Source organism: Jaculus jaculus, chromosome 14 (genome assembly GCF_020740685.1).
Source record: "Jaculus jaculus isolate mJacJac1 chromosome 14, mJacJac1.mat.Y.cur, whole genome shotgun sequence".
NCBI classification, from domain to species: Eukaryota; Metazoa; Chordata; class Mammalia; order Rodentia; family Dipodidae; genus Jaculus; species Jaculus jaculus.
Genome location: NC_059115.1, coordinates 13,964,773 through 14,033,961, shown reverse-complemented (window position 1 = coordinate 14,033,961; position 69,189 = coordinate 13,964,773). Strand labels below are relative to the sequence as shown.

The 69,189-nt window shown below is 50.6% G+C and overlaps 5 protein-coding genes and 1 pseudogene across 5 annotated transcripts; 3 read left to right on the top strand and 3 right to left on the bottom strand.

Moving 5' to 3' along the window:
- Positions 1-3,575: 3,575 nt before the first annotated feature.
- On the bottom strand, positions 3,576-7,396 carry Znf579 (zinc finger protein 579). Its single transcript, XM_004672914.2, has 2 exons — positions 7,332-7,396; positions 3,576-5,736 (listed from the first exon to the last, which is right to left on the bottom strand). The coding sequence occupies exon 2, from the start codon at positions 5,732-5,734 to the stop codon at positions 3,995-3,997; it is 1,740 nt and encodes a 579-aa protein (XP_004672971.2). The 5' UTR covers positions 5,735-5,736; positions 7,332-7,396; the 3' UTR covers positions 3,576-3,994.
- A 4,297-nt stretch (positions 7,397-11,693) lies between these two features.
- Positions 11,694-11,902, top strand: LOC101607716 (annotated as a pseudogene).
- Positions 11,903-28,394: 16,492 nt separating this feature from the next.
- Positions 28,395-37,165, bottom strand: Fiz1 (FLT3 interacting zinc finger 1). Its single transcript, XM_045133203.1, has 3 exons — positions 37,008-37,165; positions 34,638-34,967; positions 28,395-30,626 (listed from the first exon to the last, which is right to left on the bottom strand). Exons 2-3 carry the CDS (start codon positions 34,947-34,949, stop codon positions 29,436-29,438), a joined length of 1,503 nt encoding a protein of 500 aa, XP_044989138.1. The 5' UTR covers positions 34,950-34,967; positions 37,008-37,165; the 3' UTR covers positions 28,395-29,435.
- A 792-nt stretch (positions 37,166-37,957) lies between these two features.
- On the top strand, positions 37,958-45,122 carry Znf524 (zinc finger protein 524). The gene is made up of 2 exons (XM_004673171.3): positions 37,958-38,077; positions 44,042-45,122. Exon 2 carries the CDS (start codon positions 44,080-44,082, stop codon positions 44,890-44,892), a length of 813 nt encoding a protein of 270 aa, XP_004673228.2. The 5' UTR covers positions 37,958-38,077; positions 44,042-44,079; the 3' UTR covers positions 44,893-45,122.
- A 2,366-nt stretch (positions 45,123-47,488) lies between these two features.
- On the top strand, positions 47,489-60,588 carry Znf865 (zinc finger protein 865). Its single transcript, XM_004672908.2, has 2 exons — positions 47,489-47,573; positions 56,965-60,588. Exon 2 carries the CDS (start codon positions 56,994-56,996, stop codon positions 60,159-60,161), a length of 3,168 nt encoding a protein of 1,055 aa, XP_004672965.2. The 5' UTR covers positions 47,489-47,573; positions 56,965-56,993; the 3' UTR covers positions 60,162-60,588.
- A 3,718-nt stretch (positions 60,589-64,306) lies between these two features.
- Znf784 (zinc finger protein 784) lies at positions 64,307-68,821 on the bottom strand. The gene is made up of 2 exons (XM_004672913.2): positions 68,692-68,821; positions 64,307-66,290 (listed from the first exon to the last, which is right to left on the bottom strand). The coding sequence occupies exons 1-2, from the start codon at positions 68,767-68,769 to the stop codon at positions 65,382-65,384; spliced, it is 987 nt and encodes a 328-aa protein (XP_004672970.2). The 5' UTR covers positions 68,770-68,821; the 3' UTR covers positions 64,307-65,381.
- Positions 68,822-69,189: the final 368 nt, after the last annotated feature.

The following is a 69,189-nucleotide window of genomic DNA, read 5'->3' as shown; positions in this document are numbered from 1 at the left end:
AAAATAAAAGAGACTTATTGAGATGGGGAGGAGATATAATGGAGAATGGAATTTCAAAGGTGAAAAGGGGGGAGGGACGGTATTACCATGGTATATTTTTTATAATCATGGAAAATGTTTTTTTTTAAATTGAGGAAAAATTAAATTAAATTTTAAAAGTAAATAAAAATACAAAAAAAATGATTTCAAAATAGAGTGGTTAAAAAAAGAAAGAGGGGGGCTGAAGAGATGGCTTAGCGGTTAAGCGCTTGCCTGTGAAGCCTAAGGACCCCGGTTCGAGGCTCCGTTCCCCAGGTCCCACGTTAGCCAGATGCACAAGGGGGAGCACACATCTGGAGTTCGTTTGCAGAGGCTGGAAGCCCTGGCGTGCCCATTCCCTCTCTCTCCCTCTATCTGTCTTTCTGTCTGTGTCTGTCGCTCTCAAATAAATAAAATTTAAAAAAAAAAAAAAAAAGAAAGAAAGAGGGCTGGAGAAATGGCTTAGCAATTAAGGTGCTTACTTTCAAAGCCAAAGGACCCAGGTTCAATTTCTTTAGTATCCACGTAAGCCAGATGCAGTAGGTGGTGCATGCATCTGGAGTTCATTTGCAGTGGCTGGAGGCCCTGACATGCCCATTCTCTCTCTCTCTCTCTCTCTCTCTCTCTCTCTCTCTCTCTCTCTCTCAAATAAATAAATAAATACTTTCTTTTTAAAGAAAGAAAGTCAAAGCACTTCAGAGGCTGATGTAGTAGGATCACTGTGAGTTCAAGGCCAGTCTGTGCTATAAAGTAGGTCAGCTGGGGAGTGAGACTCTGACTCAAATTTAAAAGGAGGGAGAGGGACTGAAAGAATGGTTTAGCATTTAAGGTGCTTGCCTGTGAAGCCTAAGGACCCAGGTTTGATTCTCCAGGACCCATGTAATCCAGATAAACAAGGTGGCACATGCATCTGGAGTTGGTTTACAGTGGTTAGAGGCATCTCCATTCTCTCTCTCTGCCTTTTTTTTTTTTTCATTTTCTCTCTCAAATAAATAAATAGGTATTAAAATATATATCCTTAAAAAGAGAAGAAAATCAGACCCTTTTGGCTTCTGCCTGAATCTTTCGATGCCCTCCCCCATTCCACTTTGACTAGAAGCCAGAGTCCTTAATGAATCCTTACTCAATGTTCCCCTCCATTACCTCCCAGATATCCTCTCCTACCACTCCTTCCATCCTTTTAAAATATATATGTATATATTTTATAGGTGCTGGAGAGTGGCTTAGCAGTTAAGTGCTTGCCTGTGAAGCCTAAGGACCCGGGTTCGAGGCCTGATTCCCTAAAACCCACATAAGCCAGATGCACAAGGTGGTACATGCATCTGGAGTTCGTTTGCAGTGGCTGGAGGCCCTGACATGCCTATTCTCTCTCTCTCTCTGCCTCTTTCTCTCTGTCTGTTGCTCTTAAATAAATAAATAAAAATAAACAAAATAAAAAAAATTTAAATATTTTTATATTTTATTTTTATTTATTATTATTATTTTTGTTTTGTTTTTCAAGGTAGGGTCTCACTCTAGGCCAGGCTGAACCAGAATCCACTGTGTTGTCTCAGGGTAGCCTTGAACTCACAGTAATCCTCTTACTCTGCCTCCCGAGTGCTGGGATTAAAGGCATGCATCACCACGCCCAGAATATTTTATTTTTATTTATGTATTTCAGAGAGAATGGGCATGCCAGGGCTTCTAGCCACCGCAAACTCCCGACGCATGTGCCACCTTATGCAGATGACTTACATGGGTGCTGGGGAATAGAACCTGGGTCCTTAGGCTTCACAGGCAAGTGCTTAACCACTAAGCCATCTCTCCAGCCCCCCCCCCCTTCCAGTCTTGTTCTTCTCCAGTCATGTTGGAGCACACACTATTGATGTCTATCTTCCAGCCTGCTGCGATTTCCTTCTGGGACACGCCCTCAGTCACTCCTGCAGCACTCTCCTTCGAGTCCTGCTTCTATGGGGGTGTACTTCCTACCCTCTTTCCCTGTATCTTCATGGCCTTCACCTTTGACGTCCCCACTGCCTGGAGATCTCTTCTCCAGATAATTCCTTCTCACACAGCACACCCTTCATGTACTTGCAGACCAAATGTCTCCATGTCGCCACACCACAGAGGCCCCGCCTGTTAGGTTTGCTTTACCACCTCAGTCTTTGGCAGATTTCTCTCAGGGTCCCGCCTCAATATCTGATGCTATAATAATATTATCTAGAGCAGCATGGTCTGCTAGAACTTTTTGTACTCGTGGAATGTTCTAGATCTGCGTTGGTCGAGGCAGTGGCCAGTAGCTATGTGAGCTATTTGTCCCTTGAACCAGTATATGGTAAGAAACTTTTTCTTTCAATTGATTTAGATTTTTAATTTTTTTATATAATTTTAGACAGAGAGAGAGAGAGAGAGAGAGAGAGACAGAAAGAGAGAGAGAAGGAGGCGCACCAGGGCCTCCGCCACTGCAATCAAATTCCAGATGCTTGCACCACCTAGTGGCCATGTGGGACCTTGCACTTGCCTCACCTTTGGGCATCTGGCTTAGGTAGGATCTGGAAAGTAGAACATGGGTCCTTAGGCTTTGCAGGCAAGTGCCTTAACTGCTAACCATCTCTCCAGCCTGATTTAGATTTTTTTTTTTTTAAGTTTTATTTATTTGCAAGAAGAGGGAGAGGAAACAGAATGGGCACACCAGGGCCTTCAACCACTGAAAATGAACTCCAGATATATGCACCACTTTGTGCATCTGGCTTTACATGGGTACTGGGGAATCAAATTCTGGTCTTTAGGCTTTGCAAATAAGCACCTTAACTGCTTAGCCATCTCTTCTATCCTTGTTTTATTTTTAGCCCAGACTTGCCTCAAAACTTCCAGGCCTTCTGCCTTAGCCTCTTGAGTACCGGGATTTAAGATACATGCCACCATGCCCCACTCATTTATTTATAATTGCAAATTTATTTTTATTTATGATGGAGGGAGACAGAGAGAGAATCGGCGTGCCAGGGCTTCTAACCACTGTAAACAAACTCCAGACGTATGTGCCACCTTGTGCATCTAGCTTACGTGGCTACTGGGGAATCGAACCTAGGTCTATGAGCTTCACAGGCAAACGCCTTGACTAGTTAGCCATCTCTGCGGCCCTATCATTGTAAATTTAAACAGTGCACCCACATGTGGCTAGTGGATACCATACTGGGCAGCAAAGATCTAGCACATTACATCATCCAAAAAAAAAAAACAAAAGTTCTGTTGGGCAGTGTGGCTTTAAACTTCCAGCTACTCCGGGGAAAGGGACTGGCTTCTTTCTCAATATCCATTGGCCCTAGCACCACGCATGTAGAGGAAGGTGGTGGTGATGGGTTTGTTGAGAGAATGCATGCAAGGATGCCACAGGACAGCCATCCCCGTGTTCTGTCTTCTCACACTCCTTTCTCAACCGAGGGCGCACTGGTTTCCTGCTTGGTTGATGGTGGCCTGTGCCTTGGTATATCCTTCCTGCTCTGAACTCAAGACCGCCTGTAGCCCGCTCCCCCGCCCCCCCCCCCCGCCCCACCTCCACAGACAGCCTGACTCCTGGCTTTCACGAACTCACATTTATTCACAGACAAGAGGAACTGGGACAGGCCTTTGCCCACTGGCAACCCCCAGGGTCTGGCAGTTCAGGTCCAAAGAGGTGGATGGTGTCCAGTGTGTCATGGAAGGAGAGGCAGGCTGGAGCAAACCCACCAGCCTGCATCCTTCTGGCCGAGCGTCCTCCGCCTCCTTTTCCAAGACGTCCTGCCTTACTTAAGACACGTGTTGGGGTGAGCGGTTCCTAACCAGCATCAAGGGCCTGGGGGTAGGTAATGGGGAGGGTGGGTGACCAGGGCATCCTCTCCTTAGTGTCAAGGGCTTGAGGGGCAGGCAGAGGCGATGCCTCTCTCCCCTTCAACTTCCCCCCTTCTTACTGCAAACCCAGAGAGAGCTCAACTGGAGGGGCCCAGGGTGAGTGTGAGGGTCAGGAGGTCAGGCCCCCCAGCCCTCGTAGGTGGGCTTTGCTGTCCACCTCGTCATCCTCCATCTCGAAGGCTGAGTGGTCTTGGCTGTCAAAACAGGAGGCGCTGAGGAAGACCGGGGGAGGCGGTGGGGACTGGGGTGGGGTGCCCGGCGAGGGCGGCTCTTCCTTGATGTGTGCCATGGGCAGAGGTAGCCCTTCTGCCTCCTGCTTAAGAGGCAGGGTCGGCGGCGACTGTGAAGCCTGGGTCTGCAGAGCCTGCAGCGCCGCCACCCTCTCCAACTCTGCCCTTTCCAGCTCCGCGCGGTGGCAACGCTGGTGGCGCAAGAGGCTGTAGGCCCTGGAGAAGCGCCGTGGGCAGCGTGGGCACGGATGCGGCGCAGGGCCCCCCGCGTGAACTTGAGCGTGACGGGCCAGGTCCGCCAGGCGTTTGAACTCTCGTTGGCAGCGCACGCACTGGAAGGGGCGCGCCCCGGAATGGGTCACCCCATGTTGACGAAGGTGTGCCCGGCGCCGAAAACCTTTGCCACACTCGGGACACCAGAAACGTGGCTCCCCTGCAGGGGGTCGGGCTGGGGCAGCATCTCCCCCATTCTGCCCATCTTCACCCCCCGCTGAGGCACCCCCACATTCGGCTCCTTCGCCTCCCTCGGGACCTTTTCCTGAGTTCCGTCCACCCGAGGCCTTGTCGTCCTTCTTGCCAGCCCCGGGCAGCGGTGCCAGCAGGCTGAGCGGGCCGTGGACGCGGCGATGCTGGCGAAGGTAGGAGGCGAGGCGGAAGGCCAGGCCACAGTCTGGGCACACAAATGGACGGTCGGTGGAGTGGACAAGCCGGTGGCGCGACAGGGACCAGGGCCTGGCGAAGGCCTTGAGGCAGATGGAGCACTGATGTCGCTTGGGGCGTGGCGGGGGTCCCCCTTCGCCCTCCTGCTCGCCCTCGGGGCGCAGGCATGGGTGCGCTTTGAGCTCGCCCTTGGTGGCAAAGGCTTCGCGACAGCGGAGGCACAGCAGTGTCCAGTCGGCCTGGAGAAGGACCTGTTTCTCCTCCTGCCGCCCTGCGGCCAACGCCAACTCGGCCCGCAGCTCGGCTGCCCCGGCCTCCGCCTCCTCGGCCTCGGACACCCGGGGTTCGATACTCGAGGGTGGTGCCTCCACCGGGGCCGGTGGCTCTGCCGCTGGCCACGTCTCTGGCCAAGTTGTCGCCGCCTCCGCCTCCTCCTCCTCCTCCTCCTCTGCCCGGGCTACAGCAGGGGTGGGCTGCTCCACGCCCTCGTCCTGAGGACCCCAGCTGATCTCAGCCTCCTCCTCCTCCTCCTCCTCCTCCTTCACTACCCTCTCGGTGACCAGCTCCACTTCGCCCCCTGCGTGCTCCTGGGCCAGGTGGCGCCTAAGCTGGGCGGGCTCGGGGAAGGTGCGCGGGCAGGCGGCGCAGCGCAGCGGGGGCTGGGGGCCGTGGCCACGCAGGTGGCGGGACAGGTGGGCAGGCCTCCGGAAGGCCTTGGGACACAGAGGACAGGCGTGCGGCCGGAGGCCCGAGTGGCTCAGCCGGTGCCTGGAGAGGTAGTAGGGGAAACGGAAGAGGCGGCCACAGGTAGGACAGGGCAGAGGTGCCCGAGGGGTTCCAGCGCCCCCCCTGCCACGGCCACGACCTCGACCACGGCCTCGGCCTGTCCGGCCCCGGCCCCGGCCTCGGCCACGGTGAGGTGGGCTGCCCTGGGCAGGCGGAGGGGGCTGAGGATCCATGCCTGTGGGGAGAAAAGGGAGGGGGGTAAAGGGAGGACATGGGGTGTGGCAGGAATGACAGAGATGAGAGGCAGATAGTGAGCCCCGAGGAAGAGGCAGAGGGGAGGTGAGAGAGGAGGAGACGGGGTCGGATCCGTGGCGGAGGCAGTAAAGGACAGAGATAAGAGAGAGGCATGGGGAGAGGAAGTAAATTGAGGGGTGAGAGAGACATTGAGAAAGTCAGCAGAGATCACAAGAGACAGGGACAGACAGGGAGACAGAGGGAACAACACAGGGAGACAAAGTCAGCCACAACTCCGTATTTGCTCCAGGGCCCCCAAGGGTTGACTTGTTTTCAGAGGGGCCCAGTTGGGGGGTGAGATTCCCTGGAAATGTGCCTGTGTGTCCAAAAGCCAGGCTCAAGAAGAAGCCAAGGAACAACTGTGCTCAGGCTCCCGGGTCTGAGGGAGGAGGGCCGGGGTCTGCACTCCCGGGTCTGAGGGAGGAGGGCCGGGGTCTGCACTCCCGGGTCTGAGGGAGGAGGGCCGGGGTCTGCACTCCCGGGTCTGAGGGAGGAGGACTGGGGTCTGCACTCCCAGGTCTGAGGGAGGAGGACCGGGGTCTGCAATCCCGGGTCTGAGGGAGGAGGACTGGGGTCTGCACTCCCGGGTCTGAGGGAGGAGGACTGGGGTCTGCAATCCCGGGTCTGAGGGAGGAGGACAGGGTCTGCACTCCCGGGTCTGAGGGAGGAGGACTGGGGTCTGCAATCCCGGGTCTGAGGGAGGAGGGCTGGGGTCTGCAATCCCGGGTCTGAGGGAGGAGGGCTGGGGTCTGCAATCCCGGGTCTGAGGGAGGAGGACTGGGGTCTGCACTCCCGGGTCTGAGGGAGGAGGGCTGGGGTCTGCACTCCCGGGTCTGAGGGAGGAGGACTGGGGTCTGCACTCCCGGGTCTGAGGGAGGAGGACCGGGGTCTGCAATCCCGGGTGTGAGGGAGGAGGGCTGGGGTCTGGACTCTCGGGTGTGAGGGAGGAGGACTGGGGTCTGTACTCCCGGGTCTGAGGGAGGAGGGCTGGGGTCTGCAATCCCGGGTCTGAGGGAGGAGGACCGGGGTCTGCAATCCCGGGTCTGAGGGAGGAGGACTGGGGTCTGCACTCCCGGGTCTGAGGGAGGAGGACTGGGAACTGGACTCCTAGGTCTGAGGGAAGACAGCTCTGGCCAAGACTCTTGGGTCTGGGACAAGGCAGGGCAGGCGAGCTAGACCTTTGCAGACAGGCCGAGCCCTCGGGTCCAGTGGAGGAGAGGGCTGCCTCAGGGGGCCCTTCAAGCTCCCAAAGCAAGGGGGAGGAGGGGCCTGGGAGCTTAGCTGCAGGAAATTCCCAGGTGACAAGAAGGCTGAGGGCCAGACCCCTACACTGGAGGGGTGCCTGGGGAGGAGGGGCGCCTGCAGGCTGTGGGTGGGGGGCTAGGTGCTGAAGGGGGGCGTATATCTGCTGGGGGGTGCAGCCTTCAGCTCCTGGCAGGCATGATCTGCAGAATTGGAGCCTCGGGTCAAGGCCTTGCAGATTTGTCCTGCGCTGGGGTCTGGGGCTCGCCCCGGTCTCCGGGCGCCCAGCCTTACCTCCGCCTCCTGCGCTCCTTTCTTCCTTCCCCGGGGCCGGCCGATCGCGGACCGAGGTGGCGGCGGGAGGGAGGGGGCTGGACGGGGGGGGGGGGGGAGGAGGCTGGGCTGGGTGTCGCCGCCTAAGCCTTCCCCCCGGAAACCCGGTCTTTGGTCAGAGACTGAAAGAGGAAAGACTGGCTGAGAAGCCGGAAGCGGAGGACCAGGGAGCTGGGGAGGGGGAGGCGGAGAGGGAGGGCGGTGCGAGACTCCTGGTCCTGGGGGAGGTGGGGGGAAGAGGCTGAGGCCTTGTCCTTCGGATCCCCAGGGGGAGGAGGGGGCTGCAGGCTTAGGAAGCTGCATCCAGTTTACCAACCCCATTTCGCCCCTCCCCACTTCCCAACACATATTCATTCATTCCTTCCACAAATGCACATTTATCAAGGCTGGCCTGTGCCAGGCACTGTGTTGGGTGAGGGGCACGACAAGAGAGGAAGATGAATGAAACAGTGACAAGAGACTCTAGAAAGTACCCCACACTCAGGATTAGAGAGTTTGGCTCCAGCCTTCCCCTTGGTTGCCTGAGCAAGGAACTCTCCCTTCTCTGAGCCTCAGTTTCCCCCTTTGATAAGCCCCTGTTTATATGAATTGTATCACAAGCAACAAGAATTCACTGAGCACCTACTATGAGCTATAGCTCTGTCCTTGGTGCTGGACTTGTGCTGGCAAAAAAAGACTGGCCAGGGTCTGATGTAGGAAGGGCACACAGTCACAGATCAGTCACTAGTATTTAAGAGTTGGAAGAGGGCGGACGTAGTGGCGCACACCTTTAATCCCAGCACTTGGGACGCTGAGGTAGGAGGATCGCTGTGAGTTCGAGGTCAGCCTGGAGCTACAGAGTGAGTTCCTGATCACCCTGGGCTACAATGAGACCCTATCTCGGGAAAAAAAAAAGAAAGAAAAAGAAAACAAAACAAAAAGAGTTAGGGGGGATGTTGAGGGCAGAAGGGGGGACGAAGAGAGGAGACGGTGAACACACCACAAGTAGATACCATTCCTCTAGTCTTCACGGGTGTTGTAGAACAATTTCCTCCCAACGGAAACAGTTCACCCTGGAGGGAAGTTCAGTATCCAAGTGGAAACATAGGCTCTTGAAGGCTCAGGATGTAAGCACCCCACAAACCTCAGGAAGTGGGGCAGACGATGGCTCAGTGGTTAAAGGTGCTTGCTTACAAAGCCTTTCCACCCAGGTTCAATTCCCTGGCCACCCACCCACTTTCTAGATGGGCGTTCATTTGCAGCAGCAAGAGACCCTGTAGGATATAAGTCAGAAATGCTTAGGGGAAAAAACTGTCTGAAAGTCTTGCCACAAACTCTAGGGTGCAGCCTTTGTGAGTTGTCACCTATGCTGGGTGGGCTTTTCTGTGATAAGTAGCCCCAATAAACTCATTGGACTTTCTTTCTTTCTCTTTTCTTTTTTTTTTTTTTTCTTTTTTTGGTTTTTTTGTTTTTTCCGAAGTAGGGTCTCACTCCGGCTCAGGCTGACCTGGAATTCACTCTGTAGTCTCAGGTTGGCCTCTAACTCACAGTGATCCTCCTACCTCTGCCTCCCGAGTGCTGAGATTAAAGGCAGTGTGTGCCACCAAACCTGGCTGGGTTAATCATTTCTTCAGTCCATTGGGATTGCCTATCCTGGGTGAGTACATATTTGTTCCTGTCTTCTCCGAAAATGTTTAGTGTGGGGCTGGAGAGATGGCTTAGCAGTTAAGGTGCTTGCCTGCAAAGCTTAACAACACGGGTTCAATTCCCCAGTACCCACGTAAGCCCAATGCACAAGGTAGCACGTACATTTGGAATTCCTTTGCAGTGGCTGGAGGCCCTGGTGTGCCCATTCTTTCTCTTTATCTGCCTCTTCCTCTCCCTTCCTGTATCTCTCAAACAAATAAATAAAATAACGCAAATATATAAACTTAAGTGTTTAATACAACAATGGGAAATCATGTTTCATACCACTCTGTTGTATGGAACCAACATGGTCACATCTCTGAAAGTTCACATGAAGCACTAAGGCATGTTGCAGGAGGTCTACCGGCACTTGACTTATTTTTCTTTAGGGTGAAGTTCATGCCAAACATTGTTGGCATGGGAGTGGGCAAACAGTTCCTTCTGGAGCAAGTAGAGTTGGAAATAGCCTTAGCAAGCTATCAGCAACTCCAGGAATGTATCATTCAGAGAGATCAGAAACATGTACAAATTGTGTCCACATCAGGTTCATCCTTGAACTTTTTTACCCATTACTATGAATGGCTGAGAGCAATCTCAGTAGAGAGTTGAGTAATAAAATCATGTCCTAGTGGAATATCCTGTGTCCTAAGAAAGGATGAGGTTCACTGTGTAAAAATATGGACAGGGGCACTGGCGGGATGGCTTGGAGGTTAAGGTGCTTGCTTGCGAAGCCAAAAGACCCAGGTTTGATTCCCCAGGACCCACGTAAGCCAGATCCACAAGGTGGTGCATTCCTCTGGAGTTCACCATCGTTTGTGGCAGCTGAAGCACCCATTCTCTCTGTCTCTGTCTCTCTGAAATAATTTTTTTTTAATTATTAAAAATATGGACTAGGGGGATGGAGAGATGGCTTAGCAGTTAAAGCACTTGGCTGCAAAGCCTAAGGACCCGGGTTTGATTTTCCTGGTCCCATGTAAGCCTGATTCACATGGTAGCACATGTGTCTGGAGTTCATTTGCAGTGGCTAGAGGCCCTGGCATACCCATTCTCTCTCTCTTTCTCTCTCTCTCCCACCCCTATCTCTGTCTCTAATAAATAGATAAATAAAAATAAATCTTAAAAAGATATATGAACTTGAGCTGGAGGGATAGCTTGGCAGTTTAGGCGTTTGTCTGCAAAGCCAAAGGACTGAGGTTCAATTCCCCAGGACCCACGTAAGCCAGATGCATAAGGGTGCGCACATGTCTGGAATTCATTCGCAGTGGCTGGAGCCCTGACATGCCCATTCTCATTCTCTCTCTCCCTCTCTGTCAAATAAATAAATATTTTTTTTTTTTAAATATGGACTTGAGGGCTGAGAAAGATGGAGAGATGGCTCAGCAGTTAAGGCGCTTGCTTACAAAGCTTAACGACCTGGGTTTGATTCCCCAGTACCCACATAAAGCCAGATGCACAAAGTGGTGCATGCATCTAGAGTTCATTTGCAGTGGCTAGAGGCCCTGGAACACCCATCCTCACTCTCTTTCTGTCTGTTTCTCTCTCTTTTTGCAAATAAATTAAAAAAAAAATTCCTTGATATGGGAGGTTGAGGCTGGAGAGATGGCTTAGTGGTTAAGGCACTTTCCTGCAAAGCCTAAGGACCCAGGTTCCATTCCCCGGTACCCATCTAAACCAGATGCACAAGGTGGTGTATGGGTCTGGAGTTCAGTTTGCAGTGGCTAGAGGTCCCAGTGTGTCCATTCTCACTCTCTCTCCCCTCCCAAATTAATTAATTAATTAATTAAGAAAAAAAATACATGGGGCTGAAGAGGTGGCTTAGCAGTTAAGGTACATGCCTGCGAAGCCTAAGAACCCAGGTTTGATTCTCCAGGTCCCACATAAGACAGATGCACAAGGTGGCACATGCATCTGGAGTTTGTTTGCAGTGGCTGCAGGCCCTGGCATGCCAATTCTCACTCACTCTCTCCTTTTCTGTCTCTAATAAATAAATAAACAAATCTTTAAAAAAATAAAAATATGCAATGTCTCCAAGAGATACTGCGCAAGGAAACAAGAAATAGGCAGGCAGAGAACAGCCTGCCAACCGTACTAACTCCCTGTACTTACTTATCAGTAGCTTGTGCTGAAGAACTGGGAGGAGATAGAGGACAACAGGCAACGTAGATTTGCTTCCAGGGCTGCTGAAATGCGTTACATAAAAAGGACTCTATCCTTTTGTGATGTTTGAGCTTTAAACTTTGCAGCTGTGTTACATGCTCAAAAGGTAAACAGAGGGCTGGTGAGATGGTTTGTATGAGCCCAGGCTGGCTTCAAACTAATATAGCCAAGAGTGACACTGAACTTTTCGTCCTTCTGCCTCTACTTCCTGAGTGCAAGAATTACAGGGGAATATATATATAGTTAGGTATATCATAGGTAGATAGATAATAGATTGATAGGTTTTGCAAGGTAGGGTCTCACTGTAGCCCAGGCTGACCTGGAATTCACTATGTAGTTCCAGGCTGGCCTCCAACTCACAGTGATCCTCCTACCACTGCCTGGAATTAGAGGCGTGCACCACCATGCCCAGGTCTTCCGTTTATATACACGTGCATGCTTAAGAGAGAGAATAAGGACTTTTTCCGCCCAACCACGGCAGCAGCCTGCAGCGTCGCCATCATGGACACGAGCCGCGTGCAGCCCGTCAAGCTCGCCCGGTGTTACCAAAGTGCTGGGCAGGCCGGCTCACAGGGACAGTGCACGCAGGTGCCTGTGGAATTTATGGATGACACAAGCCGCTCCATCATCCGCAATGTGAAAGGCCTGTGCGTGAAGGAGATGTGCTCACCCTTTTGGAGTCAGAGAGAGAGGCTTGGAGATTGCGCTGAATTTGTTGTGTGATCCATAATTTGGCCCTCAAGATGACCTGCGATGTCAAATAAAGCATTTGCATTGTTCCAAAAAAAGAAAAAGAGGCAATAGTGATATGACTCATTTCAGAACTTGACAAAATTTCTCTTTTTTGCATCTATTTGGTTTTTTTTTCCACTTTCTTTCCTACTTTCTGTCTTTCTTTTTCTTTTTGGTTCTTTCAGACAATGTCTCATCCATTCCAAAGTGGCCTTGAACTCAAAATGTAACCAGTGCTGTCCTTGAACTCTTTATTTTATTTAGTCATTAGAGAGAGAGAGAGAATGGGTGCACTAGGGTCTCTAGCCACTGCATACAAACTCCATACCTATGCGCCACCTTGTGTATCTGGCTTATGTGGATTCTGGGGAATCAAACCTGAGTCGTTAGGCTTTGCAGACAAGCGCCTGAACTGCTAAGCCCTTTCTTCAGCCCGGTCCTTGAACTCTTAATGGTCCTGACTCTACCTCCCACACGTGTTAGGGTTACAGATGTGTGCCACCACCATACTCAGCCTATTTGTTGATTTCTTTCCTGAAAAACTTATTTTTGTGTTTCTACCTTCTATAGATCTAGAGACCTTTAGTCTTGTTTTGCATGTTTTCTAAATGCATTTATCACCAGCAAACTGCAAGTGAAATATGTTTAAAAAAGCTTTTCATGCTAGGTGTGGTGGAGCACACCTTTAATCCCAGCCCTCGGGAGGCAGAGGTAGGAGGATCGTTGTGAGTTTGAGGCCACTCTGAGACTGCATAGTGAATTCCAGGTCAGCCTGAGCTAGAGTGAGACCCAGCCTCGAAAAACAAAAACAGAAACAAAATGTCATACTGTAACCCATTGTTTTGTGCAATCAATATACACCAATTAAAAGCTTTTTTTTTTTCTAGCTCAGGCTGACCTGGAATTCACTCTGTAGTCTCAGGGTGGCCTCAAACTCACAATGATCCTCCTACCTCTGCCTCCCGAGGGCTGGGATTAAAGGAGTGCACCACCACGCCCACTGAATATGACATTTTTACACATATGTAATGTACTTGGATTCTAAGGAGTATGATTTTTGTTGTTGTTTTTTGGAGGTAGGGTCTCACTCTAGCCCAGGCTGACCTGGAATTTACTATGTATTCTCAGGTGGCCTCAAACTCACCGTAATCCTTCTACCTCTTCCTCCCAAGTGCTGGGATTAAAGGCGTGCACCACCATGCCCGGCTAGGACTATGATTTTTTTAAATATTTTATTTATTTTTTGAGAAAGAGGCCATTAGAGAGAGAGAGCGCGCGAGACAGAATGGATGCACCAGGGCCTCCATCCACTGCAAAATGAACTCCAGGCTCATGCGCCACCTTGTGCATCTGGTTTTATGTGGGCACTGGGGAATCGAACCTAGGTCCTTAGGCTGCCTTAACCACTTAGCAATCTCTCCAGCCCAGGAGTATTTTGTTGTTTTGTTTGCTTGTTTGATTTTTGTTTATTTATTTATTTGGTTTTTCGAGGCAGGGTCTTGCTCTAGCTCAGGCTGACCTGGAATTCACTCTGTAGTCTGGGGGTGGCCTCAAACTTTCAGCAATCCTCCTACCTCTGCCTCCTGAGTGCTGGGCTTAAAGGTGTGTGCCATACTCCTGACAGGAGTATGATTTTTTTTTAGAATGTCAGTTTGCTTGTTTATTTACTTATTTCTTTTTTTTATATTTTATTCATTTATTTATTTGAGTGAGGGAGAGAGAGAGGAAAAAAATGGGCAAACCAGGGCCTCCAGCCACTGCAAATGAACTCCAGATGCATGCGCCCCCTTGTGCATCTGGCTTACATGGGTCCTGGAGACTCGAACCGGGATCCTTTGGCTTTGCAGGCAAACACCTTAACCGCTAAGCAATCTCTCCAGCCCAGGAGTATGATTTTTTTTAATGTATTCAAAATGTTTTTATTGGAGCCAGGAGTGGTTGCACATACCTTTAATCCCAGAACTCAGGAGGCAGAAGTAGGAGGATTATTGTGAGTTTGAGCCCACCCCGAGACTATAGAGTGAATTCCAGGTCAGTCTGGGCTACAGCAAGACTCTACCTCAAAAAAACCAAGAAAATAATTTTACTGGGCTTGGAGATGACTCAGAGGTTAAAGGTGTTTGTTTGCAAAGCCTTCAATCCCAGGTTTGATTCCCCGGTACCTATATAAAGCCAGATGAGCAATGTGGTGCGTGTGGCTAGAGTTCATGTGCAGTGACAAGAGACCTTGGCATGCTCATTCTGTCCCCCTTCCTCCCTCTCTTTCTCTCTCTGCCTCTCTCTTTCTCTCTCTCATAAATAAAAATATTTTTAAATCATATTTTGGCTTTTGGCTAAGATTAAGTGTAAATATATTTTTTTAATTTTATTTGTGAGGAGAGAGAATAGGCATGCCAGAGCCTGATGCCTCTACTACTGAACTCCAGAAGTACACACCACTTTTTGTATATGTTTTTATGAGGATGCTGGAGAACTGAATCCAGACTGCAGCTTTGCAAGCAAGTGCCTTTAACCACTGAGCCATCTTCCCAGCCCAGGACTATGATTTGTTATTGTTACTGTTTGAGGCAAGGTCTCACTCAAGCCCGGGCTAACCTGGAACTCAGTCTGTAGTCCAGGCTGACCTTGAACTCAGAGCAATATCAAGCATCTCAAGTGCTGGGATTAAAGAAGTGTGCCACCATGATTAGCAGGAGTATGACTTAGTTAAATATTTTTATTTATTTTGTTTTGTTTTGTTTTGAGATAGAGTTTCACACTAGCCCAGGTTGACCTGGAATTCACTATGTAGTCTCAAGCTGGCCTCGAAGTCACAGTGGGCAATCCTCCTACCTCTGCCTCCCAGGTGCTGGGATTAAGGGCATGTACTGTCACTTCTGGCTATTTTTATGTTTTAACTATTTTATTTATTTATTTATTTATTTGAGAGAAACAAGGAGTTAGACAGAGGGAGGGAGACGGAGAGAGAGAATGGATGCACCAGGGCATCCAGACACAGCAAACAAACTCCAGATGCATGTGCCATCTTGTGCATCTGGATTACATGGGTACTGGGGAATTGAACCTAGGTCTTTTGGCTTTGCAGGCAAGTGCCTTAACCGCCAAGCCATCTCTCCAGCTCAATTTTATTTTTCAAAGTAGGGTCTCACATTATCCCAGGCTGACCTGGAACTCACTTTGTAGTGCCAGGCTGGACTCAAACTCATGGTGATCCTTCTATCTCAGCTTTCAGAGTGCTGGGATTAATGGCATGTGCCCCCGTGCCCAGCTTGTTGTATGATAATTTTTAACTTTATTTATCTATTTGCAAGCAGAGACAGAGAGAGATAGAGAGAATGAATGAGAATGGGTGCACCAGGGCCTCTAGCCACTGCAAATGAACTCCAGACACATGTGCCACTTTGTGCTTCTGGCTTTATGTGCATACTAGGGAATCAAACCCAAGTTGTTAGACTTTGCAGGCAAGCACTGTAACCGCTGAAACATCCCCCAAGCCCCCTGGAGTATGATTTTTAAAATCTTTATGGCGGTAAAATACTTATTTTATGATTGTTTAACATTTTATTTATTGACTAATTCATATATTATTTGAGAGAGAGAAGAGGCAAATAGAGATAGAGAGAGAATGGATTTGCCAGGGCCTCTAGCCACTGCAAAGAAACTACAGACCAATGTGCCACCTTGTGGAGCTGGCTTATGTGGGTACTGGGGAATTGAACCTGGATCCTTAGGCTTGGCAGGAAAGTGACTTAACTGCTAAGCCATCTCTCCAGCCTCTAGTTTATCATTTTTCTGTAGTGCTGCGCATCCAATCCAGGGCCTCTGGGATACTAGACAAGTGTTCTACCACTGAACTGCACCCTCGGTCCAGTCATACTATATTTTAAAGGATATTTACATATGGATTAAGAGTCTGAAAAGGGGCTGGAGAGATTGCTTAGTGGTTAGGTGCTTGCCTGGGAAGCTGAAGATCCACGTTCAATTTCCCAGTACCCACATAAACCAGATGCACAAGGTTGCCCATCTGTATCTGGAATTTATCTGCAGTGGCTGGAGGCCCTGGTGCACCTATTCTCTCTATCTGCCTTTCTCTCTCTCTCTCAAATACATAAATAAAATACTAAAAAAAAAAAAAAATTTTTTTTTTCAGCTAGATGAGGTGGCACACGCCTAATAATCCCAGTACTCGGGAGGCAGAGGTAGAATCACTGAGAGTCTGAGGCCACCTGAGACTACATAGTGAATTCCAGGTCAGCCTGGGCTTACAGTGAGACCCTACCTCGAAAAACAAACAAACAAACAAATTTTTAAAAAGTCTGAAAAAAACTGGACCTGGTGGTGCATATCTTTAATCCTAGCACTAGGGAGGCAGAGGTAGGAGCAACGCTGTGAGTTCAAGGCCAGCCTGAAACCATAGTGAATTCCAGGTCAGCCTGGGTTTCAGTAAGACCCTACCTCATCAAACAAACAAACAAACAAACAAACAAACAAGAGTCTGAAAAAAAAAACATAGAAAAACTAAATCTCAAGTTTGGAATAGATTTATATTTGAGAAAGACAATCAGATCTTGAAGGGAATGCCAGTGGCGTAGATGTGGTGCTAATGTTTCACAGCTGGTAGTATAAGGGTTTTATTTTTAACTTTTTTTAAGAGAGAGAGGCAGGAGAGAGGGAGAGAATTGGTGTGCCAGGGCCTCTGCATCTAACTCCAGACGTTTGCGCCACCTAGTGGGCATGTGCAACCTTGTGCTTGCCTCGCCTTTGTGCTTCTGACTTATGTGCGATCTGGAGAGCTGAACATGGGTTCTTAGGCTTCACAGGCAAGCGCCTTAACCATTAAGCCTTTCTCCAGCCCTATGTTGTTGTTGTTTTAAGGAGCTGAGAAGGTGGCTCAGTAGTAAAGGCGCTTACTTGCAAAGTCTGAAGGTCCAAGTTCGATTCCCCAGCACCCACGTACAGCCAGATGCACAAAGTGGCGCATGTATCTGAGTTTGTCTGCAGTGGCTAGTAAAGATTTCAAGCAGAGAGAATGCAGGGGCCGCGGCTTCCATTTGGAATCTTGGCTGGGAGCCTCCAAGGAGATCAGTGTGGCCAGAGCCACATGCAGGGCTGTGCTGGGCCATCTAATCCAGGCTGAGCTTGGAGTCGTTCCAAGCTCACTGAGAAGCCATTGAGTTTTAAACCGCGGAGTCACATGATCCGATTAGTAGTTTAGAGACATTCCCGTGGGACCCACATGGAAGCCTAGCCGGATGCTGGGGAGACCAAAGCTTGCAGGGAGAGGCCTGTCCAGAAGAGAAGAGGGCTTCGGGGCCCTCTAAACCCTTCCTGAGAAGGGGCTCTCTAAACGAGGAGCCCGACCTGGGCGTTATTCCCAGGAAGGTCTCTGCATACCACTTAACCTGTTTCTGCTATTTAGGGTAAGGTGGAAACAGGGTCCCACTATATAGCCTAGGTTGGCCTTGAACTCGCCATCCTTCGGGTTTAGACTCTTGTCCAATTTCTCACCTTCTGCTTCGCTCTGCCACCGTGCCCCTCTTTCTTGTTGCTGGACTTGGGGCCTAGGCACTTGCTGTTCGTCTTCTGGAATGCCTTTCTCTAAGCTTATTTCCATACATTTCTTTTGTCTTCCCCCCCCCCCCCCCCACGTGCTTCAAATGGCTTCTGAGCTAAAATGGCCCTTTCAACCCTTAGGCTACTTGGGAATTATGTTGGCCTATCTAGCTTCCCACAAGAATAGGATCTCCATCCAGGGAGGGTCTGGTCTGGCTTGGTTCTTTTTTGTTGTTTGTTTTGGGGGGTTTTGTTGTTTTTCCAGGTACGGTCTCGCTCTAGCCCAGGTGGACCTGGAATTCACTATGTAGTCTCAGAGTGGCCTTGAACTCACGGCCATCTTCCTACCTCTGCCTCTCAAATGCTGGGATTAAAGGTGTGTGCCACCATGCCCGGATGACTTGGTTCTTAAATGTGCTATCCACATGCCCGGATGGCTTGGTTCTTAAATGTGCTATCCATAGCAACAAATATGAATGGGTGAATAAAAAGGGTTAAAGGGTGGGGGAGAATGAAGCTACACTAGGTTGGAATGCCACCCCCCCAAAAAAAAAAAATGATCAGGGCCTAAAGAGATGGCTTAGCAGTTGAGGCGCTTGCCTGCAAAGCATAAAGACCCAGGTTCGATTCCCCAGAACCCACGTAAGTCAGATGCACGTGGTGGTGCATGTGTCTAAAGTTCATTTACAGTGGCTAGAGAGGCCCTGGCTCGCCCATTCTCTTTCCCTCGCCCCCTCTCTCTAATAAAAACAAAAATAGCTAGGTGTGGTGGCGCATGCCTTTAATCCCAGCACTTGAGAGGCAGAGGTAAAAGGATTACCATGAGTTCGAGGCCATCCTGAGACTAAATAGTGAATTCCAGATCAGCCTGGGCTACAGTGAAAACCCTACCTCAAAAAAACAAACAAACAAATTAATTAATTAATTAATTAACAATAAAAATCCTAAAAACTTTTATAAAAGTGATCAGATGAAGGGGTGATAGATGGGGGGCGGGGTAGGTGAGCTTATAAATTGGCTAGCCAAACAGTGCCTCAAACAAAGGTGTGGGAGTCTGAAGCATTGAACAGTAATTAAAGTCTTGGAGAGGTTAAGGTCACACTCCTGGTAAAATGCCTAGCACAAGGCCACAGTGAGACAGGGACAGTGTCCCCTACAGCACACCTGTGCTTGGGAACAGTGGAAATGTATGTGTGCACGTGAGCACTACCTTTGCCAGGTAGCCCAGGCTTGCTGTAACTCACAGCCATCCTCCTGCCTCGCTTCCCCAGGGCATGTGTCAGGACAACGAGAAACAGGCAGGAACTGATGGGAGATGAGGTAGGTGGGACCTTCAGCCTCCAGAGATTCCCACAGTACTCCCCAGGGGGTGGCTGTCTCTAGGACACCCTGGCATCTTTCCAGGCGTTCATCTCCTTCCATTCCCCCAGGCAGAGCAGTCTCTCCTCAGGCCTCAGAGGAGGCAGTCTTATCTCTAAGGGCGGTGCCTGTGAGGGGGCGGGGGGACAGGCTACTTCACAGATCAAGATGTTTTTTGTTTCTTTGAGACTGGGTCTTGTATAGCCAGGAATGGCTTTGAACTCCTGATCCTTTTGCTTCTGCCTGCTGAGCGTCCTGAGTGGTGGGACTACGGGCCAGTGACAACATACCTCGGCACATTTTCTTTTCTTTTTTTTCCCCCCAAAAGGAGTAACTCTGGTTTCTGGACAGCCTTGGAAGAGTGAAAGAGAGGAATATCTGGAAGGTCTAATGTCTCTGGAGGCTGACATTATTCCCAAATGGTGGAACCTTGTCAAACAGGCAATTGTGAATCTCAAAAAAAATACTTGTTTTGGGTTGGAAAGATGGGTTAGCGGTAAAGCACTTGTCTGTAAAGCCAGAGGACCCAGGTTCAATTCCCCAGGACCCATGTAAACCAGATGCACAAGGGGGCGCATGGGTCTGGAGTTCGTTTGCAGTGGCTGGAGGCCCTGGAGTGCCCATTCTCTCTTTCTCTCTCTATCTGCCTTTCTTGCTCTGTCTGTTGCTCTCAAATAAATAAATAATGAACAACAAAAAAAAAAAATTTTAAGCAGCCAGATGTGGTGATACATGTCTTTTATCCCAGCACTTAGGAGGCTGAGGTAGGAGGATCACCGTGAGTTCAAGACCACCCTGAGAATACATAGTGAATTCCAGGTCAGTCTAGGCTACAGTGAGACCTGGAGAGATGGCTCAGCAGTTAAAGGCACTTGCTTGCAACACCTAACAGTGCAGGTTCCAGCACCCACGTAAAGCCAGATGCACAAAGAGGAGTATGTGTCTGGAGTTCGTTTGCACTGGCAGGAGATCTTGGCATGCCCATTACCCCCACTCCTCTCTTTCTGTCTCCTTGCAAATAAATAATAATAATAATAAAAGATTAAAGCCTTGTTTCACCTTCAGAACGTCTCCCTCCTTAAAATTTACTTTCCGTATGAAAGATAAAACTCACAGGCTTAAAAGTGCACAATGCTGGAGAGATGGCTTAGCGGTTAAGGTACTTGCCTGCAAAGCCTAACAACCCAAGTTCCCAAGTTGAATTCCCCCAGTACCCACATAGAGCCAGATTCACAAAATGGAGCATGCATCTTGAGTCCATTTGCAGCAGCTAGAGTTCATGGTGTGCCCATTCTGTCTGTCTCTCTTCTATCTCTCTCTCTGCTTGCAAAAAAATATTTTTTCATAGAATTTTTTTTAAAGTGCACAATGCAAGCCAGGAATGTAGCTTAGTTGGAAGAAGTCTTAGGTTTGATCTCTAGCACTGCAAAAACAAATACAAACAGAACAAGGTGTGCTGCGCACCTATGCTACCAGCAGCAGGGAGGCTGAGGCAGGAGAATTGCCCTGAGTTCAGGCCAGTCTGGGCTGCAGTGTGAGTTTCAAGTCAGTCTGGGTTAGAGTGAGACCCTGCCAAAAAAAACAAAAGGAAAAAAAATCTCTGGAGCTGGGTGTGGTGGTGCACACCTTTAATTCCAGAGCCTCCCAGGGAGGTGGAGGCAGGAGGATCATAATGAGTTTGAGCCCAGCCTGAGACAGCATAGTGAATTCTAGGTCAGCCTGGGCTAGAGTGAGACCCTACCTTGAGAAACCAAATCAACTATATATAATTTTTTTAAAGTAAAGGGCCAGGTGTGGTGGCACATGCCTTTAATCCCAGCACTCAGGTGGCAGAGGTAGGAGGATTACCATAAATTCGAGGCCACCCTGAGACTACATAGTGAATTCCAGGTCAGCCTAGCCTAGAGCAAGACCCTACCTTGAAAAACCTAAATAAATAAATAAATAAATAAATAAATAAATAAATAAAAGTGAGAATGGCCACACCAGGGCCTCTTGTAGCTGCAAACGAACTTGAGATGCACGTGCCACTTCGTGCTTCTTGTTTTACATGGGTAGATGGCTCGGCAGTTAAAGGCACTGGCTTGCAAAAAAATTGGGTTCAATTCCCCAATACACACGTAAAGCCAGGTGCCCAAGGTGGCGCATGCATCGGGAGTTCATTTACAGTGGCAAAAGTCCCTGGTGTGTATATTATCATTCTCTCTCTCCTTCTCTTAAGTAAATAAATAAAAATATTTAAGAGAGAAACCTTCTTCCGGGATACCACTTTACAAGTAATTACCCTCAATAAGATGGAGGGGAACCTGAATAGAAGAGATCCATAAAAGGTGGATAAAACATTACCCTAAGACCATGGGTGCTGGCTCATAATTCCTAGGGCTGGAATCGGTCGTTCCCCCCCCCCCCACCAACACACACACACAGTGAGCTGTTGGTCAGGAAGACATGAAGTTCCCCAAAATAATACGGGCTATTCCTAAAACGCTCAATTACCTACAAGAGCTAAAAGGTAAGTTCCTATTGCTGAAGACACCACAGCCTGCAGCCACAGACTTCAAGCCCTGTTCCATGCTGAAACAGAGAGAATCCAGTTTCCTCCTGGCTAGCCCTCATAGTTCTGGAAAGTGCTGTGAGGTGGCTGGAGAACAATTGTCAACAGATTGATGAAGCAGGAGATCCTGTCAGCTACAAAATCAACCAGCTGGGCAAGAAGTATATACACTTGTGCAATAGTGGCACACAGCTGATGTAGGTAACCATCTGCTCATGGATTGGACAAGAGACCCGCTCAGTGGGGGAAAACCCATATCTGGCTCTGGGAACCAAGCCAGATTCCCTAGAACAGGAAACCAAGAGGCTCCAGAGAGACCCTCCACTCCTCTCTAACCAAGAATGGATACGCACATCAATATATTCTTCTAATGAATAGGCTTGTCCCCTTTTATTCAAGCTCTTCTCACTTTTGTTTGGAGAATTTGTTCTGTTTCAGAGATGGAGGATGATATGGTGGAGAACAAGGACACATCACTACATCAAGAAGAGAGCCTGGCGTGGTGGCGCACGCCTTTGATCCCAGTACTTGGGGAGGCAGAAGTAGGAGGATCACCGTGAGTTCTAGTCCACCCTGAGACTTCCAGGTAAGTCTGAGCGACAGTGAGACCCTACCTCAAAAAAGAAGAGGAGGAGGAGGAAGAGCCTACTGTCTACCAGGAAATGGGCCACCTCTACCTCATCTGCTGGGACCCAGAAGTCATTAAAGGGTTATCAGTGACCCCCAAATAGTATTCTCATGGCTAGCCTGAAAACCAGTTCTAGGGAAATGGTGACAGATGCTGTGGTTACTCGAATCTCATAAAAACAGAGATCCAGGGCTGGAGAGATGGCTTAATGGTTAAGGCGCATGCCTGTGAAGCCTAAGGACCCAGGTTCGATTCTCCAGGTCCCACATAAGCTAGATGCACATGGTAGCTCATGCATTTGGAGTTCATTTGCAGTGGCTAGAGGCCCTGGTGTGCCCATTTTCACTTCCTCTATCTCTCTCTCTCTCCCTCTTTCTGTCTCTAATGAATAAATAAAAAATAAAATATTAAAAAAAACAACAGAGATCCAGGCCAGGCATAGTGCCACATACCTTTAATCCCAGCACCCAGGAAGCAGAGGTAGTAGGATCACCGTGAGTTCAAGGCCACCCTGAGACTACAGAGTGAATTCCAGGTCAGTCTGGGCCAGAATGACACCCTACCTTGAAAAAACAAAATAAATAAACAAACAGATACCGAGTCTACAGAGAAAGCAACACTAAATCAGATCTCTATCTTGCTCACCAAGGTTCAGGGAGTATGGTGGAAGAAAGAGGTTTGAAGACTGTAAGAGCCTCAGGGTGGGTGAGAATAGCCATCCCAGCAGAGACTGACTGAGGCCTTCTTGGTCCCCAAAATCAATACCAATAACCCCACTGAAGACCCTCAGCAGAACTGAGGTAGGGAGAGGAGGTCTATTTGTGCAACCTTTTTTTATTAACAACTTCCATAATTGTAAACAATATCCCATGGTAATGCCCTCGCTCCTCCCACTTTCCCCTTTGAAACTCCTCTCTCCATCATAGCCCCTCCCCATCTCAATCAGTCTCTCTTTTATTCCGATGTCATGATCTTTTCCTCCTATTATAATGGTCTTGTGTAGGTAGTGTCAGGCACTGTGAGGTCTTGGATATCCACACCATTTTGTGTCTGGAGGAGCACATTGTAAGGAGTCCTACCCTTCCTTTGCTTCTTACATTTTTTTTTTCACCACCTCTTCTGCAATAGACCCTGAGCCTTGGAAGGTGTGATAGAGATATTGCAGTGCTGAGCACTCCTGTCACTTCTTTCCAGCACCATGATGCCTTCTGAGTCATCCCAAGGTTATTGCCATCTGAAAAGAGAAGGTTCTCTACCAAAAGTGAGAGTAGCATTAATATATGGGTATAAACATTAAGAGGAGTGCTTACTGGGCAGTTTGATAAGCATAGTATATACATTTCGCCAGACAGTAACAGACGTTACACCCCTAGGGCTCATGACTACCCCTGTTTTAAGTTTTCGGTATCAGAGATGTATTCCCTCCCATGGAGCGGGCCTCCAGTCCAATTAGAGGGCAGTTGGTTTCCACCATGACAGATGTGCCTGGCTGGCAAAATTTAAGACTTGCAGGGTCCACTGTTGAGTATCTTCACTGGTGATTTCTCTCTTCCATTGAACTGCATGCAGAATGGCTTCTTCCAGCTTTCTGTCAGCTGGTCTACATGGAGGAGGTTATCAGTTCAGTTCTAGCAGGATTTCTCAGTGGCCTTGCAGCCCAAGTATGTGGAGTCTTCACCAATAGGGTCTTACCATCTAGTCCTGGTAGGAAGCTAAGGGCCTCAGCAATGGCCTATAATGTTTAGGGGGCATCAGGGGCCAACCTCCCTGGCCAACAACTCACTGGAAGGTATTCCCCCCCCCCCAAAAAAAAAATCAGGCTGGGCATGGTGGCTTACACCTTTAATCCCAGCACTTGGGAGGATCAACATGAGTTCAAGGCCATCCTGAGACTGCATAGTGAATTCCAGGTCAACCTAGGCTAGAGCAAAACTCTACCTCAAAAAACAAAAACAAACAAACAAACAAAAACAGGCTGGAGAGATGGCTTAGCGGTTAAGGCGCATGCCTGTGAAGCCTAAGGACCCAGGTTTGATTCTCCAGGTCCTATGTAAGCCAGATGCACATGGTGGCACATGCATCTGGAGTTAGTTTGCAGTGGCTAGAGGCCCTGGCATGCCCATTCTCACTCTCTCTGTCTCTCTCTTTCTCCCTTTCTGTCTCAAATAAATAAATAATAAAAAAATATTTTTTAATCATAAAAAATATCATAGTCAGGCATGGTGACACACACCTTAAATTCCAGCACTCAGGAGGCAGAGGCAGCAGGATCGTTGAGTTTGAGGCCACCCTGAGACTACAGAATGAATTCCAGGTCAGCCTGGGCTAGACTCTACCTCGAAAAAAACAACAAAATTTTGTTATTTACTTACAAGCAGAAAGACACAGGGACACACACACACACACACACACACACACACAGAGGGTGGGGGCAGAGAAGGAGAGGGCACCAGAATGGGTGCACCAGGGCCTCTAACCACTGCAAAGGATCTGCATGTACCACTGTGCATCTGGCTTTACGTACCCACGGGGAATTGGATCCAGGTCCTTAGGCTTTGTAGACAAGCACCCTAACCGCTGAGCCATCTCTCCAGCTCCACACCCAGCTTTTCAAAAGCTGTAGTGCTCTCATTGCCATTGTATCTGGTTTCAATGTCTAACTTTCACTCAACTAATTGTCATCCATTATTATGACACAGCACTCCGCAACCTAATGTACACTAACATTATCTACTGTATTCTTTGGGTGGTGTCAGGGATTGAACTCAAGGTTTCACTCATGCCAGGCAAGTGCTGTGTCACCCAGTCCTAATCTACTATATATGTAAACTTATTTTTTTTTTTTTTTTTTGAGGTAGGGTCTCATTCTAGCCCAGGCTGACCTGCAACTCATCAGGATGGCCTCAAACTCATCATGATCCACCTACCTCTGCCATCCAAGTGCTGGGATTAAAGGCATGCACCACCATACCCAGCTTTTTAAAAAATTATTTTTATTAATTTATTTATTTGAGAGTGACAGACAGAGAAAGAGAGGCAGGGCGGGGGGAGGGAGAGAATGGGCGCGCCAGGGACTCCAGCGACTGCAAACGAACTCCAGATGCATGCGCCACTTTGGGCATCTGGCTTATGTGGGTCCTGGAGAACCGAGCCTCAAACCAGGGTCCTTCAGCTTCACAGGCAAGCGCTTAACCGCTAAGCCATCTCTCCAGCCCCTTGTTGTTATTTTTTAAATTTTTGTTTATGAGGGAGAGAGAGAATGGATGCACCAGGATCTCTGGCCACGGCTAACTTCAGACACATGTGCCTTATGTGCCTTACATCTGGCTTCTGTGGGACCCAGAGAATCGAATCTGGGTCCTTAGGTTTCGCAGGTACCTTAACCAAGCCATCTCTCCAGCCCTGTTTTTTTTTTTTTAATTTTTTGTTCATTTCCATTTATTTATTTGAGAATTAGAGAGAGAGAGATAGAAAGAGGCAAATAGAGAGAGAAAGAAAATGGGCGCACCAGGGCCTCCAGCCACTGCAAACAACCTCCAGATGCATGCGCCCCTTGTGCATCTGGCTAACGTGGGTCCTGGGGAATCAAGCCTCGAACCGGGGTCCTTAGGCTTCACAGGCAAGCGCTTAACAACTAAGCCATCTCTCCAGCCCTGTTTTGTTTTTGAGATAGGGTCTCAGCATCAGCAACCTTCCTACCTCAGCCTCCCACCCAGGCTGACCTAGAATTCACTATATAGCCTCAGGGAGGCCTCAAACAGTGATCCTCCTGAGAGAGAGAGGAGGGAGGAGAGAGGAGAGAGGAGAGAGGAGAGAGGAGAGAGGAGAGAGGAGAGAGGAGGAGAGAGGAGAGAAGAGAGAAGAGAGAAGAGAGAGAAGAGAGCATGTACCAAGGCCTCTACACAAGATAGAATCACATATTGCCCAGGCTGGCCTCAAACTTACTATATAGCCAAAGCTGGCCTTGAATTTCCGGTCCTCCTACCTTCCAAGTGCTGGAATTACAGACATGCGCTATTACATCCTGAAGAGGAACTCTGAGCTCTGACCTTAACTTGCCCTTGCCTAGTTTCCAGTCATAATACAAAGTGCCACCACTTGTCCCCCTTACTTCTGACTCCTCCCTTCTCCTTACACACCACTCCCTCACAAGACACAGGAAAGCCACACATCCATAGGACCAGTCCTGTGCATCCTGCCTGTGGCATCCACCTCAAATCCACCCACTGATTTCTCTTCATCGTCAGGCTCCCACAATTTCTCATGACAGGCTGCAGTAGATCACTTCAGCTTTCACAATGGGCTTGCATTATTTTTCCACTCAATAACCAGTGGGAGGACTAGAAAGATGGCTTAGAGGCTAAGGCACTTGCCTGCAAAGCCTAAGGACCTGGATTTGATTCCCCACTACCCACATAAACTAGATGCATAAGGTGGAGTTTGTCTGGAGTTCGTTTGCAGTGGCTGAAGGTCCTGGCACACCCATTCTCTGTCTCTCTTTCTTAAGTAAATATATAAAATAAAACAGCGGGGCGGAAGAGATGGTGCACTGCACAGCCATTGCTGTCAAATGCCTATTTGAACTCTACATGATCAGACTCCTTTCTACCTCAACCATCCCCCAAATGCACACTAGAAGATAACCTTAGGATTAAGTACTCTTTTAAAAAATTATTTATTCCAAGTGTCACATGTTCTCTCTCGTATGTGGATCCTAGCTACAGATGATTGGGCTTCTGCGTGAGAATGAAAATACTTAGTAGCAGAGGCCAGTAAGTTAAAAAGGAGACATAAAGGGAAGAGAAAGGGAAGGAGGAGGGTGCTTAATAGGTTAATATTGTATATATGTAATTACAATGATTGTAATGGGGAGGTAATATGATGGAGAATGGAATTTCAAAGGGGAAAGTATGGGGGGGGAGGGAGGGAATTACCATGGGATATTTTTTTATAATCATGGAAAATGCTAATAAAAATTAAAAAAATAAAATAAAATAAAAATTATTTATTGAGCCAGGTGTGGTGGCACAAGCTTTTAATTCCAGCACTTGGGAGGCAGAGGTAGGAGGATTGACATGACTTCGAGGTCACCCTGAGACTATATAGTGAATTCAGGTCAGCCTGGGCTACAGTGAGACCCTATCTCAAAAGAGAGAGAGAGAGAGAGAGAGAGAGAGAGAGAGAGAGAGAGAGAGGCCCCCTCTGATCAGCCCATCAAAGGAGAATTAGCCTACCAAAGACTCTACCACCAAACCACATCCCCAACCCACAGTGGTCAATTCTAGGCAAGTGCCCACATGAGCTACACCCCCAGCCTCTTTTTAAGTATATTATTTAGGGCTGGAGAGATGGCTTAATGATTAAGGTGCTTGCCTGTGAAGCCTAAGGATCCAGGTTTGCTTCCCCAGTACCCATGTAAAGCCAGATGCACAAGATGGCACATGTCTGGAATTCATTTGCAGTGGCTAGCCCTGACATGCCCACTCTATCTGCCTCTTTCTCTCTCACACAAATAAATAAATGTGGGGACTGGAAAGATGGTGTAACAATTAAGGTGCTTGCCTGTGAAGCCTAACGACCCAGGTTCGAGCCCCCAGGACCCACATAAGCGGAGGCACAAGGTGGCACATGCACCTGAAGTTCAGTTCATCTGCAGTGGCTTGAGGCCCTGGCATGCACATTCTGTCTCTCACTCTTTCTGTCAAATAAATAAAATACTTAAAAAAGTTACTTGACAAAAAGAGTGAATGGGCATATCAGAACCTCTTACTACTACAAACTCCAGATGCATGCATTCACCGCTTTGTGCGCCTGCCTTTATGTGGGTACTGGGGCATCACGCATGAGCCAGCAGCCTTTGCAAGCAGAGTGCTTTTAACTATTGAGCCATCTCAGCCCCCTTTTTCTTCTTCTTCTTTTTGTTTTTCAATGTGGGGTCTCACTGCAGCCAAGGCTGACCTGGAACTGGAACTCATAGCAGCCCTCCTACCTCTGCCTCCTGAGTGCTGGGATTAAAAGCATGCACCACCATGGTATGTGTTTGGAGGTCCGGCACCTGTCTGAAAGTCACTTAGGCTGGCCAGAAAGCCCCAGGGATCTGCCAGCCAGTCTCCCCTCAGCACTGGGATTATTTGTGTTACCATGCCTGGCATTTTTGGTAGTTCTGGGGATTGGATTCAGGTCCTCTGCATTCATGGCAAGCACTTTACCAAATAAGCCATCCCCCAGCACAGGGTTCCATTTACGTGAGATTTAAACAGTCTCTGATCTGGAGGATTTAAAGGATTTAGGACTCAGAAGGTGTGAGAATCGTTATCTGTTAAGGCCAAGAGGGCCCCACCTCCCCTGAACCCAGGATCAGAAAACAAGACAGTAGTGTCCCATAGGAGTGGGTTTATTGGAGTCCTGGAGACACTGGAGAGTGGGATGAGGGGGTGAGGTTTAGGCTCACAGGGGGGAGAACCCCTTAGCCAAGTTCCCCCTTCCCCTGGGGTTGGGAGGAACACAGAGACAGACATCAACAGATGGAACAAGGGACAGGTGCTAGACATCCATCTCCTCCACTTGGTCACAGGCACAGGATGGGGAGTAACACGGACAGAGGTCTGGACCACACTCTACAGCATTAAGGGAGTGTCTGTCCTATTTCTAAGGAGGGCTGAGTCAGGCCACAACCTGTACTGGCCCATCCCAAGTGGATACAGGGGCGTGTGCACGTGGATCAACCCATCTTACTGGGTAGGGAGATTCTGGACAATCCTATTCTAGTGTTCAGGAAGGGGCAGGGGAGAGGTTGGTAGGGTCAATCTATTCTGTAGTGGGAGACCTAATCAGAGAGCGGGGGAATTGAAAGGAGGGGGCATCTACCCTGGTCCTCTTTCGGCACAGGAAATGAAATGGGGGAAAGGCAGATTTCGGCTAAACACATCTGGGACCACTGGTGGCTGGTGGTTATCTTTTGGAGAGGATACAGGAAGTTAAGGACATTGTCCTCCATACTCCCCAGATGAAGGTCATTGGGAATGATGGCTCTCACGAAGTAGGGTGGTCTGCCCATTGGGGGTACCCACATCTTATTCGATGACGTACTTGTGAAGACCCATTTGCCATTCCTACGTCTCCAGATTTAAGAGGCCAGAGTGACTTTTGGGGGTGTCCGTATTTCAGGGGTTTCAAACTTGGGAGCCTCTGTAGGTTCGGCCATAGCAATAATTAGGTCTTTGGATCCCCTCGCTGACGGGAGTGGCTTATCTGTGGTCCTGTGTGGGTGGCACCATCTTTCCAGGCAGGAGGTTCATCTGGGAGGTGGGAGTGGGAGGAAGGGTCTGGCTCTGGATTTGGAGGGCTGAGGTGTCCGCTTTATCCTGAGTCCAGTAAGTGGGGTCAGTTTTCTTGAGGAAGGGCCGGCGTGGCTTATTCAGTCCATGCCCCTGTGCAACTTTAGATGCCTGGAGAGGTTGCTGAGCGTGATGAACCCCTTGCCGCAGATGTGGCAGGGGAAGGGCCGCTCGCTGCCGTGCAGCAGCCGGTGGCGCTTGAGGTAGCATTCGTGGCGGAAGAACTTGCCGCACTCGAGGCACGGGAAGGGCTTCTCCCCGGTGTGGACCAGCACGTGGCGCTCCAGGTCCCGCGGAGAGCGGAACAGCTTCTCGCATTCGGAGCAGCCAAAAATCTTCTTGCCACGGCCGGAGCCGGACGCGGGCTCCCCGGCGGGCTGCTCTCCCTCGGCGGCCACCACCGCGGCGGCCTCCTCCCCGCCGCCGCCCTCGCCGTGGCTGACCTTCCGATGCTCCTCCAGGGCGGCCAGGGCCGCGTACAGAGCCCCGCAGTGACCGCAGCCGTACGTGGCCGGACCCGAGTGGGCTTCCAGGTGGCTGGCCAGGGCAGGGGCCGAGGCGAAGAAGGTCCCGCAGTCGCACTGGTACAGCGTGTCTTCCGAGGTCTCGGCCACGGCCGCTGGAGCCGGGGCCTCCACCACCACGCTGCCGGGAAGCAGCGCCAACTGCGGCACGCCTCCCCCCGTGGGGCTCAGAAGCAGTTCACCGTCCCAGGCCGGCGGGGCATCGCCCACCTGCACCGCGCCCCCCTCCCCGGCCACCTCCGCCCCCGCACCGGGGGCCCAGACCTGTGTGGCGGGCGCGCCGGTCCCCTGCAGGTCGTGCGTGAGCTTGTGCCGCTCCAGCAGCGCGGGCGCGTTGAAGTCGCGCTCGCAGCGCGGGCATTTGAACGGCTTCACGTCGGTGTGCGCGGCCCAGTGGGCGGCCAGCTCCCGGCCGTGGTCAAAACGCCGGGCACAGGCCCCGCACGCGAACGGTGGCAAGGAGGCCGCGGCTGCGGCGGCGGCCTCGGCCAGGCCCCAGCTGGTCGTGCCCGGCCCCTCCAGGCCCTCTCCGCCGCCTGCGCCGGCGCCCCCACACACCGAGCAGGGCCCCACGTTGCAGCAGACAGAACAGGGGGGATTCAAGGGGGGTAAGCCCGGGCTGGGCTGCAGGGGAGATGGGAGCACGCCGCGGTGCTGGCGCTTGAGGTGGCGGCCCAGGCTGGAGCGGGAGGAGAAGCGCAGCTCGCAGACCAGGCAGCAGTAGGGCTTCTCACCAGTGTGGACGACCTGGGGACGCGAGCAAAGCACACGCAGAGTAAGCACGGGGGATCCATGCCGGGCAACAAACGCCCTGGCTCCCAGGGAACCTGGTCCAAGCTCTCGGCTACCTCCCACAGGGCTCGCTCCAGTTTCTACACTCTCTCAGGTCTGTGCTTTGGGCCAGCGGGCATTCTCTTCATCCGCATCCTGACCTCAGTCCCTTTCACAGACCACCTCTGTACCTGCCGGTCCCTGCGGCTGTCTTACTCCTTTTACAATCAGCCCAACTATGGCCTGTGACCCCCATCTGAGGGTGGTTTAGGGCTGGAGAGATGGCTTAGCAGTTAAGGTCCTTGTCTGCAAAGCCAAAGGACCCTGGGTTTGATTGCCCAGTACCCATGTAAGGCCAGATGCATAAGGTGGTGGCATCTGGAGTTCATTTGCAGTGGCTGGAGGCTCTGGAGCACCCATTCTCTCTATCTGTCTCTGTCTCTCTCTCGCATGCCTTTAATCCCAGCACTTGGGTGGCAGAGGTAGGAGGATTGCTATGCATTCAAGACCACCATGAGAGACTGTAGTGAATTCCAGGTCAGCCTGAGCTGCAGTGAGACCCTACCTCAAAAAAACACAAAAAAACCACAAAAATAATAATTAATTAATAAGAAATAATAATAATAGCAGCTGGAGAGATAGCTTAGTGGTTAAGGTGCTTGCCTGTGATGCCTAAAGAGTCATGTTCAAATCCCCAGTACCCACATAAGCCAGATGCACAAAGGTAGCACATGTGTCTGGAGTTTGTATGCAGTGGCTGGAGGCCCTGGTGTGCCCATTCCCTCTCTCTCTTAAATACATAAGTAAATAATACACACTTGAAAAATAAATCCCAGCTTTTGCATCTCTGTGAACATTTGGGGCAAGTAACTATCTCTGGGACTCTGCTCTATTTGTTTGTGAATTGGACACAGTAAGAAGGGTCATGTCACCATGGTGCTTGCTTTGCTCACACTACTCCAACCATGTGGTCTCCCACCAACACAAGCTCCTTTTAACCTTGGAACCTTTATACTACTGGTTCCTTTGGCATGAGATGTTCTTCTCAAACGGATTCCTTTTTTTTTTTTTTTCTTTTTCTGGTTTTTTTTTTAGGTAGGGTCTCCCTCTCTGACCCAGGCTGACCTGGAATTTACTACGTAGTCTCTGGTGACCTCGAACTCACAGTGATCCACCTACCTCTGCCTCCCGAATGCTGGGATTAAAGGTGTGCACCTCCATGCCTGACCCTCAACGGATTCCTTATACTCCACACACACAACTCAAACAGCACATCCTAGCCTGCTCCTCTCATCCTATCTACAGTAACCCATAGACTTCCCTACTTACTCCTACACATTGATTTTATTTACTTACTTATTTGGGTCTCATGTAACTTAAGCTGGCTTCAACCTCATCATATTGCTGAGGATAAATGTGAACTCCTGATATTCTTGCCTCCACCTCTTAAGTACTGAAATTACAAGTATTTACCACCATATCCTGCGACTTTTTTTAGAGCGAGAGAGAGAGAGAGAATCGGCATGCCAGGGCTTCAGCCACTGCAATCAAACTCCAGACGACTGCGCCACCTAGTGGGCATATGTGACCTTGCGCTTGTGTCACCTTTGTGCGTCTGGCTTACATGGGATCTGGAGTATCAAACATGGGTCCTTAGGCTTCACAGGCAAGCTCCTTAAATGCTAAGCCATCTCTCCAGCCCCTGAGTGACTTTTTTCCTTTCAGTTTTCTTCCCTACACTTACTACGACCTTCCTAGGACGTTCTTGTCTGTGAAACTGCTTTGCTTATCATCTACATGGGGTTACTGATCATCCAGAGGGGTACAGTTCCCTGCAGACACAACACAGGCCACACTGGTTTTCCCTCAAAAGCATATGGTAGGCCCAGGGGAAGCCTTCCATGGTAGTTGCAGAATAAAGGAGCCAGGGATGTATGTGATAAACCTGTATTCAAGACAGCCTAGAAGAGAGAGTGATACTCATGGCTGCAGATGCTGGTGGGTATTGGTGGATTACCAGGAGCTCAGAGGCAGAAAAGTGTCTAGGTGAGGCAAACCTACTTTGCACAGGATAGAGTGGATGGTGCAAGCAAAAGACCTCGTGCTTATTCAAGATACACTGAGTAAGACATATGAAAATCTGCTTTTGGGGATAATGATGCATCCAGAAGCCATAGATTGTTACTAGAAATGTTTCAGTGTCAGGGATGGGATACCAGTGAGTTGTTGGCCAGGGAGGTCCCTGTTGCCTCCAAAACATTACAGGCCATTGCCAAGCCCCTTGGTTTCCCACGAGAAACAGATGGTAAGACCCTATTGCTGAAGACTTCACTTGCCTGGGTGGCAAGGTCACTGAGAAATCAAGCTGGGGCTGAGCTAAAAACCTCCTACATGTAGACCAGAGAACTGAAAGCTGCACTGAGCCAGAGAGATGGATTAGCGGTTAAGGAACTGCCTACAAAACTAAAGGACCTCGGTTCCATTCCCCAGGACCCACATAAGCCATATGCATAAGGGAGTCCATGCATCTTGGAGTTTGTTTGCAGTGGCTGGAGGCCCTGGTGCACCCATTCTCTCTCACTCTCTCTGCCTCTCCCCCCACTCAAACAAATTAAAAAAAATTGTTTTTTATTTTTTTAAAGCTGCATTGCATGCAGCCCCATGGGAGATAAAAGTCTTTAGAGGTGAAAACAATGGACACTGGAAGCCTCATGTTTGGCCAGCCAGGCTCAATGACTGAACCGGGTGTAATATTGGCATGTCTGCTCTGGGGGAAACCAACTGCTCTCTAATTGGACTGCAGACCCACTCTATAGGAGGGAATACATGCCTGATACTGAAAACCTAATCAAAAGCCTAAATGGCAGAGGAGGTCATGAGCCTTAGAGGTATAAAACCTGCTTTTGTCTGGCTAAATGCATATATTATGCTCACCAAACTGCCCGGTAAGCACTACACTTAATGTTCATATTCATATATTATTTTAAAAATATTTTATTTCTATTTATTTATTTATTTGACAGAGAATGAGGGAGACAGAGACAGAAACAGGGAGAGAGAAAGAGGGAGGGAGGGAGGGAGGGAGGGAGAGAGGGAGGGAGGGAGGGAGAATGGCCGCATCAGGGCATCCAACCAGTGCAAATGAACTCCAGATGCTCGCACCCCCTTGTGCATCTGGCTAATGTGGGTCCTGGGAAATCAAACCTGGGTCCTTTGGCTTTGCAGGCAAATGCCTTAACCACTAAGCCATCCCTCCAGCCCCATGTTCACATATTAATGCTACTCTCACTTTTGGTAAGAGAAGCTTCACTTTTCAGATGGTGGTGACCACTGGGATGACTCAAAAGGCACCATAGTGCTGAGAAGTGACAGAGTAGTGTCCAGCACTGAAATATCTCTATCACCCTCTCCAAGGCTCAGGGTCCATTGCAGAAGAGGTGAGGAAAGAATGTAAGAGTCAAAGGAAGGGTATTACTCCTTAAAATGCAACTGTCCAGACCGAAATTGGCCTTGATATCCACAGTCTCACAGTGCCTAGAAATACCTTCACAAGACCCTCATAATAGGAGAAAAAGATGATGACATCAAAATAAAAGAGAGCTTAAAGGAGAGAGGGAGGGGATATGATGGAGTGGAGTTGTGAAGGGGAAAGTGGTGAGGGGAGGAAATTATCATGGTTTATTGTCTGTAAGTATAGAAGCTGTCAATAATAAAATTATACATTAAAAAAAAAAAGATTTCATGCTTTGCTTGGTTCTTGGTGGAAAGGAGATCAAAATTTTTTTTTTATTTTATTTTTCTAGGCGGGGTCTTGCTGTAGCCGAGGCTAACGTAGAATTCAGTATGTAGTCTCAGGCTGGTCTCAAATTCACAGCAATCCCCCTACCTTGGCCTCCCAAGTGCTGGGATTAAAGGCATGTTCCACCACATTTGGCAAGTGGAATGAAGCCCCAGGATTCCGGCCGTCTAGCTGGGGGGGGGACTCACCTGGTGATGCAGCAGACCCGTGGAGTCGCGGAAGCCCTTGGGGCAGGCGGTGCAGCGGTAGGGCCGCTCCCCAGTGTGTGAGCGCAGATGGTTGGCCAAGTTGAAGCTGTGCTTGAAGCCCTTGCCACAGCGGGGACACGCGTGGGGCTTGAGAGCCGTGTGTCGTGCGAAATGGCGCCGCAGGTCGGAGCGGTAGCGGAAGCTCTTGCCACATTCGCTGCAGTGAAAGGGGACCCGGGGAGTGGCGGCAGGTGGTGCAGGTACTGGCGCAGAGATGGGAGCAGGGGCCGCGGGCAGCGGGGCGTCATCCATAGTGACACGGGGCGTTTTCTGGAGAGGACGAGAGGACACAGGATCCGGTGGGCCAGTCACTTTTAGAGTTTTGTTTGTTTGTTTGTTTGCTTTTTAAGTAGAGGATCACCCTAGCCCAGACTGACATGGAACTCACTATTGAGTTTTAGGCTGACCTCGAACTCACAGTGATCCACCTACCTCAGCATCCTGAGATGGGATTAAAGGCATGCACCACCGTGCTCTGATTCCTTAGGTTTTGGGGGTTTGGATACATTAATCTCCAGGCACACCTTCCCAGTGAAAAGCCACGCCTCCCAAGCCACATGCACTAGCCTTTAAGCTCTTTCCACCGTTTTTGGGAGACTGGGTCTCAATCTAGCCAGGTGGACCTGGAACTCACTCTATAGCCCAGGCTGGCCTACGTGCTGGCATTAAAGTCGTGCATCACAGGGCAGGGCTTTCCTTCCATTTTTACACACCTTCCTCCATCTCAAATCTTCCTAACCTCTTCCAAGTTGTTTCAAGTCCACTCTGTCCCTTCCTCTCTCTTCTCCAAGGCTTCACATCCCTGACACTATGACTTAAGTCCCTCCTACTGCTTTCAGAGTCCTTCAAGCTTCCAAGGGATCAGTACTAGTCCTGTCCTCTCAGATAAAAACAACTGAAGTTTTTCAATCCACAAAAATGGGTATAATGGGGCTGGAGAGATGGCTTAGAGGTTAAGCGCTTGCCTGTGAAACCTAAGGACCCCGGTTTGAGGCTCAGTTCCCAGGACCCACGTTAGCCAGATACACAAGGGGGTGCACGCCTCTGGAGTTCGTTTGCAGTGGCTGCGTGCCGATTCTCTCTCTGTGTCACTCTCAAATAAGAATGAACAACAACAAAAAAATTTAAAAATGGGAATAATGCTAGCATCTACCTCAAGGAGTGGTGGTGAGCACCAAGTAAAATTGTGGCAGTGTGTGGTATCTACTCTAGTAAGCTGGTACACAGCAAACAAGTGAACTATATTGACTCTTTTTATTCTTTTCTTTTTTTTAATTTTTTTATTTTTGGTTTCTCAAGGTAGGGTCTCACTCTGGCTCAGGCTGACCTGAAATTCACTCTGTAGTCTCAGGGTGGGCTTGAACTCTCAGCGATCCTCCTACCTCTGCCTCCCGAGTGCTGGGATTAAAGGCCTGCGCCACCACACCCAGCTTCTTTTTATTTTTTGTATTTTTTATTTCTTATGTGATTATATAGATATGATGTATAGAACCTGGGTCCTTAGGCTTCACAGGCAAGCACCTTAACCGCTAAGGCATCTTGCCAGCCCAATGATGCTATCTATTTAACCTCCTTTAGTTCCCTTTATAAGTCTAAGTTATGTCTCCTCCGAAGATCTGACTTCCAAATCCTACCCAGTTATTCCTTCAAATAAGCTTCAAACTTTCATCTTCATTATAAAGTCCTGATGATGGGCTGGCGAGATGGCTCAGCGGTTAAGGTGCTTGCCTGCAAAGCCAAAGGACCCAGGTTCGATTCCCCAGGACCCACGTATGCCCGTTGCACAAGGTGGCGCATGTGCATGGACTTCACTTGCAGTAGCTGAAGGCCCTGGCGTTCCCATTTTTCTATCTGCTTCTTTCCCACTCACTCTCAAATAAATGAACAAATAAAATATTTTAAAAAGTAAAGTTCTGATCATTTCATTCTTAACTTTTCCAAATTGCACACCTCCACCGAGTGCTCTTTCCAGGCTGCCTTTTTTTCCTAATCCACCCCTTTCTAGCCCTAAACTCTCGCCTTCGAGCTCCTATTTCTCCACTAACCTGGAGGAAGATCCTTCATTCTTTCAACCTAGCCAACCCCCCTATTTTTATTTCAGAACCACGCCCCTTTGCCAAGCCCCGCCCCTCATGCCCCCCCCGCCTGTGGAGCTCCAGCCCCCCCAGCCCCCCCCCCCACGCTCTGCCTACCCCGCTCGGAAGCCCGAGGCCCCGAGAACTGGCCCTTTGTACCCCTTTCCCGGTGCGGCCTCGGGCACCCGGGTCGGGGGGCAGGTCAGGCGGTCTAGGGGGAAGCAGGCGACTGTACCTGGCTTGCGCGTGGCGGAAGGTCTGCAGACTAGGCGGCACTTCCCCCCTCCAGGCCTGGGGGAAGTCAGTCGGCTTTCCTCTTTAATTACTTACACCTCCTTCTGGGCGCCGACATTTTGGGTAGCGGGGGGTGAGCGTCACTTCCACCTGAGCGGCCCCTCTACTTCCGCCTCAGCGTCTTCACCCCACCCTCCCCCCTCCGCACCCACGTTCCTTACTTCTCCCGCCCTCTAGCTACCCCTTCTCTCCCCCCCACCGAGAGGTTAGAGAAGCCAGGTTGGTGCCATGTTTGTTGAGGGCAGAGGGCGTGGACGCCATTGAGACTAAGGGCAGCATGTTCTGCCCGCGGCTGCTTCTTACTCCACCGGGACGCTTAGCAGTGTTAACGCAGATTTGGGAAGGGCCGATAGAATCTCTTTTTCACAGTCTTGCACCCCTCCTGGGTAGGATGTTGAGTTGCACCTGGGCGAAAGACAAACCGGAGTGCCGGAACTGAAATCGGGAGAACTAGAAGAAAAAAAAAAAAAAACCAAACACCATCTTAATCGGCTGACTTAATGGCACTGTGAAGCTGTCAGGCGCCATGTTAATTACGGGCATTCAGCAGCCATTTCCCACTTCTCGTCTATTCGTTACCCGTATTTGATTGGATCACCCGGTTGGGGTGCTAAGTGGGAAGAAAGGCATTTCGATGTGGTCAGGGACTGCAGTGGGTTTACCTCCTATTTGGGGAGGAGAGGGGTGTACGTGAAGGAGACTGCGCAGGCGCCGTGGCTTGCAGGCGTGTCTGGGTTTTAGGACCCAGTGAGTGCCCTTTGTCTCCACCCCTCACGGGCGGGCGCGCGAGTGGGCGGGTGTGTGGGCGGGGAGGGGCCGACGGCGTCCGTTCCGGGGGGTGGGGCCCGACCCAGCGCTCCGCCACCCCCGCCCCGCTGTCGCCGAGGGGCAGGGCCCCCTCTCTTTCTCCCCCGCCCCCCTTCCCACGCTCCGATCCGTCGCCCCCCCAGCGCGTGCACGAGCGCGCGCGCGCACACACACGCGCGCGAGCCCAGGCGGCATGCAAATGAGGTACCCAGAGGCGGGGGGCTGAGGGGGAGAGAGGGGAGGAGGAGGGGCGGCCGGGGTCGCGCACACCCCACAGGCACCTGTTTCCCATCCCCCGGCTCCCGCGCTCGCTCCCGCGCGCCCCGCACCGCCGACCGGGCTCGCGCGCGCAGACACCCCTCTTCCCCGGCAACCCTCGGCTCCCGCGGTTCCCCGCGCCGCTCATTGGCCGTCGCCCCCGTAAGGGCCCGCCCCGGCGTGCGGGCTCTGCCCTACGTGCTGGACGGGCACGCGTCTGCCCACAGTGGGGGGAGGGGGAGGGTCGGGAGAAGACCACTAACTTACTCACTGGGGTGTTCAGAGAGCAGCCAACTTCTTGTCTTGGCTACCTCGTGGTGGGTGCGAACCCCCTAGGGTCGTGCAACGGCTGCCCCTGTATGGCCGTGAGCCTGTTTAAAGGATGGTGGTGAGGTGCGTGTCAGGGCGGAGGGTGTCATTTTACGACAATGCTTGCCTGGCATATGTGAAAGGCCCTGGGTTCGAGCTTCAGCACCACATACATACATGCATGCACTATACATGTCCCAGAACCCGACCAAACGACAAAAAGGAAAAGGGGTTACAAGGGCCACCTGCAGCATCTGCTGCTAGCTGTACCCGGCTTCACTGGTACCCACACTCCCAGGGCATTGGGAAGATGGTGGTGTGTGTGGTGGGGCGCGTGCAGAATCACTTGCCACTACAAATTGAAAGGGCAGGTTCCAGTTTGTCACTGTGTCAGGCGGTGGGTGGCTGGGGAGCTGAACCTAGGCAGGCAGGCTTTGCCAGCAAGTGTCTTTAACCCATGAGCCATCTCCCCAATTCCCGCACTAGGCTATTTTATTTATTTTTTAGTTTTTCAAGATAGGAGGCTGATCTGGAACTATGTAGTCTCAAGCTGGCCTCGAACCCACACTGATCCTCTTACTTCTGCCTCCCTCCCAAGTGCTGGAAGTAAAGGCGTGCACCACTATGCCAGGGCTGTACTAGGCATTTTTAAGCTTTCTTGATCCTCTGTGATTCTCCCCACCACCTACTGTTTATCTGTTTTACAGAGGAGGAAACTCACACAGGCAAAGCCAACTGTCATTTGCTAATTATCTGGAGACCTTGATTCAAACCCAGGCCTGAGATCTCAAGATCACCCCCCCTGTCCTTTTAGATCTATTTCGTCTTATTCATTGGGCCACTGAGGTCAGTGAAACTGGGTTGGAATCTTTTTCCTGCCACTCACTGACAGAGGGAACTTGAGCAACTGGCAAGGCTTTCCTGTGCTTCAGTTTCACTGTTTGCAAAATGGGAAAGGTATTGATGTGAGGCCTAGCTCTTTGTGATGTCATTATGACAGATGTCTCTTAAGTAAAACAATGTTAGGGTTTTAGGAGTAGAATCCTTGAACCCCGAACCCTATGTTTGTGTTTGCATTTAACCAAAGAATTGGGCAAATCAAACTGAGAAGGATAATTGTTTATTTAGGAAAGTATAAAACCAAGGGAAGAAAATCTGATACACTCATGTGGTCTGAGACCCTTGTGGATCTAGATAAAATGTGAAAAGAGATTGAGAGAGAGAGAAAAAGAAAGTACATTAAGCTCCTGCCATGTGGAAAGCAGAAAGGGTGGAGAAGGGTCAAGAGGTAGACTCACCAAAACCTGGAGATTGAGGAGTGATGAATGGGCAAGGAAGAGAGTTTTGTCCTCCTATTTAAACCTTACTTAGTAGTGGGCTTTATCTTCTGGCTCAGGTGAGTCACAGTGAGAGTTGATTGGTCTGAGTCAGGGGTTAGCTCATGAAGAGGCCAGTCATGACACTGAACTGGGAACTGAACTTGACCAGCCACAATGTCAGTATTAGATTTAAATTCTAGGAAAGGGACCTCCCTCCCTGAAGGGGCTCAAGTTGTGGAAAAACAGATCTAAGGAATTCCTTTAGGCAAGAGATAAGGAGAAGTCAGCTTCCACTCTGATCTCTAAAAAAGCCTAGGGTCTCAATCACCCTAACTGTCTAACAAAGCTATCTGATCATAAGCACTTCTCTGTATGAACAGTGTATTATCCTCATGGGATGTCTGGGTGAATGGGTAAAATGACTTGGTAAAAACTGAGCTCTAGTCAGGCATGGTGGCATATGCCTTTTCTTGCGGAGCTCCTTCCCGGGCAGGTAGGTAGTGCCGAGGGAAGGACCAGGCCTGCTGGTTCCACCCTAGGGCTTGAGGAGGATGATGAACGTTGGACCTCTCCTGGCCACCAGAGAAAAACCACATTAAGTCGGGAGTCTTTTCGATGCAGGAACACTCGCAGAAACAACTCGCTTTATTACTCTGAGCAGTTGCCTATATCATGTTGGGGACGAAGGTGGGGATTTTAGGATGGGGGCAGAGGTAAGGGCCAACAGTAAACTTTAACTATTGAATTAGTAATTACAATTATCTATGTATGTATATATGGTAAGAATCAAGCCCAAGATCTTAAAGGGAGGTACAGTTTGAACTTTCTCAGGAGCTACTTTAAAGCTGTGTGTATGAAGGATAGTTAGACAGTAAAAGTAAAAGCCTAAAGCCAAAAGCCACAGCACACTTTAGGAACTCCTGTTAGGCACATTTTGTATATCTTTAGATTGAAATCTGAAACCCACCATCACACTTTAAGATAAACAATTGAATATATTGGGGGCCATTTATTTAAATTATCACATTCTACCACTGGAGCCCAATAGATTTATAACCATCATGTATTATAAATTGTTAGAAAAAATTAAAATATTTAGGGTAAATAAGGCCCTTTTTAGTTGGTGGTGTGGGAGTAAGGATTTCCCCTTTTGTTTTTGTAATTGAGATTTGAAAGTTTGATTATATCTTTTTAAAAATATTTTTATTTATTTGAGAGCGACAGAGAAAAAGGGCAGAGAGAGAGGGAGAGAGAATGGGCGTGTCAGGGCCTTTAGCCACTGCAAAGGAATTCCAGAACTGTGCGCCCCCTTGTGCATCTGGCTAACATGGGTCCTGGGGAGTCGAGCCTGGAACCTGGGTCCTTAGGCTTCACAGGCAAGCGCTTAACCATTAAGCCATCTCTCCAGCCCATGATTATATCTTTTAATAATAGTCTGGCCCCGGGGGTTGTATGGGATGCCTGTGGAATGTGAGATTTTCCAGGTCTGGAGAAAATCTATAAAGGCCTTGCGTACGAAGTAGGGGCCATTATTCATTTTAATTTGATCAGGCAGCCCAAGAGTGGCGAAACATTGAAGCATATAACTAATGGACTAATGGCATGTTTAGATTTTTTTCTGGCATGTGCCAATGCCCAGTAGGCACGGGAAAAGGTCAGTGAGCCCAGTCACCACGAGATGGCGGACGTCTCCCCTGTCCCCACCTGGGTCAGTCCAAGGGGGCCACGTGGCAGTCTCCAAGAAGGTAGATTGCCGGCCATTTCCCAGTAGGGGAGGGTCGGGCACAAGCTGCCAGGAGGGGGGCCATCTATTTAAATTACCAAATTCCGCCCCTGGCTCCCAGTAGATTTATAACTATCATATATTATAAATTGTACTCAGTTTAATTTTAAAGGTCCCCACAGTCTTGACCAATTTAAGATATTGAAATTTGTAAAATTAAACAAGTTAAACACTTCTAATACATAAAGGCACAGAGTAAACATTTTTAACTGGTATAAGGCATAGCAAGGAGAGACTAAAACAATGTAAATTGAACCATCATAACCTAAAATTTGTCTCTGTGCCTTTAATTTTAACTTGTTTGAGGTTTTTTAGCTTAAAATCTTAAATCTCAGCCGGGCGTGGTGGTGTAGCCTTTAATCCCAGCACTTGGGAGGTGGAGGTAGGAGGATTACCATGAGTTTTAGGCCACCCTGAAGCTCCATAGGGAATTTCAGGTCAGTCTGGGCTAGAGTGAAATCCTACCTCTAGAAACCAAAACAAAGAGAAAACAAATCTTAAATTTTTTAACTCCAACATCTCTAGCTAAGCATATCAGTCTATTACAAATTTAACCTTGAGTAAACTCTCTGGGCCTGGGCAGCAGGACGCAGCCAGCCCTTATGCCAGTAGCCCTAAACTTTTATCTGAATAGTCTATAAAATTTGGCTTACCACGCCAGAAGACACATTTAGTTGTAAGCATCAACTTTATGTCTATTTCTTTAAAACAAAGGTTCCAAAAGATTAACATATACATGGTCAGGTTCATCTCAGCTCATTAGACAGCTTTAGGTTTGCTGAGATAAACTTCTAGATCAGGTACAGTTATGGAGGAAGGAATATTTATTGAAGCTTACAGATCCAGGGGAAGTTCCATAATGGCAGAAAAAGCTGGCCTGCCTTCACAGGCTCAAGCAGAGAGAGAGAAGCACAAGCCTTTAGAAATACAAAAGCCGCCGGCGAACCGAAGGTAAAGGGACAGAGAAAGGGAACGAAGAGATGTCAACAAGTAAGTACAGGTTATAGAAGCAAAGTTTAGTGCACTAAATATGAAGACTGCCTCATAACTCATGAGGGTACGCTCGCCCGCACACACCGATCACCTCCTCAACAACTGCCTCTCATGGGGTAGTGGCGAGGGAAGGACCAGGCCTGCTGGTTCCTCCCTAGGGGTTGAGGGGATGATGAACATCGGACGACTCAGAAACCTCTCCTGGCCACCGGAGAAAAACCACACTGAGTCGGGAGTCTTTTCGATGCAGAAACACTCGCAGAAACAACTCGCTTTATTTCTCTGAGCAGTTGCCTATATCATGTTGGGGACGAAGGTGGGGATTTTAGGATGGGGGCAGAGGTAAGGGCCAATAGTAAACTTTAACTATTGAAATGGTAATTACAATTACCACGTGGAAGTGGCAGGCCAGAAGCCATTAGGCGTCTTACTGAGTCCTAGCTGGCCAGAGACAGGTCACCAAACTTTAGCTAGGCTCAGGTAGTTCCACTAGGCCTCACGCCTGGGCCTTTCAGGGCCCAACATGCCTTTAATCCCAGCACTCGGGAGGCAGAGATAGGAGGATCACCATGCGTTCGAGGGCACCCTGAGACTATATAGTGAATTCCAGGTCAGCTTGGACCAGAGTGAAACCTTACCTAGAAAAACTAAAAATAAAATAATAAAAAAACAATTAAAAAAAACTGGCTTAAAACTAAAAAAACACTGAGCTCTGGCTGGAGAGCTAAAGCCTAAGGGCTCATGCTCAATTCTCCAGAACCTATGTAAATCCGATACTATTATTAAAACAAACAACCACAGGGCATCCCAGCACTTGGGAGGCAGAAGTAAGACTATATAATGAATTCCAGGTCGGCCTGGGCTAGAGAGCTAGACCCTAACTCGAAAAACTAAAAACCAAAAAAAAAATCAAAAAACAGTCAGTCATGGTGGTGCAGGCCTTTAATCCCAGCATTCAGGAAGCAGAGGTAGGAGGATCACCATGAGTTTGGGGCCACCCTGAGACTACATAGTGAATTCCAGGTCAGCCTGGACTAGAGTGAGACCCTACCTGGGGTGGGGGGACTTTGTAGCTCCATACTGGCCTGGAACCACAGTGATCTGCCTTCTACCTCAGCCTCCCAAGTGTTGGGATTAAAGGTATATGCCACCACACCTGCCCTCCCTCCCTGTTCTTCCTTGCAGAGTGGCTGTCCTTGTATATCTGGGTGAATGTCAAACAATATTCAAGTCAAAAGATTTAGAGAGGAGAGATGGCTTAGCCATTAAATGCACTTGCCTGTGAAGCCTAAGGACTTAGGTTTGATTCCCCAGAACCCATATAAACCAGATGCACATGGTGGCATTGTTTGCACTGACTGGAGGCCCTGGTGTTCCCATTCTTATTCTCTCTCTAATGAGTAAAAATTAAAAAAAAAAAAAGTTTTTAAAAAAGATTTAGATGCATGGGTGGGGGAGCTGTTGGAGGACTCTCACTGCATTGATGCTGTCCCTCTCTTCCCACAGCCAACGCCAGTGTCCAGACTTAAGCTCCCCACTGCTCAATGGACAGCCCCAGCCCAGACCCGTTGCCTTCCACTTTGCCTGGGGAGGAAGAGAAACCTCTGGCCTTACTTCCTCCTGTTCCCCGTGGTCGCAGAGGCCGACCACCAGGCGGAAGAGCCACCTCCTCCCATCGGACGCTCAAGTCCTCCCTGCCTCGCAGGAGGGGCCGCCCCCCCAAGTCAGGGCAGGAGACCCCACTAGCTCAGCAGAGGCTGACAGCAGCATCAGTGGACAGCGGCGGTGGTGGCAGCAGCGACCTTCTGTTGATTGATGATCAGGGTGTGCCCTACACAGTCCCTGAAGGGTCTACAGCAGGTGGGCCCCAGGGCTCTGGCCCCAAGAGGGCCCCGCACTTCTGCCCAGTCTGCCTGCGGGCCTTTCCCTACCTCTCCGACCTGGAGCGCCATAGCATCTCACACTCAGAGCTGAAGCCACACGAGTGCAAGGATTGTGGGAAGACCTTCAAGAGGTCCAGTCACTTACGGCGACACTGCAACATCCATGCGGGCCTGCGACCCTTCCGCTGCGTGCTCTGCCCGCGCCGCTTCCGGGAGGCTGGGGAGCTGGCACATCACCACCGCATCCACTCTGGCGAGCGCCCATACCAGTGCCCCTCCTGCAGGGTGCGCTTTACCGAGGCCAACACTCTCCGTCGCCATTACAAACGCAAGCACCCGGAGCTTGTGGGGATGCCCGTACGCCTGTGTCCCCCAAACCCAAAGCCCCAACCACTGTGGGATGACGACGAGGGAGGAGTCTCCACCCCAGCAGAGGCCCATGAGGAAGAGGCTGAAGGACAGGAGCCTGCTTGACCCATATGTCCTGTCGCAGCTCCCTTGTCCAGGTTTTCAGCTGGGAGTTCTGCTGGTGCTGGGCCCGGGCAAGGAAGCTGTGACACCCTTGTTTCTGGTGGTCTTCTTCCCATCGTGGGAGGGGGTCAAGGGCGGGGACCTCAACTTTCAGGTCCTGCCATCTGGTACCCTCCTGCGGACTAACAGGCCCTGGGAGGCAGGGGCTGTGGAAATAAATCCCTGCCTGTTGATTCCCTGTGTGTGTTCAGTGATGGTGGCCCTCCCTTCCAGTGTTCTGCTCTTCATGGGGTTGGAGAGGACACTATTTCACTTACAGTGCAGTGCCAAATAGTCAATGGCTTGTAACAAGCCTTTGTCTCTTTCTTACCTCCATCACATAAAGAGCCTAAGTAAAAACCTTGAACCATCCATGCAAACTTGACTAGGTTCGCCCGCTATTCTAACCAAAAACCCAGGCACTCTACATAGTTCACTTTTCCTCCCTTATTTTATTTATTTATTTTGGTTTTCTGAGGTAGGGTCTCGCTCTAGCTCAGGCTGACCTGGAATTCACTATGTAGTCTTAGGGTAGCCTCAAACTCATGGCGATCCTCCTACCTCTGCCACTCAAGTGTTGGGATTAAAGGTGTGTGCCTGGCCCCTCCCTTCTTTTTTGTTGGGTTTTCGAGGTAGGGTCTCTCCCTAGCCCAGGCTGACCTGGAATTCCCTATGTCTCAGGGTGGTTTCAAACTCACTCCTCCATCTGTCTCCCCACTGCTGGGATCAAAGGCTTGCAGCTACTATGCCAAGCCTTCCCCTCCCTTCTTGACCAGAGGGCTTGCTTTTAAGGTGAGGGATGCATGTATAGCTCAGTGATAATGTACCACCTTGCATGCCCAAAGCCCTGGATTCAATGAGGACCATGAGGATGGCTAGGTGACCAGCAAGGATTTATGACTCAAGAGGTATGTATGATTTAGTGTGCAGGTTGTAGGGAGGGCAGGACTAAGATGAGGTGAGACTCAGGTGGAGTTTACAGAAAGGAGCTAAAGATAGGGTTAAGGGTCAAAAAGGTTGAAGTGTTGGAAGAGAGGCTGGGTAAATATACCTCAAAAGTTAAAGGTACTTGCTTACAAGCGGGCTGACTCCAGTTGCAGGGCCTCCAGCCACTGCAGATGAACTCCAGATGTATGCTGCACCTTGTGCATGTGGCTTACATGGGTCCTGGAGAATTCAACCTAGATCCTTCGGCTTTGCAGGCAAGCACCTTAATAACTACTGAGCCATCTCTCCATCCCGAGGACAGCTTAGAAAAGAGCAGGGTTGCATATGATAAAAACAGGTGCTTCTCAACACTAAAACAGAATGGCCTGGAAGACACTTTATTTTATTTTAGTTTTTTTTTTTTTTTTTTTCAAAATAGAGTCTCACTCTCTAGCCCAGACTGACCTGGAATTCACTATGTAGCCTCAGGGTGGCCTTGAACTCACATCGATCCAACTACCTCTGCCTCCCAAGTGATGGTGTGCACCACCATACCTGGCTGGAAGGCATTTTAAAATGTGCTCACCCTAGGCCCCACCCAAGATATCCTATTCAGAAGGTCAGGGGAAGGGAGCTAGTCCAGTCTTAAAAGCTCTTGCTTGAGATGAAAGCATACACGGTATGATAGAGAAGTCTGTAGTGGTGGTTCATGCCCATGATCCTAGCACTCGGGAGGATAAGGCAGGAGGATTGCTGCAAACTGGAGATCAGCATAAGCTACAACAGTGAATTCCAGGCCTGTCTGAGCTAGTGCGAGATAATGTCCAAACAAGAAATAACCCCAGCACTCGGGAGGCAAAGGTAGGCGGATCGAATGAGTTCGAGGCTAGCCTGAGACTACGAAACGAATTCCAGGTCAGCTTGGGCTAAAGACCCTACCTTGAAAAAACAAAAATAAAATAGAGCTGGAGAGATGGCTTAGCGGTTACGGCACTTGCCTGAAAAGCCTAAGGACTCAGGTTCCATTCCCCGGGACCCACGTAAGGCGGATGCACAAGGTGGAGCATGCGTCTGGAGTTCGTTTGCAGTGGCTGGAGGCCCTGGTGTGTCCATTCTCTCTTTCTCTCTAAAATATGTAAAATAAAATTATTATGTGAGTATGAGGTGAGGCTTAAGTACAGAGGCTGAATTTAGAGAGGGGCGTGTTTTGAGGGCGTGGCTGAGGTGGGCGGGTGGAATTCCTAGAGTTGGGGCTCAGGACCTGGTCTGTGGAGGTGGAAGGAAGGGGTCAACATTTGCAAAAGGGGAAATTCTGAAGTGGGCAGGGCCTAGGTCAAGGGGTGGGGCTTAAGCATGACACCGGAGCCCCGGGTGTGCCCTCACCGGATGTCCGGAGCATGTGAAGAAGCAGCGGGGCGCACTGGGCGCAAGCGCAACTGGCTCCGCTCTGCCACCGGAAACATCCGAAGGTCCTCTCACGTCCCCGAGACACTGCGCAGGCGCAGTCCCCGCCGCCATCCTCCACGCGGGCGCTGCGGGAACGGGCGCGACTTCCGCTTCCGGGCGGGCGAGCGAGCGGGCGGCGCGGAGCTGCCCGGAGAAGGGAGGGGAGGGGAAGAGAAGGGGGCGGCACTTCCGGTCGGGCCCTCGGGTCTCCCCGGAGCGGCGGCGCCTTCTCCGCCTCCTCGGCCTCCTCCCGGCGGAGACCCCCGGCGCCGGTGAGTGACGGGGCGCACGGCCTGGGGACCCGGATTCCGCGGGGGAGGGGGTTCCCGCCCTGGCTTGCCTCAGCCCCCCAGGACGCCCCTACATAAAACGTCAGTGTCCCTCTGCCGGGCCCTCGCCCTCCACTTATCCTCCCTATAATGCATGACGCCCCCCCATGGGATGGCAGCCGAAGCATCTCCATTCGTAATGAGCCCCTCAAGTGCCAGGACACCTAGTAATGCCTTCCCTTAGGGTCCCTTCCACAGAACCTCTCGTCATTGCTTCCACGACAGGCCACCCACCGAGATGCCACCAGTATTGTCCCCCCCTTGTAAAGCAGGTGCTCGCCATACCTCTGTTATCCTATAGGATTGCCTCCAGGGGTGTTGCATTAGTTGCAACAGCTCCCCCCCCCCATCTTCCCTTTATTTCTCCCTCTTGCAAGCCCCTCTAACCCACCCCTCAAAGGAACAGCTTCCCCTAGAGTTCACCGTCTAACCCCTCAGGCAGAAACATCTGCCTACTTACTGTCAAGCTGTCACCATACTGCCCCACCTCCTTCCCTTCCGTCATCATGACTGGCCTCTTGTGCCTGCACAACTTCTGCCCCAAAACAGTATCGCTCCAACCTTAAGCAGTTCTCATGACATCATCCCGAACTTCTGGAGAGGAACTCCAGGCACTGCTTGGGTGTGACTCACATTCATTGGCAATATATTCGTCATTGAATGAATATTCCCGGTTCTAGGGTTCAGGACATGCAGTTGTGAACAAGAGATGCAAAGTCTGTTTTTGTTTTTCATCTTTGGGGGATTTTACAGTCTTAATTGAGGCGGCAGATTTTTCTGAGAGTCTGCTGAGGTATCTGCAGAATCCAAATTGGGAGATTTAACTGAACATTCAAAGTTCTGGAGGAAGAGCACATTCACAGGCTCCCAGGTGATGGTGACTGGTTTGTGGGAAAAGCAGCAGGGGAGGCTTGTGAAGTTGGAGCCGAAGAATTGGAGGGAAAGCAAGAGAAGGCTTGATTCCATAGAGCCTTGGGACAAATGTCTGACTTTTGTCAGCTCTTCCGGAGCTGAAAGAGTCTTCTGTCATCTACTTGTTCATTCGTAAGCATTGTTCAACAACTTTCATGAGCGCTTACTTTGTGCAGAGAATAAAATAGGGTCAAATCGAGCCTGGAGAGATGGCTTAGCTTTTAAGGTGCTTGCTTATAAAGCCTAAGGACCCAGGTTTGATTCCCCAGGACCCACATAAGCCAGATAAGCACAAGGTGACACATGCATCTGGAGTTTGTTTGCACGGCCATTATCTCTCTGCCTCTTTCTCTCTCTCTCTCAAATAAATAAAAATTTAAACCCGTCAAAAATCCTTGTCCATGTAAAGTTAAGTATACTAGTTGAGACAAAAAATCTGAACACACTTGTAAGCAGGGTGTGGGAACAGAGAATGGTCAATGTAAACGAACTCTAGATGTAGCCACCACTTTGTGTCACTGGCTTTACTCAGGTACTGGGGAATCGGTGTAAGCAGGTTCCCTTAACCACTAAGCCATCTCTTCAGCCCATGTGCTATAGAATTTCAAGCTAGATCTGGATGTGAATTTTCTTCTTTCTAGACAGCTTTGGCACACTGTTTGGCTGCTTTTGACTGTTCCCCCACCTCACTGGTGGAGTGATTAACAGGGTGAGTCATGGGTTCTAGCTAGAACTTGCATCTTTTTTCAAGGTAGGGTCTCACTCTAACCCAGGGTAACCTAGAATAGTCTTAGAGTGGCCTTGAACTCACAGCGATTCACCTACTTCTGCCTCCTAAGTGCTGGGATTAAAGGTGTGTGCCACCAAGCCTGGCTCACATCTTTTTAAAAAAATATATATATATATTTGCAAGCAGAGAGAAATCGAGTATGGGTGTTCCAGAGCCTCTTGCCAATGCAAATGAACTCCACATGCATGCACCACTTTGTGCACCTGGCTTTATGTGAATGCTGGAGAATCAAACCCAGGCCATCAAGCTTGAAAGTTAATGCTTTTAACCGTTGAGCCATCTCTCCAGCCCTCATCTTGTTTTCTTTACTCATTTATTTGAGAAAGAGTGTGTGTTTATGTATGGGTGTATTGGGTCCTCTTTCTACTGCAAATGAATTCCAGACACATGTGCCACTTTGTGCATCTGGCTTTATGTGGGTACTGGGCAGTCGAACTTAGGCCAGCAGTCTTTGCAAGCAAGGGCTATAACTGATGAGCCACCTCCCCAGCCCAGGACTCATATCTTTTCTCACACTTCTACTCTCAGTCCTTTACTTACTACCTACCAGGCCGGGTACTGTCCTAGGTCCTGAGGACAGAGCTGTGAACACCACCTAGCAATCTTACCTCTGCAGTGGGTGACCAACAAAAACAAGACGAGGGGACTGGAGAGATGAATCAGTTGGTAAAGTACTAGCTGTGCACATACGAGAGTTCAGATCCCCAAAACCCTTTTAAAAGCCATACATGGTGGAATACTTCTGTAATCCCAGCGCTAGGAACGTGAAGATAGGTGCCTCCGTGAAGCTCATAGCTAGCTAGCTAGGCTGGCAGGATTTGTGAGCTCCAAGTACAGGAAGAGATTCTGTCTCAAAAAATAAGGTGGAGAAAGCCGGGCGTGGGGGCGCACACCTTTAATCCCAGCACTTGGGAGGCAGAGGTAGGAGGATCACGTGAGTTCGAGGCCACCCTGAGGCTACATAGTGAATTCAGACCCTACCTTTGTCCTTCACATTTGCATACTCCCACACACACCTGCATGCATTCACACATGCAGGCACACCTCATATGCACGTGTGAAACATGCTTTTAAAAGAGACAAGAAATGGGGCTAGACAGATGGCTCAGTGATTTAAGGCCCTTGCTTGCAAAGCCTGATGACCTGGGTTCAACTCCCCAGTACCCATGTAAAGCCAGATGCACAATGTGGTGTGTGCATCTGAAGTTCATTTGTAGTGGCAAGAGGCCCTGTTGTGTCCATATTCTGTCTCCCTGTCTGTCTCTCTCTTAAATAAATAAATAAGTAAATATTTTTTTTAAAGACAAGGATCAAAGGCATGGTGGCACACACCTTTAATCCCAGTACTTGGGAGGCAGAGGTAGGAGGATCACCAAGTTCAAGGCCACCCTGAGACTACGTAGCGAATTCCAGGTCAGCCTGAGCTGCAGTGAGACCCTACCTCGGAAAACCAAAAAAAAAAAAAAGGCAGGGTGAGGTGTGTGGGCCTGCAGCAGGCACCGTGGTAGGTGTCCTACACACTTTGTTTTATTCACAATTTGTGACACACTCAGAGGTACTGCTAGTCCCATGTAGACCCTCCTTCCTTCAGAGTAAAACCCAAAGTCCTTGCAATGAGCTGCAGCCCCCACAGGCTCCCGGCTGCTCCAGTGTGCTGGCTCCATTACTGACCCAGGGCCTTCGTCCCTGGACTGAATCTTCTGTCTGCAGGGCCAACTCCCTGCACCTGCCTCCGACCCTCCCCTCCTTCCTGTCTTCCCTCAATTACTTTTCTCTCAATGGGGCTTTGGGAGTCCACTACCACCTGTCACCCAGGCCCACACGCCTCACCTTTCTTTTTTTTTTTTTTCTTTTTGGTTTTGCGAGGTAGGGTCTCACTCTGGCTTGTTCTGGACCTGGGTCATCCGGAGACATGCCATTAGGTGTCAGGACAGGGTGAGGCAAATCACATCTCCAGCACACAGTGGAGTGTTGATGCGACTCTTACTTTGAAGGGTGAAGTACTGGCAGCACATTGTGGAGAGAAGTCTGGGACCCTACCACCTGCCTTTACCTCTTAGCCCTGCCGCTTGTCATATGAGACTTTGTGGGCCTAGGTAACAAGTGGCGAGGTGTGACATTAACCTCTCTGACCTTTTTTTTTTTTTTGGCATGTAGGTGTGTGTGTGCATATACGGATGTACATGTATGTAGAGGCCTGAGGTTGACACAGGATGTTCTCTACCGCATTTACTGAGGCAGGGTGGCAAACCCAGAGCTTGTGGACTGTGCTAGCCCCAGGAATCCTTTGTCTCTGCCTCCAGAGCACTGGGGTTACAGGCAGGGACAACCACACCCATTGACATTGACATGGGTGGTGTAAGTGCTTTATTCACTGAGCCATCTCCCAGCACCCCCTCTGCCTGCACTGCTGAGTTAACCATCTTTTTGGGTCATTTGGAGGAGGATTTAGAAGAATACTTTGCTGCTGGAAAGCACTCATTTATTGTTACCTGTTACTGTTACAGAGAATTTTATCACAAGGCAGCTTTGTTGCAATGGAATAGCTCAAGGGTCCTGGCATCTGAAACACCTGGAATCAAATGTGTGCTCTCCCTTTGCTACCCACATGAATTTGAGGGAATGAGGTCCCCAGTTCCCCCACTTACAAGAGCCCAGTGTGGTGACACACACCTTTAATCCCAGCACTTGGGAGACCGAGGTAGGAGGATCGCTATGACGTCTTCAGGGCCAGCCTGAGACTACATAGTGAATTCCAGGTTAGCCTGGGCTAGAACAAGACACTGCCTGAAACTCACCAAATGATAGCTGCCACCTGAAAAAACTTCTACTATGTTTGGTTTTGGGTTTTTGAGTTAGGGTCTTGCTCTAGCCCAGGCTGTCCTGGAATTCACTATGTAGTCCCAGGCTGGCCTTGAACTCACAGCAATCCTCCTACCTGTGCCTCCCAAGTGCTGGGATTAAAGGCATGTACCACTGTGCCTGGCAACTTATGTTTGTGAGGAACTCCCGCCCTTTTGTGGGGAGGGTCTCTCGTATTGTCTTTCTGCATAAAACCCTTTCTTGGGCTGGAGACATGGCTTAGCAGTTAAGGCACATGCCTGCAAAGCCTAAGGACCCCAGTTCGATTCTCCAGGTCCCATGTAAGCCAGATGCACATGGTGGCACACATGTCTGGAGTTCATTTGCAGTGCTGGAGGCCCTAGCACACCCATTCTCACTCTCTCTCCTCTCTGTCTCTAATAAATAAATAAAAATCAAATTTTTTTTTTAAAAAAAAAAAAACCCTTTCTTGATATGTTTCACCTTAGGAAAGCAGCAATTTAAGATTTGGATCCAGTAAAGGAGGAAATGTCTTATTTTCCAGTGAAAATTATCTTGAGCCTGATCCATTCCGTCCCCCATAGTGCACACCCTTCAGCATCTACCTGCCTTGCCCTCCACATAACACTGCAGTCCCCAGAATTCCTTCTCCGGGAGCCACCCTTGTTAATTTCATCTCTGCTGAATGTCTCCATCTGTAGGACAGTTGTAGTCAGTGTAGTCTCATTTTATTTATTTATTTATTTACTTTTCAAGATAGAATCTCATTCTAGCCCAGGCTGACCTGGAAATCACTATAGCCCCAGGCTGGCCTTGAACTACTGGCAATCCTCCTTACCCCTGCCTCCAGAGTGCTGGGAATAAAGATGTACACTACCATGCCTGGCTTCATTTTATTTCATTTTAAAAAGTGTGCCTGGGGCTGGAGAGATGGCTTAGTGGTTAAGGCACTTGCTTGTGAAGTCTAAGGACTCAGGTCTGATCTCCAGGTCCCACATAAGCCAGATACATATGGTGGCACATGTGTCTGGAGTTCATTTGCAGTGGCTAGAGGCCCTGGTGTGCCCATTCTCACTCACTGTCTGTCCCTCTCTCTCTCTCTCTCTCTCTCTCTCTCTCTCTCCTTCTGTCTCTAATAAAAATCTTTTTTAAAAAAAGTGGGCTGGAGAGATGGTTTAGTGGTTAAGGTGCTTGCCTGCAAAGCCAAAGAACCTCGGTTCAATTCCCCAGTACCCATGTAAGCCAGATGCACAAGGTGGCACATGCATCTGGAGTTTGTTTGCAGTGGCTGGAAGCCCTGGCGTGCCCATTCTCTCTCTCTCTCTCTCTCTCTCTCTCTCTCCCCCTCCCTCCCCCCTCCTTCCCTCTGTCAAATAAATAAATAAAACATTTCTTTTTTAAAAGTATGCCTGACATGGCACACCTTTAATCCCAGCTCTTAGAAGGCAGAAATAGAAGGGTTGCTGTGAGTTTTAAGGCCAGCCTGAGACTACATACTGAATTCTAGGTCAGCCTGGGCTAGAGCAAGACCCTACCTTGAAAACCCAAAAAGTAAAATTTAGGGGCTAGAGAGATAGTTCAGTGGTCAAGTCATTTGCCTGCAATGCCTAAGGACCCCACTTCAGTTCCCCAGTGCCCACAGATGCACAGGTGGTACATGCATCTGAAGTTCACTTGCAGTAGCTGGATGCTCTAACACTCCCATTCTGTCTCTCCTTTCTCTCTCTGTCTGCTTGCTGGAGCCAGTGTGGTGTGGCATACACCTTTAATCCCAGCACTCGGGAGGCAGAGATAGGAGGATCACCATTAATTCGAGGCCACTCTGAGACTAAATAGTTAATTCCAGGTCAGCCTGGACTAAAGTGAGATCCTACCTCAAAAAAAAAAAAAAAAAGAATAAAATTAGCTGGGCATGGTGATGCACACCTTTAATCCTAGCACTCAGGAAGCAGAGAGGTAGGAGGATCACTGTGAGTTCAAGGCCAACCTGGGACTACAGAGTGAGTTCCAGGTCAGCCTGGGCTAAGTGAGACCCTACCTCAAAAAAAAATTTAAATAAAAATATTTTCATTTATTTATTTTTATGTTTTCGAGGTAGGGTCTCACTCTAGCTCAGGCAGACCTGGAATTCACTGTGTTGTATGGGATGGCCTCCAACTCACGACAGTCCTCCTACCTTTGCCTCCCGAGTGCTGGGATTAAAGGCATGCACCACCATGCCCAGCTTAAAAAATATTTTAATATTTACTTATTTATTTGAGAGAGAAGAGAGGGGATGGGTGCTCCAGGGCTTATTGTCACTGTAAATGAACTCCAGATGGATGTGCCACTTGGTGCACCTGACTTTGCATGGGTACCAGGGAATTGAACCTGGATCTTTGGGCTTTATAAGCAAGTGCCTTAAACACTGTGTTGTCTCTCCAGCCCCATTCTCTTATTTATTTATTTATGTATTTATTTATTTTTGAGAGGAAGAGAGATTGAGTGTGTATATGGGTATACCACATGAACTCCAGATGCATACACTCTCTTGTGCATCTGGCTTTACATGGGTACTGGGGAATTGAACTCGGCCTGTCAGGCTTTTTGTGTGTGTATGTGTCAGGTGGGTCTTGTTCTAGCCTTGGAACTCACTATGTAGTCTCATGCTGGCCTTGAACTCACAGTGATCCTCCCACTTCTGCCTCCTGAGTGCTGGGAGTAAAGGCATGTGTCACCATGCCTAGCTCCTGTTTTTAGTTTTTTTGACTTTTTGAGGTGGGGTTTCACACTAGCCCAGGCTAACCAGGAAATTACTATGTAGTTTCAGGGTGGCCTCAAACTCACAGCAATCCTCCTTCTGCCTCCTGAGTGCTGGGATTAAAGAAGTGTGCCACCATGCCCGTCTCATGTTTTTCTATGTAATAATATTTGCGAGGAAAGAGAAACACACACACCAGGGCCTCTTGCCACCAGAGATAAACTCCAGATGCATGCATCACTTTGTGCATTGGGCTATAATGTGGGTACTGGGGAATCACATCTGGGCTGTAAGGCTTTGCAAGCAAGTGCCTTTACATCTCTCCCCTACCCTCATTTTCATTCATTCTTTTGTTCTTTCTTCTTTTTCAAAATTTTATTTATTTATTTGCAAGCAGAGAGAGAAGAGAGATAGATATAGAGAGAATGGGCACACCAGGGCCTCCAGCCACTGCAAACGAACTCCATACACATGTGTTCCTTGTGCATCTGGCTTACATGGGTCCTAGGGAACCTGGCTCCTTTGGCCTCACAGACAAACGTCTTAACCACTAAGCCATCTCTCCAGCCCTCTTTCTTGTTGTTGTTGTTTTGTTTTGGAGGTTGGGTCTTGCTGTAGCCCAGGTTGACCTGGAAATTCACTATGTAGTCTCAGGATGTCCTTGATTGAACTCACAGCAATCCTACATCTGCCTCCTGAGTGCTGGGATTAAAGGAGTATACTACCATGACTGGCTTAAATGATTTTATTTATTTGAGAGACCAAGGGGTGTGTGTATGTATCTGGGCACACTATGGCCTTTTTATTTATTGAGAGAGTGAGAGTGTGTATTTGTATGTGTCTGGTTATACCAGGATCTCTTGACAATACAAACTCCAGATGCATGGGCACTGGGGGATTGAACCCTGGGCCATTAGGTTTTTCAGACGCTTGTACCTTTTTATTTATTTATTTTTAAATTTTATTTATTTATTTATTTGAGAGTGACAGACACAGAGAGAAAGACAGATAGAGGGAGAGAGAGAGAATGGGCGCGCCAGGGCTTCCAGCCTCTGCAAACGAACTCCAGATGCCTGCGCCCCCTTGTGCATCTGGCTAACGTGGGACCTGGGGAACCGAGCCTCGAACCGGGGTCCTTAGGCTTCACAGGCAAGCGCTTAACCGCTAAGCCATCTCTCCAGCCCACTTGTACCTTCTTTAAAAAAATATATATATATATATCAAGCCGGGCGTGGTGGCACACGCCTTTAACCCCAGCACTCGGGAGGCAGAGGTAGGAAGATCACTGAAAGGTGCTTGCTTACAAAGCCTGCCACAGGTGTACAAAGTGGTGCATATGTCTGGAGTTTGTAGCAGCAAGAAGCCCTGGCACACCCATATTCTCCCTCTCTCACACATTGATTGGATTTTTTTTTAATATTTGAGAGAGATTTTTTTTTAATATTTGAGAGAGAGATAAAGGGCACCCTCCAGGGCCTCTAGCAACTGCAAATGAACTCCAAATGCATGCATCTGGCTTACATGGGTCTTGGGAATTGAACTTGGGTCTTTAGGCTTCGCAATTGAGTGCCATAGCCAGTAAACCATCTCTCCAGTCCAAGAATATTTTTTAAAAAAAAGAATCTGGACATGGTGTTGCCTGCCTTTAATCCCAGCACTTGAGGTAGAGTAGGATTATTGAGTTAAAGGTCAGCCTGGGCTACAGTGAGAACCTACCTCAAAAAATAAAAGGTAAAAAGATATTTGCAGACCTTCCTCCCCCACCCCCCAAATTGCTGGGGCATTTGAGAAAGCTGGGACCTACAGGTGTGTTGAGAAGAGAGAGAACAAGTAGCAGAGGTGTGTGAAAAGCCAGGAAAAGATGGAAAGTGGGTTGGGTGCTGAAGGCCCGGCTGCGAGAGGCTAGAAGATAGCCCTGGGACCGTGCAGCCAAACAGCACAACTGCTTTTGGGGTGGGAAGAGAGGGGCTCGATAAAGGCATATGGCCTTCGTGTGAGCATGTGAGTACAGCTTCCTTTGCCATTATGTGGGAGCCCCTTTTCCTCAGCCTGCGTCCTCTTCTTTGCAGGGTCTCCCTTTTCTCCAGACCCGCCAGAGATGGAGGCGAACTCTGCGGGCAGCAGCGCTGGGGGTGGTGGGAACAGCGGCATCGGGGGCGAGGACGGGGTCCACTTCCAGAGCTACCCCTTTGACTTCTTGGAATTCCTCAACCACCAGCGCTTCGAGCCCATGGAACTGTATGGGGAGCATGCCAAGGCGGTGGCCGCCCTGCCTTGCGCACCAGGACCCCCACCCCAGCCTCCCCCTCAGCCTCCTCCACCCCAGTATGACTACCCACCACAGTCCACCTTCAAACCCAAGGCAGAAGTTCCTTCCTCATCTTCCTCGTCCTCTTCCTCCTCGTCGTCCTCATCCTCGTCGTCGTCTTCTCAAGCCAAGAAGTCCGATCCACCCCTGCCTCCAGCTTTTGGGGCGCCCCCTCCCCCCCTCTTTGATGCTGCCTTCCCTGCCCCACAGTGGGGTATCGTTGACCTCTCGGGACACCAGCACCTCTTTGGCAACCTGAAACGGGGTGGCCCTACATCTGGGACTGGGGTAGCGCCGGGACTTGGAACTCCCACTGGAACCCCAGGACCACTTCCCACCCCCACGCAGAACCCCCCTGGGCCCGCTGTAGGGGCGGCCTGTGACCCAGCCAAGGACGACAAGGGCTACTTCCGAAGACTGAAGTACCTGATGGAGAGGCGCTTCCCGTGCGGCGTGTGCCAGAAGTCCTTCAAGCAGTCCTCGCACCTGGTCCAGCACATGCTGGTGCACTCCGGGGAGAGGCCGTACGAATGCGGCGTGTGCGGCCGCACCTACAACCACGTCTCCAGCCTCATCCGCCACCGGCGCTGCCACAAAGACCTGCCGCCCTCGGCGGGGGGGCCCCCGCAGCCGGGACCCCCACTGCCCGCGCTGGGCCTCTCGGTGCCCGCTGCCAGCGCGACGGCCGCCGCCCCAGCCACGGTGTCCTCCGGCCCCTCGGCCACCCCTTCGGCGCCCGCCACCACCTCCACGGATGGGACCACGGCGCCCGCCGCCCCTCCCGGCGTGGGTGTGCCAGCGCCGCCCCCTGGCACGGGTGGTGGGGACGGCCCGTTCGCCTGCCCGCTCTGCTGGAAGGTTTTCAAGAAGCCCAGCCACCTCCACCAGCACCAGATCATCCACACGGGTGAGAAGCCCTTCTCCTGCTCAGTGTGCAGCAAAAGCTTCAACCGCAGGGAGAGCCTCAAGCGGCACGTCAAGACGCACTCGGCCGACCTCCTGCGCCTACCCTGCGGCATCTGCGGTAAGGCCTTCCGCGACGCCTCCTACCTCCTCAAGCACCAGGCTGCGCACGCCGGCGCCGGGGGCCCGCGGCCCGTGTACCCCTGCGACCTGTGCGGCAAGACCTACTCGGCGCCGCAGAGCCTGCTCCGCCACAAGGCCGCGCACGCGCCGGCCGCTGCCCCCGACGCGTCCAAGGACGGGACGGCCTCGGGGCCGCAGCCCCCGCCCACCTTCCCCCCGGGCCCCTACCTCCTGCCCCCAGACCCGCCGGCCACCGACAGCGAGAAGGCGGCGGCTGCAGCGGCGGCCGTGGTGTACGGAGCCGTGCCCGTCCCGCTCCTGGGTGCCCACCCGCTACTACTCGGCGGGGCTGGGGCCGGGGGCTCCGGGGGCTCGGGCGGCGGCGTCCCGGGAAAGACGTTCTGCTGCGGCATCTGCGGGCGCGGCTTCGGGCGCCGCGAGACCCTGAAGCGCCACGAGCGCATCCACACCGGCGAGAAGCCCCACCAGTGCCCGGTGTGTGGGAAGCGCTTCCGGGAGTCCTTCCACCTGAGCAAGCACCACGTGGTGCACACCCGCGAGCGGCCCTACAAGTGCGAGCTGTGCGGCAAGGTGTTCGGCTACCCGCAGAGCCTCACCCGCCACCGCCAGGTGCACCGGCTCCAGCTGCCCTGCGCCCTGGCGGGGGCCACCGGCCTCGGTCCCTCGTCGGGCGGGGCCGGAGCCTGTGGGCCCGGGGCTTCGGGCACCTCTGGCGGGCCCACCGACGCACTGAGCTACGCCTGCTCCGACTGCGGGGAGCACTTCCCAGACCTCTTTCACGTCATGAGCCACAAGGAAGCCCACATGTCCGAGAAGCCCTACGGCTGCGACGCCTGTGGCAAAACCTTCGGCTTCATCGAGAACCTCATGTGGCACAAACTGGTCCACCAGGCGGCCCCGGAGCGCCTCCTCGCGCCCACGTCAGGTGGCCCCCAATCCTCTGATGGCTCCAGCGGCACCGATGCAGCCAGCGTGCTAGACAACGGACTGGCTGGAGAAGTGGGAGCGGCCGTAGCGGCGCTGGCCGGGGTGTCCGGGGGTGAGGACGCCGGTGGGGCGACAGGGGCTGGGGCCGGTGGCGGGGCCAGCTCGGGCCCTGAGCGCTTCAGCTGTGCCACGTGCGGCCAGAGCTTCAAGCATTTCCTGGGCTTAGTAACTCATAAGTACGTACATCTGGTGCGCCGGACCTTGGGCTGCGGCCTCTGTGGCCAGAGCTTTGCGGGTGCATACGACCTGCTCCTGCACCGCCGGAGCCACCGGCAGAAGCGGGGCTTCCGCTGCCCGGTGTGCGGGAAGCGCTTCTGGGAGGCGGCCCTGCTGATGCGCCACCAGCGCTGTCACACCGAGCAGCGGCCCTACCGGTGCGGCGTGTGCGGCCGAGGCTTCCTGCGCTCTTGGTACCTGCGGCAGCACCGCGTGGTGCACACTGGCGAGCGCGCGTTTAAGTGCGGTGTGTGCGCCAAGCGCTTCGCGCAGTCCTCCAGCCTGGCGGAGCATCGGCGCCTGCACGCCGTGGCCCGGCCCCAGCGCTGCAGCGCCTGCGGCAAGACCTTCCGCTACCGCTCCAACCTGCTGGAGCACCAGCGACTGCACCTGGGCGAGCGCGCCTACCGCTGCGAGCACTGCGGCAAGGGCTTCTTTTACCTGAGCTCCGTGCTGCGCCACCAGCGGGCTCACGAGCCCCCACGGCCGGAGCTGCGGTGTCCCGCCTGCCTCAAGGCCTTCAAGGATCCGGGCTACTTCCGCAAACATCTGGCGGCCCACCAGGGGGGCAGGCCCTTCCGCTGCTCTTCCTGCGGAGAGGGTTTCTCCAACACCTATGGCCTGAAGAAACACCGCCTGGTGCACAAGGCTGAGGGCCTTGGGGGACCCGGAACAGGAGCAAGCGCCTTGGCCGGGAAGGATCCCTGACCAGAGGGCTTCTATATGTGCCACTCCAATCAGATATCCCCATCTAGACTCCTCCCCTCCCCTCCATGGGGCTGCTGGTCAGACTCTTCCCCCCACCCCCACCCCCGTTCCTCACTGTCGCCCTGTCAGAACTTAAGATGGTCTAGCCTCTTTATTGGGCCCATGCCCTACAAACTCAAGACTGCATTACTCCCATCCCTGGCCTCTCTGGTCCTTCCTTCATCCCATTAGTGAACTTGACCGTCTGTCCAACCCTCTTTTGTAACCCTAATCCCCTGCCCAGTGGCACTCTGGCCTCAGCTGGCCCCATCGATCTCTGGTGGAGATGGATCAGAACTGCTCCTCCTCCTCCTCTTGGGGTTTGACTGGACAGTGGACTAGAAGCAGAGTTGGGAGGGCACAAGGTGGGGGTCTGGGTGCTCTTGGATTGGGGGGCGGGGTGGGCGGCAGACGCGGCTTGTACAGAGCAGAGAATAATAAATCCCCTCAACCGGGCTATGGAGTGTGCCTTTGAATCTGGAGTACAAAGAAGGCAATGCCCTGGATAAACTCAGCTGAGAGCATCTGTTCGTCAGGGGTTTCAGTTCCCCAGCACACCTAGTCTCATACTCAGGATTTGCCATGGAGGTGTGCACTCAGGAACTGGCTTGATGTATCTAGGCTCCTTCCCTTCATGTTTCCGGCATTTGTTCACTAGGCCACTGCCTCCAGAAGCCTCCTGCTAGGTCCCAAGCCAGGCACAGGAGCTTTCACTCTCCAGTCAGAGGGGAGAGAAGCCATGTTGTTCATCACAGCCTGTGCAGATGGATTGATTTGACGGGTCTCTTGTAACCAAGGATAACCTTCAACTATGTAACTGAGAATGACTACATTTCTTTTTTACTTTTATTTATCAGAGAGAAAAAGAGAATGGGTGCACCAGGACCTCTAGCCACTGCCAACAAACTCCAAACACACGCACCACCATGTGCATCTGGCTTACGTGGATTCTGTGGAATCAAATCTGGGTTCTTAGGCTTCTCAGGCAAACACCTTAATTGCTAAGCCATCTCTCCAGCCTCTTTTTTTTTTTTTTGGTATGGAGAGAGGAGAGAATGGGCACACCAGGACCTCTTGCTACTACAGACTCCAAACCTATGCACCACTTTGTCCTCTGGCTTTTCATGGGTACTGGAGAAATTGAGCCCAGGCTGGCAGGCCTTGCAAGCAACTGCCTTTAACTGATGAGCCACCTCCCCAGCCCCTGACTGCATTTCTTTATTTTATTATTTATTTATTTATTTATTTTGGTATTCAAAGTAGGGTCCCACTCTAGCCCAGGCTGACCTGGAATTCACTATGTAGTCTCAGGGTGGCCTCGAACTCAAGTTAATCCTCCTACCTCTGCCTCCTGAGTGCTGGGATAAAAGGCAAGCGCCACCACACCCAGCTTGTATTTTTATTTATTGGAGAAAGGGAGAGAATGGGCACACCAGGGCCTAATAGCCACTGCAGATGAACTCCAGACATAAGCCACTTTGTGCTTCTGGCTTACATGGGTACCGGGGAATCGAACCTGGGTCCTCAGGCTTTGTAGGGAAGTGTCTTAATCGCTAAGCAGTCTCTCCAGCCCTGACTGCATTTCTGATCCTCCTGTCCTCCACTTCCTGAGTGCTGGGATTACAGGCTTGTACCACGACATGCAGTTCCATGCTGGAGATGGAACCTAGGAATTTATGCATGAAAGGTAAGCAGTCCACTAGTGAACTACATCCTCAGCCCCAGACTCATTTACAGTGCTGCTTTCTCATGGTGCTTGGGACTCCAGGACAAAGATTTGAAAGCCCTTTTACAAGGCAGCTGGATTTTCAGGATGGTGGCAAACATGCCCTCACTTGAGTTTAGTCATTCCATTTTTCCAAATGGGCCTGGTGTCCTGGAAACAAATAGCCCCTGAGGACACCTGGCCAATCTAAGATAAAGTTGGGACTCCAGATGGGTGTGGTGGTGCACTCCTTTAATCCCAGCACTCTGGAAGGCAGAGGTAGGAGGATCACCGTGAGTTCGAGGCCACCCTGAGACTACATAGTGAATTCCAGGTCAGCCTGGACTACAGTGAGACCCTACCTCGAAAAAAGAAAATTGGGACTCCAGCTCCAGAGAACCTTAATGTTGAAATCTGAAGATGACACTGGATGACAGAGGTACTGTTTGAACAGGTCTAGTGTGACCTGGGGGGCTGGGGGGAAGCAGCGACACAGTGTTGACCACCATGTTCTAGTTCTGCGGACCCACCATGAAGCAGACCTTGTGTCAAGGCTTTACAAGCTAAGGGGAGAGTCCCTTTATGAGGGACACAGAGATGCCACTGGTCGGTGCGGGAGCATGAAACAGTCACCTTATTAGAATAGGTGTCAGGGCTAAGAAAGTTTCTCAGGAGAGACAATGGTACATGGACACTGACCAGGAAAGAAGGGGACAACGAATCCTGGGTAGGTTAACTGTATCCAGCTGAATCCAGCTCTCCTGGAAACTTGCAAATAGATTTGTCTGGCAGAGGTTGAGGGGCATGTGGTGGGATTATGAATGACCCTGAATCCCCAATTGTAGAGATTGGAAGATCTTGTAGGATGGAGGTTAGAAATAGGCAGCTGCCATGTGACTCAACATGCAATTTGTTCAATCTCTGCAGTGGGGGGGGAGAGGAATCTTGGTGAGCTGGGGATGCAGCTCAATGCATAGCTTGTCCAAAGTCTCCCACTTGTCATAGTTGACATTTTTAAATCAAAGCCGGGGCCAGGAGGGATGGCTTAGCGGTTAAGGCGTTTGCCTGCAAAGCCAAAGGACCCAGGTTCAATTCCCCAGGATCCACGTTAGCCAGATGCACAAGGGGGCACACGCGTCTGGAGTTCCTTTGCAGTGGCTGGAGACCCTGATGCACCCATTCTCTTCCCCCCCTCCTTCTCTGTCAAATAAATAAATAAAAATAAAAGAAAATGAAAGTCGGGCATGGTGGCACATGCCTTTAATCCCAGCACTCAAGAGGCAGAGGTAAGAGGCTCACCTTGAGTTCGAGGCCACCCTGAGACTACATAGTGAATTCCAGGCCAGCCTGGGCTAGAGCGAGACCTTGCCCTGTAAAACAAAATTCAAAAAACTTCACATAATGTGGTTTGGGAAACATACATCTCACTGGGCTGATTGGCCCCCGACCTTCCTCTCTTGTAGCCTGCTGGCCTCAAACTCATAAGTAATGGAACTTCTGATCTTCCTGCCTCCGGTCCTTGAGTGCTTCGGTGACAGGCATGCATCACCATGACTGGGTTGGGGATTGAACCCAGGGCTTCATGCATACTAGGCAAGTAGTCTATCACCTGAGCTCCAGCCCCCACCACCCTCCCGGAGAGGCACACATGCTCTACTGCCAATCCCACCACTCCTGGTTAAATCCAAACACTGATCCCAAGTGTCAGTTACCATGGTTCCCTACCCTTGAATCTGGCCACCTTAATTAAACCGCTACCCTGGCCTTGTGAATATTCACATTTGTGATTCCTTCTCAAAGTTGGGGACAGAGTCGGGGCTGCGGGTTAGTGACAGGATCCATGTGAGAGAATGAAGACAGCAGGCCTGAGCGGTTGTTGCACACTTGCTCCAACATTAGGCCACCAATGATAGACCAGAGATGATAAAATGTGTTTGTGTTCCAGATACCTAGCTGGTCAACAAGGTAAAACTGGTAGATTACATAAGGACGGTTTAAGGAACCTGACCGGATTTCTATGATACCAGCTTGGGTATTGGTACCAGGCTGGAGAAATGGGATGCATGTCATCAGTTAGGAGTCATCTGAGGGTTATCTATCTCATGGGGACATTGGGTAAACAGGACTGATGCTAGCAAGTCTTTCTCCATGAGAAAACTAGGGGCTGTCCGTCCTCAGTAAGCCACTCATTGTGCCAAACTCCCCCATGCTCTCCCCCACAGCTGAAGGACATGTGACATCTCCAATCTGCCAGAGCCCAGTCACCCCTGTTCCAGAGAAGAAAACAGAGGCTTTCAGAAAGACAGGTGTGATGTAACTTGCTGGTGGCGAGACCACATGTGGCCTTATCACCTCACCTCTCAAAAGCAGAGAACCAGAATGGAAGACCAATAGAGAGAAACCCTTCAGAAAGTCCTTTAATAAGAATAGACCAGAGGTTCCTCATCTCCGGCTCGACTCCTCTTTCCCTCACCACAGTGACTCCTCTTATTCCACGCTCCATGCCAGCCATGAGGCAGCGCTTCCTCAAGATTGCCTGGGACTAGGCAGGAAGCCATCCACTTCAGAGTGCAGGAAAATAAAGAAGGGTTTTGAAGCTACTCTGTAGAAGTGGGCGTCCACAGGCTAAAGTTTTTGGAAAGGAACATTGGGTTGGGTGGGTGAGAAGATCCTATGACCAGGCTCACATCCTTGAGGCTCAAGGACACTCAAATGTAACTTGGGTACTCTCTGGCTTTGAGGTGATGGGATACCATCTCTTTACACACAGCATGGTAGGCATCTTCTGCCTGGAGGTTGGGTCGGGTGGGTAAGCATCCCAGATCCAGTGCAATCCAGTGAGGTAGGCAAAAGATTCCATCCTGGTCCTCCTGTAGAACCCCCTGAATGGCCCAGAGTTCTGCAGATGAAAGACTGACAGGGACACTATGGGGTGATCTCCGAATCTTTTCCTTGCGCTCACCTGCCACTCCCCCTTCTGTAGTGCTCCGGCTCTGTGGTGGCAGGCTGCGTCTCATAGGCCAGAGAAATATGGTAGCTCTTTTAGAAGGATAGGGTCTTGCTGTATATTACAAACTAGTCTTGAACTCATGACCCTCCTTCCTTGGCCTTCTATCCCTGCTGGGATTACAAATGAGTTGCCGGGCGTGGTGGCGCAAGCCTTTAATCCTAGCACTGGAGAGGCACAGGTAGGAGGATTGCCCTGAGTTCGAGGCCACTCTGAGACTACATAGTGAATTCCAGGTCAGCCTGGGCTAAATGAGTATCACTTCACCTAGCTGCCAGTATTCTGGCATCTAGCCGGGTACCCACAGGGTTGCCTCTTTCCCCTTCCCCCGAGTCTCACCAAAGTGTAGTGTGGGTCTATGCAAGTCCAGACCTGGTTCCCTCCCTCCGCTCTCCAGCCCTCAGCTGTGCATCATCTCCTCTGTCTCGGTGTCTTTTTTACCCACACCTTTGCCTCTACAAAGTGCCTTCTACTTCCACGGCCCTGCTCTCCCAGCCGTCACCTTCACAATCTCTCCATGCCCTTCTTCCAGAGTGTTCTCTGCACCACACCCACTCCTCCCCGAGCCCTGGACCACGGAAGGAGGTCTCAGTCGGCCTCCAGAGCCTCCCGCCCCAGGCCCCGGCCCGTGGAAGTGGGTGCGCTGATGCTTGCGGAAGTTAGAGGAGTTGTTGAACGAGCGGTCACAGAGGGCGCAGCGGAAGGGGCGCTCCCCGGTGTGGATGCGGGCGTGGCCGCTCAGCACCGACGACTGCGTGAAGCCCTTGCCACAGACGCCGCAGTGGTAGGGCCGCTCGCCCGTGTGCACCCGCTCGTGGTCTCGCATGTCCGATGAGCGGCGGAAGGGCTTGGCGCAGAACCTGCAGGCGAAAGGCTTGCCCACCGCTGCACCCGCGGCCGCTGCAGCCACCACCACCTCCGACCTCTCCTGGGGCACCCTTGGGTTCAGCTCTCGAACTGATGCCATGGCTGGAAGTCTGCAAGACGTGCCAGGCTCCGCCCTGTGTCGGTGCTGATGCCGCAGCAGAGGCGCTAAGGCCTTAAAGGCCCGGGGGCAGAGCGGGCAGCGGTAAGGCCGCTCTCCAGTGTGCAAACTGTAGTGGGCGCGCAGGCTGGCCGGCCCTGGGCAGCTGTGGCCACACACGTGACACCGGCTTGCACCCCCACCTTGCCCGCCCCCTTCCACACGTGCCAGGTGGCCATGTTCATGGAACAGCAGCTCTGAGACCAAGCGGAAGGCAGCTGGACACAGGGCACAGTGAAAGGATCCTGGCTCCGGGGGCTCAGGGACCAACGTGGTGTCTGTGACTTTGAACACCTGGATCTCGATGAGGTCACCTGGGGGTGTGGCAGGACGGCCATCGTCAGGCACCAGGACCTGGAGAGGTGAAGAAGAAAAAGGAGCCGCGTGGACCCTCCATGAAGAGCTCCCAAAATGCCTTCACGGATGAAAACATTGACTTCGGCGGGCGTGGTTGTCCACGCCTTTAATCATAGCACTGGGGAGGCAGAGGTAGCAGGATCGGCACGAGTTCAAGGCCAACTTGAGACTATATAGTGAATTCTAGGTCAGCCTGGCCTAGAGTCCAAAAAAAAAAAAAAAAAAAAAGTAAAAAGAAAAGAAGTGCTGGAGAGATAGCTTAGCGGTCAAGGCACTTTCCTGCAAAGCCTAAGGACTAGAATTCTATTCTCCTGTACCCACATAAGCCAGATGCACAAGGTGGTGCATGTGTCTGGAGTTCATTTTCAGTGGCTAGAGGCCCTGATATACCTATTCTTTGTGCCTCTTTCTCTCTCTCTTCCCTTTCCTCTCTCTTTCAAATAAATTTAAATATATTTTACTTATTTTTTTAAATTTTATTTTTGGTTTTCTGAGGTAGGGTCTCACTCTAGCTCAGGCTGACCTGGAATTCACTATGGAGTCTCAGGGTGGCCTTGAACTCATGGTGATCCTCCTATTTCAGACTCCTGAGTGCTGGGATTAAAAACGTTCACCACCACTCCCAGCTTGCTTATTTATTTATTTGAGAGAGAGAGAGAATGGGCTGCCAGGGCCTTCAGCCACTGCAAACAAAACTCCAGACCCATTGTGCCCCCTTGTGCATCTGGCTTACATAGGTCCTGGGGAACTGAACCTGGGTCCTTAGGCCTCACAGTCAAATGTCTTAACTGCTAAGCCATCTCTCCAGCCTCCCCCTCCCCTTTTATTTTTTTTTTTAAAGAACATTGGCTTTTTTCACTGTCCACTGGGCCCTTGCTTCCTAGATCCTGTTCTTGGCGCGCTGAATCCTGTAGTAGGATGGCATAGCAGTTAAGGCATTTGCCTGCAAAGCCAAAAGACCCAGGTTCGATTCCCCAGGATCCATGTTAGCCAGATGCACTAGGGGGCACACGCATCTGCAGTTTGTTTGCAGTGGCTAGAGGCCCTGGTATGCTCATTCTCATTCTCTCTCCCTCTCTCTCTCTCCCTCTTTCTCTGTTAAATAAATAAATAATAATTGAAATAGAAAAACAAGCAGAATCCTGCTGTACTCCATCATAACTTCTCCTCCATGCCCAATATATAACATGGGCCAAGCCTTCTCCCTCCACTCTAGCTCAAAGACCCATCATGTCTTGGTGGAAATAAAAACAAAAACAAAAAACCTCCTAAAGACAATCTCTTCCTACTTCTGCTCCATATAGCCCTCCCTGGAGCAGCCTGAAGGACTTCTGGAAAATGTAAATCAGATCAAGCCACTTCCCTACTCCAAGCCCTCCGACTGCACTTTTGTTTGTTTTTTTAGTTTTTCAAGGTAGGGTCTTGCTGACATGAAATTCACATGTAGTCTCAGCTTGGCCTCGAACTCACAGCGATCCTCCTACCTCTGCCTCGTGAGTCCTGGGATCAAAGGCGTGCACCACCACGCCCTGCTCCAACTGCACTTGTAAGGCAACGTCGTCACTTCTTTGTGGTTCCTGCTTCTCTCTCTCTCACCCCACTATAAATATAAGGCCGCACCAGCTGACTTCGACCATCCAAATTTAGCTCGTCCCCCCCCCCACGCTATCAGTTCACTTCTTTCCTTTTTATAGAACATGTTACAACAAATCTCGTTTATAATCTGTCCCCTCTCTGGGGACAAGCTTCAAGATAACACGATCTTGCCAAGGCGTGGTGGCAGATGTAGGAGGATTGCCATGAGTTCGAGGCTACCCTGAGACTACATAGTAAATTCCAGGCTAGAACGAAAAAAACAAAACAGATAACAAGATCTTTCTTTGTCTTGGTCACCTTGATACAGCAAGTAAATATTTGTTGAATGAATGAAAATCCTCAGGGAGGTCCTAAAGTCATCTGGAACACCCATTTCTCCCCCTAAATCCTCGTTGTTGCAGCCAAGTGGAAACCCTTGAAGAATCACTTCCCACCCCAACATGGAGACCCTCATGCCCATGACCCTCCTCTTTTCAGGGTCAGGGCCACCTGCCCAACCTTAACAGCCAAGTTCACCAGCCCTGGAGTTCCGAGGCCACGCCTCTCAGGGGACCCCACCCGCAATGATGCAAATCAAACGCGAGTCCTCTCCCAGGATGCAGCCCGTCCCATCTATAAATGTCACCAAGCCCCGCCTCCTCGCCTCTCACTCCCCATTGGCTCCCCCAGGGCCCCGCCCCAGGCGCCGGGAGGACACGCCCACCCGCACGCCACCCCCACCCAAACCGCCAAGGCCCCGCCCCCTGCCTGCCGCTCCCTGCGCGCCCCGATGCCCCAGCCCAGACCCCTTCCTCGCCCGCACCAGGTCCGGCGGCTCCGGGGATCGCGCCTCGGGGGTCGGTGAGCTCGGAACCCCGGGCTGCGAGCGCGCGGCGGCCATCTTGTGCCTGAGCCCCCCATCCCCCGAGGCCAATGAGCGCTCTGTGAGGAGCGGCCGGGCTGGCGTAAGAGGTGATGCGCAAGCGCACTGCAGGGCGCCTACGGGGCTGGGCAAAGTGACGGGGGCGTGGCTATGGAGGTGTGGCTATGCGGGGTGCTCCGAGGAGACCACGCCCCACTACCTTGGGGGTTGAGTCTGTGGTTCAAACTCTGTTGGTACCAGGCTAGGTAAAACTGAGTTTGGAGCTGGGCTGTCTGCAAAATCCTGGCGACGAATTCAGAGGTACCTCTTTTTTGTTTTGTTTTTGGGGTTTTTACATTAAAAAAATATATTTCTTTGCAAGGAGCAAGAGAGAATATGAATGGGCTTCTAGCCACTGCAAACGAACTCCAGATGCATACACTATACTTGGGTTCTGAA

What these genes read in the sequence shown, in the direction of transcription:
- Znf524 (XM_004673171.3), top strand. Translation starts at nt 44,080, where the DNA reads ATGGACAGCCCCAGCCCAGACCCGTTGCCTTCCACTTTGCCTGGGGAG.
- Znf865 (XM_004672908.2), top strand. Translation starts at nt 56,994, where the DNA reads ATGGAGGCGAACTCTGCGGGCAGCAGCGCTGGGGGTGGTGGGAACAGC.
- Znf784 (XM_004672913.2), bottom strand. Translation starts at nt 68,769, where the DNA reads ATGGCCGCCGCGCGCTCGCAGCCCGGGGTTCCGAGCTCACCGACCCCC. An exon ending in CCCCGGAGCCGCCGGACCTG is followed by an intron (nt 66,291 to 68,691) that starts GTGCGGGCGAGG and finishes TCACCTCTCCAG; the next exon opens with GTCCTGGTGCCTGACGATGG.
- Znf579 (XM_004672914.2), bottom strand. Translation starts at nt 5,734, where the DNA reads ATGGATCCTCAGCCCCCTCCGCCTGCCCAGGGCAGCCCACCTCACCGT.
- Fiz1 (XM_045133203.1), bottom strand. Translation starts at nt 34,949, where the DNA reads ATGGATGACGCCCCGCTGCCCGCGGCCCCTGCTCCCATCTCTGCGCCA. An exon ending in CGGGTCTGCTGCATCACCAG is followed by an intron (nt 30,627 to 34,637) that starts GTGAGTCCCCCC and finishes TCGCGTCCCCAG; the next exon opens with GTCGTCCACACTGGTGAGAA.